Source organism: Salvelinus sp. IW2-2015, linkage group LG35, assembly GCF_002910315.2.
Source record: "Salvelinus sp. IW2-2015 linkage group LG35, ASM291031v2, whole genome shotgun sequence".
Taxonomy (NCBI): domain Eukaryota; kingdom Metazoa; phylum Chordata; class Actinopteri; order Salmoniformes; family Salmonidae; genus Salvelinus; species Salvelinus sp. IW2-2015.
Genome location: NC_036874.1, coordinates 11,204,005 through 11,275,835, shown reverse-complemented (window position 1 = coordinate 11,275,835; position 71,831 = coordinate 11,204,005). Strand labels below are relative to the sequence as shown.

At 42.3% G+C, this 71,831-nt stretch overlaps 3 protein-coding genes across 3 annotated transcripts in view; 1 reads left to right on the top strand and 2 right to left on the bottom strand.

Moving 5' to 3' along the window:
* Positions 1–2,972: 2,972 nt before the first annotated feature.
* Positions 2,973–9,213, top strand: LOC111959079 (serine/threonine-protein kinase Nek8). Its single transcript, XM_023980508.1, has 5 exons — positions 2,973–3,063; positions 6,290–6,435; positions 6,625–6,763; positions 7,441–7,548; positions 7,719–9,213. The coding sequence occupies exons 2-5, from the start codon at positions 6,290–6,292 to the stop codon at positions 8,682–8,684; spliced, it is 1,359 nt and encodes a 452-aa protein (XP_023836276.1). The 5' UTR covers positions 2,973–3,063; the 3' UTR covers positions 8,685–9,213.
* A 14,297-nt stretch (positions 9,214–23,510) lies between these two features.
* Positions 23,511–53,805, bottom strand: LOC111959078 (beta-1,4-galactosyltransferase 3). Its single transcript, XM_023980507.2, has 7 exons — positions 53,572–53,805; positions 32,927–34,253; positions 31,536–31,771; positions 27,799–27,986; positions 27,447–27,569; positions 27,155–27,259; positions 23,511–26,939 (listed from the first exon to the last, which is right to left on the bottom strand). Exons 2-7 carry the CDS (start codon positions 33,210–33,212, stop codon positions 26,678–26,680), a joined length of 1,200 nt encoding a protein of 399 aa, XP_023836275.1. The 5' UTR covers positions 33,213–34,253; positions 53,572–53,805; the 3' UTR covers positions 23,511–26,677.
* A 5,726-nt stretch (positions 53,806–59,531) lies between these two features.
* The window catches only part of LOC111958990 (26S proteasome regulatory subunit 6B), a 17,335-nt gene continuing 5,035 nt past the window's right edge, over positions 59,532–71,831 (bottom strand). The window contains exons 4-10 of the mRNA XM_023980380.2: positions 65,930–66,076; positions 62,959–63,162; positions 62,624–62,791; positions 60,687–60,763; positions 60,362–60,530; positions 59,938–59,993; positions 59,532–59,714 (exon numbers count right to left, since the gene is read on the bottom strand). Of these exons, the coding sequence (XP_023836148.1) occupies positions 59,601–59,714; positions 59,938–59,993; positions 60,362–60,530; positions 60,687–60,763; positions 62,624–62,791; positions 62,959–63,162; positions 65,930–66,076 (935 nt within the window). The 3' untranslated portion in view covers positions 59,532–59,600. The remainder of the gene's footprint in view (positions 59,715–59,937; positions 59,994–60,361; positions 60,531–60,686; positions 60,764–62,623; positions 62,792–62,958; positions 63,163–65,929; positions 66,077–71,831) is intronic.

The following is a 71,831-nucleotide window of genomic DNA, read 5'->3' as shown; positions in this document are numbered from 1 at the left end:
GGTGGACATCTTGAAGCAAATGTGGACAGCATATTGGGATAGGGAGAGATTGAAAATATCCGTAAACACTCCAGCCAGCTGGTCTGCGCATGCTCTGAGGACACAGCTAGTGATGTCATCTGGGCCGGCAGCCTTGCGAGGGTTAACACGCTTAAATGTTTTACTCACRTCGGGCCATGGAGAACGAGAGCCCACAGTACTTGGGAGCGGGCCGCGTCGCTGGCACTGTGTTATCCTCAAAGCGGGAAGAAGGTCTTTTAGCTTGTCCAGGAGCAAGACGTGGTTGGGTTTCCCTTTGTTATCCGTGATTGTCTGTAGACCCCGCCAAATACATCTTGTGTCTGAGCCATTGAATTGCGACTCCACTTTGTCTCTGTACTGACGTTTTGCCTGTTTGATTGTCTTATGGAGGGAATAACTACACTATTTGTATTAAACCATATTCCCAGTCACCTTGCCGTGGTTAAATGCGGTGGTTCACGCTTTCAGTTTTGCACGAATGCTGCTATCTATCCACGTTTTTTGGATTGGGTAGGTTTTAATACTCACAGTGGGAACAATATCCCCTATACACTTCCTGATGAACTTAGCTACCGTGTCCGTGTATTCGTCAATGTTATTCTCAGAGGCAACCTGTTATTCTCAGAGGCAACCCGAAACATATCCCAATCCCCGTAATCAAAACAATCTTGAAGCATTGATTCCAATTGGTCAGACAAGCGTTTCTGCCTATAGCAAGGGAAGAGCAGGATGGAGTTGTGATCTGATTTGCTGAAGGGAGGGCGGGGGAGGGCCTTGTAGCCATCCCGGAAAGGGKAGTAACAATGGTAGAGTTTKTGATGCGCAAATACTACATGCAATGTGTTGATAGAACTTCGGAAGCGTTTTCCTCAAATTTGTTTTGTTAACCTCTCTGGGATAGGCGGGACGCTTGCGTCCCACTTGGCCAATAGCCAGGGGAAATGTAGAGCGCCAAATTCTAAAAAAATTATATAAAATCAAACTTTCATTAAATCACACATGTAAGACACTACACTCGTTGAAAAAAAGCTACACTCGTTGTGTAAAGCTACACTCGTTGTGAATCCAGCCAACATGTCAGATTTCAAAAAGGCTTTTCGGAGAAAGCATAAGATGCTGTTATCTGATGATAGCACAACAGTAAACAAAGAGAGTGTAGCATATTTCAACCCTGCAGGCGCAACACAAAACGCAGAAATAAAATATAAATCATGCCTTACCTTTGACGAGCTTCTTTTGTTGGCACTCCAATATGTCCCATAAACATCACACATGGTCCTTTTGTTCGATTAATTCCGTCCATATATGTCCAAAATGTCCATTTATTTGGCGCGTTTGATCCAGAAAAAAACAGCTTCCAATTTGCGCAACGTCACTACAAAATATCTCAAAAATTACCTCTAAACTTTGCCAAAACATTTCAAACTACTTTTGTAATACAACTTAAGGTATTTTTAAACGTTAATAATCGATCAAATTGAAGACGGGTCTATCTGTTTTCAATACAGGAGGACAACAAACTAACGATACTTTWCTAGTCTTGCGCAACTCTCAAACAGTACACATAACGTTACACTGATTCCAGATGGCCGTTCTTCTTCATTGCACAAAGGAATAACCCCAACCTATTTCCAAAGACTGGTGACATCCAGTGGAAGCGGTAGGAACTGCAAACAGGTTGATTAGAAATCTAGTATCCCAATGAAAACTCATTGAACAGACGGTGACCTCAAAAAAAGAAAATCTGAATGGTTAGTCCTCCGGGGTTTTGCCTGCTACATAAGKTCTGTGATACTCACAGACATGATTCAAAAAGTTATAGAAACTTCAGAGTTTTCTATCCAAATCTACTAATAATATGCATATCTTATATTCTGGGGATGAGTAGAAGGAAGTTGAAATTGGGCACGCTATTTATCCAAAAATGAAAATGCTGCCCCCTATCCTAGAGAAGTTAATATCCCCAGCTACAATAAATGTGGCCTCAGGATATGTGGTTTCCAGTTTGCACAAAGTCCAGTGTAGTTCCTTGAGGGCAGTCGTGGTATCGGCTTGAGGGGGAATATACACGACTGTGACTTTAACCGAAGAGAATTCTCTTGGGAGGTAATACGGTCTACATTTGATTGTGAGGTATTCTAGGTCGGGTTAAAAAAAGGACTTGAGTCACTGTATGTTATCACAATCACACCATGAGTAGTTAATCATGAAACATACACCACTGCCGTTCTTCTTTCCGGAGAATTCTTTATTCCTGTCTGCGCAATGTACTGAGAACCCAGCTGGCTGTATGGACCGGGACAGTATATCTGGAGAGAGCTATGATTCCGTGAAACAGAGTATGTTACAAGTACTTTATGTCTCTCTGGAAGGAGATCCTCACCCTGAGCTCATCTACTTTCTTGTCCAGGGACTGAACATTAGCAAGTAATATATTCTGAAGCGGTGGATGGTGTCCATGTCTCCTGAGTCGGACTAGAAGCCCACTCCAAATACCTCTTCTCCTCTTTTTGTGCCTGTGTAGAGTTTGACATTTGACTGTGCTGACTTAAATAGTGTACTGTGCTATCTGGGAATGCTTCAGTTAGAGATGGTTGGTTGGTTTTGAATGGATTAGAATATCAGGCTACATTTTCTACAGAATTTCCACCTTACCATGTGCGAAACTGTCTGTAGAATTCCTCTGTTCTAGTTTCAACACTGTTTGCTTTAGTTTGTAGTCAACAGACACACCCTTCTCACCCACTTCCATGTCATATTTTCTTTGGAATTCCCTCTTTGTCTTTGTGACTTTGAGAGAATTGACTCTGTAGGGTGTACTTACCACTACTTACCCTAACAAATGTTATGCAACAATAGTATGCACATGCGCCTCGCACACTTTCTGTGTGTGACAGACCGACCACAATCTCTGTCATATCCAGAGAAAGGGGTGTGACTACTTTAGAGGTGGGACAAGAGATAAAGACGCACAGCTGTGTTATTTTATGTTTACACCTGACACAGCAGGACAGCAGCCATACCTGAAGTAAACTGACAGAGGTAAGGATAATTTAATAGGATTTGACCTTAAAGTCCAGGTAGCAGATAATGGACCTTAACTGACATTTATGTAGTTTATGTAATGTAACTAATATAAACGGGTTTTAACTTGACAAATTCTTTGCTAGTTTACAATTTTACAATTTATGCAACTCRCATATAAAAACCAGTAAGACTGCTGGAATGCCCTGAGCACAAGATTGTAATTTTTATGACTCACATAGTAGAGGAACATATTGCCTGTAGCCTACTTTACATGGTAAGCTGTTGCKCACCAAGTGGCACTTAACTTCACATCACTTCACTWWGTTATGGAAAACGGCTGTGAGGRTTTTTGTACACTATTCACAACATATTGAAACAATTACAATCTTCATACAATCAAAATCTTATTTCAGCAATAACATGTGGAAAAACCAGTGGTGGAAAAAATACTCGATTATCATACCTGAGTAAAAGTAAAGATACCTTAATAGAAAAGGACTCAAGTAAAAGTGAAAGTCACCCAGTAAAATACTACTTGAATAAAAGTATAAACGTATTTGGTTTTAAATATACTTAAGTATCAAAAGTAAAAGTATACATCTTTTCACATTCCTTATATTAAGCAAACCAGACGGCACAGTTTTCTTGTTTTAAAATACAAAATGTATTCCACTTTTTATAAGTGTTTTATTCACCGTGTGACGATGACCACAGGGCGTTGTAGGATTGTTTCCCGAAGTTAGAGCTGATTTGGAGAAAACCTCAAACACAACTTTTAGAACAGTATTACAATATTAGAAGAATTGATTTAAGAGTTTGCAATTTGGGAATGTTTTTTTGGGGGTGCTCTAAATTACTCTTTATATATGCGTTTCTGGCATTTAGAAATAGGTGCTACACTACCTTTAAGATTATATTAACTGCATTTTATTAACTTCCCATGTATAACAATCATGAAGTCTGCTTTTGTAAAATAGAACAAAGGAGATTTCGTGTGTTATATCAGTATCCAATGAAATCACAAGAGGTTGGTGGCACCTTAATTGGGGAGGACGGGCTTGTGGTGATGGCTGGAGCGGAATGGGTGAATGGTATCAAGTACGTCAAACACATGATTTGATGCCATTCCAATCACTTTGTTCAAGCCATTATTATGAGCCGTCTTCCCCTCAGCAGCCTCCACTGAATGAAATGTATGTAATGGAAAGAGGATTGCAAATGTTATTGCTCCATTCTAGAGGTGTCAACGTAATTTGCCAAATGTGGCCATTTCTGTAAAGCCAATGTCAAGAAAGCTGCATATTGATGGAAAGAAATGTCATTTTCACATTTTGCATACTTACATGCTCAAAGTTGAACAATTCCATCTTTGTTTGAATAGCATAARCTCTGAATTCATTACTGTAATGTGTTGTCATTCCCAACATCAAATATTTTAAAATCATTGTAGTGTTGGGAACAGAAGTAAGGGCCACATTATATATGATGGAAGGCCACAAATGGTCACTGAAAGGTACACAACATGATCTAAAGCATTTCTAAAAACATTTTGTCATTATGGGGTATTGTGTGTAGGCCCTGAAGGCACTGTGTATATATACACTACATGACCAAAAGTATGTTTGTCGAACATCTCATTCCAAAATGATGGGCATTATCATGGAGTTGGTCACCCCTTTGCTGCTTTAACAGCCTACTCTCTTCTGGAAAGGCTTTCCACTAGATGTTGAAACATTTCTGAGGGGACTTCCATTCAGCCACAAGAGCATTAGTGAGGTCAGGCCCTGATGATGGGCCATTAGGCCTGGCTAGCGGTCGGCGTTCCAATTCATCCAAAGGTGTTTGATGGGGTTGAGGTCAAGGCTCTGTGCAGGCCAGTTCACACCCTTCTTGACAAATAATTTATGTATGGACCTCGCTTTGTGCACTGGGACATTGTCATGCTGAAACAAGAAAGGGCCTTGCCCAAACTGTTGAAACAAAGATGGAAGCATAGAATTGTCTAGAATGTCATTGTATGTGGAAGTGTTAAAATTTCCCTTCACTGGAACTAAGGGGCCTAGTACGAACCATGAAAAACAGCCCCAGAGCTTATTATCCAATGGTGGTGAGGCTTCTGTGTGGCTGCTTGGCCATGGAAACCCATTTCATGAAGCTCCCGACAAACAGTTCTTGTGCTGACGTTGCTTCCAAAGGAAGTTTGGAACTCGGTAGTGAGTGTTGCAACCAAGGACAGACAATTTTTACGTGCTACGCACTTCAGCACTCGGCAGTCCCGTTCTGTGAGCTTGTGTGGCCTACCACTTCGTGGTTGAGCCGTTGTTGCTCCTAGACGTTTCACTTCACAATATCAGCATTTACAGTTGATCGAGGCAGCTCTAGCAAGGCAGGAAAGATTGTGCAAAGTTGTCATCAAGGCAACATATTTTTAACACTTTTTTGGTTTCTACATGATTCCATATGTGTTATTTCATAGTTTTGATGTCTTCACTATTATTCTACAATGAAGAAAATAGTAAAAATAAAGAAAAACCCTTTAATAAGTAGGTGTGTTCAAACTTTTGACTGCTACTGTATAAGACAAACGGATGACATATAACACAGCATGTGACTTTTATGTTTCTGTGTAGAGTTTGATGACCTTTGATTATGCTGGCATAAATAGGCTACATTGCTATCAGGTATTTGGGAATGCCTCAGTTAGAGATGGTTGGTTTGGATTAGAATACCAGTTTAGATTTTCAACAGAATTTCCGCCTTACTATGTGAGAAACTGTCAGTAGAATTCCTCTGTTCTACAGTTGCAGCACTGTTTTCTTTAGTTTGTAGTCAACAGACACACCCTTCTCACCCACTTCATTATCGTCTTCTGTTTGGAATTCTCTCTTTGTCTTTGTAACTTTGAGAGAAGTAACTGTAGGGTGTACATACTGGTACTTACCATAACAATAGTACTATAACAAATGTTACGCAGAGGTGAATGCTTTAGTACACTGGTTCTCAATCCTGGTCCTGGGGACCCAAAGGGGTGCACAGTTTTGTTTTTGCCCTAGCACTACACACCTGAATCAAATTATTAACTCATCAAAAGGCTTTGATGATTTGAGTCAGGTGTGTAGTGCTAGGGCAAAAACAAAAATGTGCACTCCTTTGGGTCCCCAGGACCAGGGTTGAGAACCACTGCTTTAGTCATTTCTATTGGACCTTGACCCCACTGCCCACTCCCCACCAAACCCCCTAGATGGCGTATTCCACCAGCACTCTTGCTGCTGGCTGCTTTGGGAAGATATACAGGGAGAAGTACAATGACACCTGGGCTGCAATCAAGAAGGTGCCACAACACTTAATCAGTAGGAGAGACCTGGAGAGAGAGTGTCAAGTATACAAGTGAGTATGAYCGACAATGTGCTATCATGGTATGTTGCGAAATGGTGATGATATCAGAGATGGTGTTGATGAGGGTGCTGATGAAGGTAACTACAGAAGTGATTAGTTGTGCTGTCTGTAGACTCCAATGCCCTCATAACCCTTTCTCACCATTTTCTTTCACACTTTCTCTGTGAACTGGGACTCCAGTAAGGCAATTCATCCTAACATAGTGAAGCTTCTGGGTAATCCAACACTCAAGGACTCTAAGTGGATCATCCCCATGGAGTTCATCTTTGGAGAGGAACTGGAGACAACCATCTTCAAATCACAAAAATCTCAAATACAGGTAGGCCTATGGATCCCACCGCTCCCACCAAACATGCATATGATGGTGTTGATGAAAGTTCACATAGCAAAACTTTTATATCTGAAATATCTGATTAACAAGTATCTAGGCCTACAGGATTTTCAGGGGGGCCTTCCCAACATTATTAAAAATTTCTATGACAGCCCAAGTTTGATTGACTTTGGTCTCCACTACTCAACTATATTTCAAATTGGACAGAGTGAATGGGGTGATTAGGGAAATGAGCAGATACATGTTGTGTAAGGTGCTGTAAAAACTAAAAACTAATTATTTGCTTGTCATCTCAGCTAAGGCTGGAAATAGCTCATAAGAACCTTGATAGTGCTGCTGCACATTTTATATATATTTTTATTTTWAATTTTTTAATAATTATTCTTTATTTATTTGTTTGTTTATATATATATTATAATTTTTTTGTTTTTTTTTCATTCTTATTTTTATTGTTATTATTTTTATGTATTTATTATTAGTTTATGTATTTATTATTATTATATATTTTTATAGTCTGCCACATCTGTGAGTGTGGAATGTGTTTTCTTGGTTGATTGAAAAACAAGAAAACTTAATAAAACTTTAAATTGGAAAAAAATGTTTTTTTAAATTCTATGTGCAAGTTAGCTCATCAGTTGATAATCAAAGCCTTTCTTCCCCCACAGTTGACTCCATCTATAAAGGCCACCATCATCACAGGCATGTGTGAAGGACTACTTTATCTACACAGCAAAGATATTGTCCATCAGGACCTCAAGCCTGACAACATCATGGTGAGAAAGGCAATAAAGTTGTTTTTGTTATTCTGATGTTCTTCATTAATGATGCAAGACTTTAGAAGCAGTTGTTCATCTGTTGTTTATCACTATCACATTATCACTGTAAATGAATAGACTAGAAATAAAACAATATTTCTCAACCCCTCTCAAATGATCTCTTCCAGGTAGAGCATGACACTCACCGAGCTGTGATCATTGATATGGGACTGGCCAAATTCTTCTGCAATGGCCTAAATTCTGCTATGGATTTGGGCAACGAGGCCTACTCTTCCCCTGAGGTCCTGCAGAGGCGGGGCCAACGAGACCAGCGTTCGGACGTGTGGGCTATGGGTAAAATCATTGCTGAACTCTGTGCCAGAGTCAGGCTGCACACCCCCAGCGTCTGTCCAAATAAGATCCAGGAGACCCTCAGTCTCCAAGGCCAGCAGTACTGTAACGCTGTCTGTAGGATGGTGCAGAGAGACCCCACAATGCGAGCCACCATGGCCGGAATCATGCCGGAGATACAAAGGGCAGGGGTAGATGGCGGTGGCGGCAACACCGGGGGGCAAAAAAGAGGACATCTTCTGACACCCTTTCCTCACACTCAGGTAAAAACCACATTGCTACGTCCTCAAGCTCCTGTACAGCGTTCACCATCTCCATCGAGATTTGAGCGCAATGCTTTACCAATGCCTGAGGTCAAGACGCTAGTGCGAGCTCCTGTGCAAGCGGCTTCTCCATCGAGATGGGAGCGTGCAGCCTTGCCAAAGACTGAGTTGAAGTTTGAGGTCAAGACAACACTGAGACCACAACCCGCACAGCGGTCACTTTCCCCATCAAGATGGGAGCGGGCAGCCTTACCAACACCTGAGGTCAAGAACTCACCATCTCCCCTTTCAAAGGTAGACCAGGTTACTGCTCTGGTTCCATCAGGCATAACTCAACCCAGTCAAGATGCCATGAAACAGCTTCTCTACAAAGAGGCATCGAGGGGTCTCCCATGCCCACTCCCCATGACGGGAAATGTGCGAATCCGCCGCTATGAGCAAAGGAATGGGGAAATGGAGACTTGGGAACAAAAGGAGGTGGTGACTGAAAGAGGGAGGATAGTCAAGTTTGAGGATGTGATGTTTAACAACAAGTCGTAAGAAGGTTATTGAGAGATGTGAAATAGTTGGGAGTTGATTTGACTCTGCTTTTCCAGAGCGTGGGCCACACCCCATCCTTCAATGTAAAAGTCTGACATGTTTCTGAAAAAGGCGAAAGACTGTATTTGGGACGGGTGATAATCTAATGGAATAATTCTAATGTCCAGTGAAACTATACTATGTAACAATACATTTACGCATTTTCTTACTACGGTAGACTAAATGTATATACTGTATGAATATATATATCAACAACAATAAAAAGTTGTATTGCACTGTTATGAAGGAAACCTAAGGTTGAGTAAGGATTCATGAATGATGTTGAAGGACTATATCACTTTACAGTATTGCTACAATAACTATCTGTGAATGTTGGTGAAATCTCATCCCTCTTGCAAATCAGTTGTATCTTTAGCTTGATATTCATTTGACTGTGAACATAGTAAAAAACATTTGTTTTGTATCATCTAAGACAAGAAGATCTTACATTTAGCTTACACTTAAGAATTAAAGTCATTTTCCACAAATAGATGCTGTGTTATATCCTCTTTACAACAACAAAGTGTACAAAAGGGCATCTCTTCAAGACTTTGTCAACCAGAGCTGTGTTCAGCTCCAGACAGGGTATCCCACTCACAGTTCATCCACTTCATCCCGTCAGAGGGAACTTCAACACAGGTGTTTGAGTAATCCTTTTTTTTTGTATTAATCATCGTATTAAGGCCAATCTGGACTGTGCAGACTTCATTGAGAAAGGAGAAACTAAATCAGAAATACAGTATCACATTGTCCTTGACCTTGTTCCATTTTCACTGCACTGCGGGGAGCTCTATCTTCTGGAGCAGTCAACCTGGAAAATATATCCACATCACAATGAAGTGAAAGTCAAGTTATACATCAACTGAAGCAAACTAAAGAGCACACATACAGACATGATAAATCAATATCATGATTTGATAATAAGCCACTGGATGAACTGTTCAAAGGTACATGGTGCATATCAGTGGCGGTCAGTGCCGTTTTAGATCAGGGAAGACATTCTTTTTATTTCTATTACAGCATATTGAATGACTGTCGTCCATTCCATTCACCCAGCTCAATGTAACATCGATAGGTTTAGGCTACTACATGATACTCAAATATTCCCTATAGCCATCATGAGGTTGCTATAACCTAGCCTACGAATAAAAGTTTACAATGTAGGTGCACACAGTTTAGCCATAGCCAGCTAGCTAACATAGCACCCCTCTCTGTTTGACACTGGTGTTTGAGTAGGCTAAACTAGCTAGCTGTATTCACTAGCTAAGTAAGTGAAAGTGAAAGTGAGGGGAAAAAATACTACGAAATATAGCTCTCTCTATCTCTTGCTTTTCCTTCATTTTTGACCAAATAATTTTGTTAAAAACTGTTCACCTATTGTCTCTGAGTGAACTACTCACCACAATTTATGCACTGCAGTGCTAGCTAGCTGTAGGTTATGTTTTCAGTACCATATTCATTCTCTGATCCCTTGATTGGGTGGACATGTCAGTTTATGCTGCAAGAGCTCTGATAGGTTGGAGAACGTCTTCCGGAAGTTCTCATAATTACTGTGCAAATCTTTTGAAGGGGGTAAAAACCATGAGCCTCCTAAGTTTTGTATTGAAGTCAATATACAGAGGAGGACGGAAACTAGCTGTCCTCCGGCTACACCATGGTGCTACCCCAGAGAGTGCTGTTGAGGCTACTGTAGACCTTAATTCTTCAGTGTTTTAATAAATTATTTGGTGACGTGAATATATTTAGTAAAGTTTTATCTAAAAATGATAACTTTTTTAATGTTCCACTATTAAACATTTTCTGAAATTCACTGAGGAGGATGGTCCTCCCCTTCTTCTGAGGAGCCGCCACTGGTGTGTATAGCATATGTCTAATTAATCACAACACAAACACTGTAGCATGCTTCAGCATTCTCAAATGTGAATTCAGAGTGGTCTATGTGTGGTTTTCTATACATTCCACTCAGCTAATACAAATCTAACCAAATACCATTTTAATTGTCATATGCTTCGTAAACAACAGGTGTAGACTAACAGTGAAATTCTTACTAACGGGCCCTTCCCAACAATTCAGAATACAATAAAACGATGGGATATCAGTTCCGAGTCGATGTGCAGGGGTACGAGGAAATTTAGGTAAATATGTACTAAAAGGTAGGGGTAAAGTGACTAGGCAACATGATAGAGTGTGTAGGTGTGTGTGTGTGTTGCAAATGTGTGTCTGTGTGTAAGTGTTATGTGTGAGTGAGTGTGTGCATGTGTTGAAGTGTCAGTGTAAGTACAGTACCAGTCAAAAATTTGGACACACCTACTAATTCCAGGACTATGTAAAGGTCTGCGTGTAGCTGGTGCAGAGGAGTCAGGCGCAGGACAGCAGAGATGAGTAATAAAAGTAACTTTACTCAAAATTACCAAATACATGTAGTAATACCAAGCCCACACAAAAGGACCAAAATACATAAAACAAACACACAACAAAAACCATGGGGAAAACAGAGGGTTAAATCATGAACATGTAATTGGGGAATTGAAATCAGGTGTGTAAAACAAAGACAAAACAAATGGAAAATGAAAAGTGGATCGGCGATGGCCAGAAGGCCGGTGACGTCGACCGCCGAACGCCGCCCGAAGAAGGAGAGGGACCRACTTCGGCGGAAGTTGTGACAGACTATGAAATAACACATATGGAATCATGTAGTAACCAAAAAAGGGTTAAACTAATCAAAACATATTTTTACATTTGAGATTCTTCAAATAGCCACCCTTTGCCTTGATGAAAGCTTTGCACACTCTTGGGTTTCTCTCAACCAGCTTCACCTGGAATGCTTTTCCAAAAGTCTTGAAGGAGTTCCCACCTAGGCTGAGTACTTGTTGGCTGCTTTTCCTTCACTCTGAGTTTCGACTCATCCAAAACCATCTCAATTTGGCTGAGGTCGGGTGATTGTGGAGGCCAGATAATCTGATGCAGCACATTATCACTCTCCTTCTTGGTCAAATAGCCCTTACACAGCCTGGAGGTGTGTTGGATCACTGTCCTGTTGAAAAACAAATGTTAGTCCCACTATGCGCAATCCAGATGGGATGGTGTATCATTACAGAATGCTGTGGTAGCCATGCTGGTTAAGTGTGCCTTCAATTCTAAATAAATCACTGACAGTGTCACCAGCAAAGACCCCCACACCATCACACCTCCTCCTCCATGCTTCACGGTGGGAACCACACATGCGGAGATCATCCGTTCACCTACTCTGCGTCTCACAAAGACATGGTGGTCCAGGGAAAAAACACCTGTTCAACAGAACAAACCAAAACACAACCCAAACAAATGACAGCTAACCAAACAATCCTGCACAAACCCAAGAGGGTAGGGCGAAATTAAATACCCCACTAATAACCTAAACTAGAACCAGGTGAGCAACAAGACAGACAAAACAAAAATACAAATAAAAGGGATCGGTGGCAGCTAGTAGACCGGCGACATCGACCTCCGAGCGTCGCCCGAACAGGGAGAGGAGCCACCTTCGGTGGAAGTCGTGASAATGTAAGGATTGGAGAGAAGGAGGAGTGTCTTAAGTGGGATATATACAGTTGACGTCGGAAGTTTACATACACCTTAGACAAATACATTTAAACTCAGTTTTTCACAATTCCTGACATTTAATCCAAGTAAAATTCCCTGTCTTAGGTCAGTTAGGATCACCACTTTATTTTAAGAATGTGAAATGTCAGAATAATAGTAGAGAGAATTATTTATTTCAGCCTTTATTTCTTTCATCACATTCTCAGAGGGTCAGACGTTTACATACACTCAATTAGTATTTGGTAGCATTGCCTTTAAATTGATTCACTTGGGTCAAATGTTTCAGGTAGCCTTCCACAACCTTCCCACAATAATATTCCTTCTGACAGAGCTGGTGTAACTGAGTCAGATTTGTATGCCTCCTTGTTCGCACATGCTTTTCAGGTCTGCCCACAATTTTTCTATAGGATTGAGGTCAGGGCTTTGTGATGGCCACTCCAATACCTTGACTTTGTTGTCCTTAAACCATTTTGCCACAACTTTGGAAGTATACTTGGGGTCATTGTCCATTTGCAAGACCCATTTGCGACCAAGCTTTAACTTCCTGACAGATGTCTTGAGATGTTGCTTCAATACAACGACATCATTTTCTTTCCTCATGAAGCACCCCCACAACATGATGCTGCCACCCCCGTGCTTCATGGTTGGAATGTTCTCCTTCGGCTTGCAAGCCTCCCCCTTTTTCCTCCAAACATAACGATGGTCATTATGGCCAAACAGTTATATTTTTGTTTCGTCAGACCAGAGGACATTTCTCCAAAAAGTATGATCTTTGTCCCCATGTGCAGTTGCAAACCATAGTCTGGCTTTTTTTATGGCGGTTTTGGAGCAGTGGCTTCTTCCTCACTGAGCGGCCTTTCCGGTACGTCGATATAGGACTTGTTTTACTGTGGATATAGATACTTTTGTACCTGTTTCCTCCAGCATCTTCACAAGGTCCTTTGCTGTTATTCTGGGATTGATTTGCACTTTTCGCACCAAAGTACGTTCATCTCTAGGAGACAGAACGCGTCTCCTTCCTGAACGGTGTGACGGCTGTGTGGTCCCATGGTGTTTATACTTGCCTACTATTGTTTGTACAGGTGAACGTGGTACCTTCGGGCGTTTGGAAATTGCTCCCAAGTATGAACCAGACTTGTGGAGGTCTACATTTTTGGGCTGATTTCTTTTGATTTTCCAATGATGTCAAGCAATGAGGCACTGAGTTTGAAGGTCGGCCTTGAAATAAATCCACAGGTACACCTCCAATTGACTCAAATGATGTCACTTAGCCTATCAGAAGCTTCTAAAGCCATGCCATCATTTTCTGGAATTTTCCAAGCTGTTTAAAGGCACAGTCAACTTAGTGTATGTAAACTTCCGACCCACTGGAATTGTGATACAGTGAATTATAAGTGAAAAAATCTGTCTGTAAAAAATTGTTGGAAAAATGTATTGTGTCATGCACAAAGTAGATGTCTTAACCAACTTGCCAAAACGATAGTTTGTTAACAAAAAATGTGTGGAGGGGTTGAAAAACGAGTTTTATTGACTCCAACCTAAGTGTATGTAAACTTCCGACTTTAACTGTATATCTGGTTGGGAGAAATGTTGGGTTGTCTGAATTACAGCTGTACAGAACCTTTGGGAAGAATTAAACTTGGTTAAAGCTTCTCTAGCGTCCGTGAGTTATTTACTCTGAAAAATAAGAACCTAACACCTGCAATCCATGGCTTCTGGTTGGGATATGTACGTGCTGTCACTGTGGGGATGATCATCAATGCACTTATTAATGAAGCCGGTGACTGATGTGGTAAACTCCTCAATGTTATTGGTTGAATCCTGGAATATATTCCAGTCTGTGCTAACGAAACAACATCCGTATTGAGCGTGTCACTGGTATTTCCTCTTTGAGTTTTTGCTTGTAAGCAGGAATCAGGAGGATATATACTGAACAAAAATATAAACGCAACATGTTTCAACGCAACATGTTTCAACACAACATGTAAAGTGTTGGTCCCATGTTTCAAATAAAAGTAGCTTATTAAACAGCATTGATTTCACATGACTGGGCAGTTATGTCTGTTGCCTGCAGACATAAATACTCCTCAGCACCCCCCCACCCACCCTCAGGCGATCCCACAGGTCAAGAAGCCGAATGTGGAGGTCCTGTGCGGTTGGTCTGCGGTTGTGAGGCTGGTTGGGTGTACTGCGAACAATTCATTCTTTGATTTATGACATTATTTTGTTGCCATAAGTTTTATTTAGTCTTCTAGGGCAAAATATTATGACAGAACAGAAGATGCATGTATCTAATTATAGAATTATAGACAAGTTGACGAACAAATAGCTGCATGTGTGTTGTGTATGTTGGGGTGTCAGTGTAAGTATGTGTGATTGTGTGGGTAGAGTCCAGTGTGTGTGTGTGTACATAGAATCAATGCAAGAGAGTTAGTGCAAAAAAGGGTCAATGCAGGTAGTCTGGGAAGCCATTTGATTAGCTATTAGGCAGCTTTGCTTAGCAGTCTTTGGGCTTGGGGATAGAATCTGTTCAGGGTCCTGTTGGTTCCAGACGTGGTGTACTGGTACCACTTAGCGTGCGGTAGCAGAGAGAACAGTCTATGGCTTGGGTGGCTGGAGTCTTAAACATTTTTGGGCCTTCCTCTGATACCGCCTGGTATAGAGGTCCTGGATGGCAGGGAGCTCGGCCCCAGTGATGTACTGGACCATACTCACCGCCCTCTGTAGCGCCTTCCAGTCTGGTGCCTTGCAGTTGCCATACCAAGCGGTGATGCAGCCAGTCAAGATGCACTCAATGTTTCAGTTGTAGAACATTTTGAGGATCTGTGGGCCTATGCCAAATCTTTTTTGCCTCCCGAAGGGGAAGAGGCACTGTCTTGCCCTCTTCACAACTGTGTGGGAGTGTGTGGACCATGTTAATTCCTTAGTGATGTGGACACCGAGGAACTTGAAGCTCTCAACCCACTCCACTACAGCCCCATCGATGTGGATGGGGCCATGCTCGCGCCTCTGTTTGCTGTAGTCCACGATCAGCTCCTTTGTCTTGCTGACACAAAGGGAGAGGTTGTTGTCTTGGCACCACACTGGCAGGTCTCTGACCTCCTCTCTTTGGGCCATGACCAGCCTTTTCAAAGCATTTCATGGCTGCAGATGTCAGTACTACGGGTCAATAGTAATTTAGGCAGGTTACCTTGGCGTTCTTGAGGAAGGGGATTATGGTGGTCTGCTTGAAACAGGTTTCTATTACAGACCGGGTCAGGGATAGGTTGAAAATGTCAGTGAAGACACTTTCCAGCTGGTCAACATATGCTCTGAGTATTCATCCTGGTATTCTATCGAATGTTAACCTGTTTAAAGGACAAAGGACTTACCTACATTGGCTACGGAGAATGAGATCACACAGTCGTCTGGAACAGCTAGTGCTCTTATGCATGGTTCAGTGTTTCTTGCCTTTAACCTCTCTTGGGTACGTGAGACGTTAGCGTCCCACCTCTTCAACAGCCTGTGAAACTGCTGGGCGCCAAATTCAAATACAGAAATACTCATTATAAAAATTCAGAAAACAAAACATATTTTACATAGGTTTAAAGATTAACTTCTTGTGAATCCAACCACGGTGTCAGATTTAAAAAATGCTTTACGGCGAAAGCATACCTTATGATTATTTGAGAACACAGCCCAGCAGACAAATCATTACAAACAGTAACCAGCCAAGTAGAAGAGTTACACAAGTCAGAAATAGAGATAAAATTAATCCTTTACCTTTGATGATGTTCATATGGTTGCACTCAGCAGACATTCATTTACTCAATAAATGTTCCTTTTGTTCGATAAAGTCTCTTTATATCCAAAAACCTCAGTTTTGTTAGCGCGTTTTCTTCAGTAATCCACAGGCTCAAACTCAGTCAAAACAGGCAGACAAAAAATCCAAATTGTATCCGTAAAGTTCATAGAAACATGTCAAACGATGTTTATATTCAATCCTCAGGTTGTTTTTAGCCTAAATAATCGATAATATTTCAACCGGACAATAACGTCGTCAATATAAAATGTAAACAAGAAAGGCACTCTCTCGGTCTCGCGCATGAAAAAGCTCTGTGACCCTTTAGGATCCACTCATTCAAACTGCTCTTACTTCCTCATTTTTCAGAATACAAGCCTGAAACAATTTCTAAAGACTGTTGACATCTAGTGGAAGGCATAGGACCTGCAATTTGAGTCCTAAGTCAATGGATACTGTAATGGCATTGAATAGAAAACTACAAAACCAAAAAGAAAACTACTTCCCGAATGGATTTTTCTCAGGTTTTCGCCTGCCAAATCAGTTCTGTTATACTCACAGACKCTATTTTAACAGTTTTGGAAACCTTAGAGTGTTTTCTATCCAAATCTACCAATTATATGCATATCATATCTTCTGTGCCCGAGAAGCAGGCAGTTTAATTTGGGCATGCTTTTCATCCAAAATTCCGAATGCTGCCCCCTACCCTAGAGAAGTTAAGCGAGCATAGAAGGCATTTAGCTCATCTGGTAGGTTCATGTGTCTGGGCAGCTCATGACTGGGTTTCCCTTTCTAATCCGTGATAGTTTGCGAGCCCTGCCCCATCTGTCGAGCGTCAGATCTGGCATAGTAGGATTCGATCTTAGTCCTATATTGACGCTTTACCTGTTTGATGGCTCGTCGGAGGTCATAGCAGGATTTCTTATAAGCCTTTAGCTCAGTGTGAATGTTGCTTGTAATCCATTATTTCTGGTTGGGATATGTACGGTCACTGTGGGGATGACGTCATCGACAAACTTATTAATGAACCTGTTGACTGATGTGGTAAATTCCCCAACGTTATCGTATGAATCCCGGAATATATTCCAGTCTGTGCTAGCGAAATAGTCCTATAGGTTAGCATCAGCTTCACGGACAAATCTGGGTTTAATGGATGCCCGGAAAACTCTACCTGCCCAATGCATAGTGACAAATGTACAGTTTGGTGGAGGAGGAAAAATGGTCGGGGGCTGTTTTTCATGGTTCGGGCTACACCCCTTAGTTTAAGTGAAGGGAAATCTTTACGCTTCAGCATAAAATTACATTCTAGACGATTCTGTGCTTCCAACTTTATGGCAACAGTTTGGTGAAGGCCTTGTGGACTGTAGTATACTGTAGTATTTACTGGACTGTTTTTCAGACATTGTATTATTTACTGTACTGTTTTGTTTTATTATCTTTGACATATAGAGCCTTCAGAAAGTATTCAGACCCCTTGACTTTTTCCACATTTTGTTACATTACAGCCTTACTCTAAATTGATAAAATTATTTTTTCCCCTCATCAATCTACACACAATACCTCATAATGAGAAAGCAAAAACAGGTTTTTAGAAATGTTTGCAAATTTATGAAAAAAACAACAACTGAAATATCACATTTACATACAGTATTCAGACCGTTTACTCAGTACTCAGTACCTTTGGCAGCGATTACAGCCTTCTTGGGTATGATGCTACAAACTTGGCACACCTTTATTTGGGGAGTTTCTCCCATTCTGTAGATCCTCTCAAGCTCTGTCAGGTTGGATGGGGAGCATTGCTGCACAGCTATTTTCAGGTCTCTCCAAAGCCACTCCTGCGTTGTCTTGGCTGTGTGCTTAGGGTCGCTGTCCTGTTGGAAGGTGAACCTTTGCCCCAATCTGAGGTTCTGAGCGCTCTGGAGCAGGTTTTCATCAAGGATCACTCGGTACGTTGCTCCGTTCATCTTTTCCTCGATCCTGACWAGTCTCCCAGTCCCTGCCGCTGAAAAACATCCCCACAGCATGATGCTGCCACCACCATGCTTCACCGTAGGCATGGTGCCAGGTTTCCTCCAGATGTGACGCTTGGCATTGTGAGAGCAAAATTGCAAGATTATGTTATAATACTTTTATTTCAAGAAATGGTTGTTTTATTCAACAGAATAAAGGGTTCTTATAACTCTATTTTGTCTGTGTGAACTGAAAGTGGGCCTCTGGGAGATAACACTGACAGGAGATTTACGATGTCTTTGGAGATACCGCATTCCAGAGCATGAGTTAATGTTTCTGTTCTATAAGGTACCAGGGAGCGATGACTCCAGGGCTAGATATTGGTCTCTACACAATGAGATACTGTCTGCTGTGGATTAGAAGTATCTTTCATACAAAATGTAACCTTTTGACACATTTCATACATCTGTTGTTTGTCATGAACATCCAGGAGGATGGACTTTGCTATAAAATGCTGTGGCTCAAACCAGCTGGTTGAGTTCTCAGTGATCACTTCCAGGGGAGATTACCAACCAGCTCCATTACTGCACTAATTAAATAGTAAAGTTTGATTGTTTTGAAGAAATCTAAAAGTCTCTCCTTTTGATTACAATAATTCCACCACAGAATTGAGGACAAAGAGTTCAATCTTGGTTTCGTAAGACCAGAGAATCTTGTTTCTCATGGTCTGAGTGTCTTTAGGTGCCTTTTGGCAAACTCCAAGCGGGCTGTCATGTGCCTTTTACTGAGGAGTGGCTTCCGTCTGGCCACTCTAACCTAAAGGCCTGACTGGTGGAGAGGCTGCAGAGATGGTTGTCCTTCTGGAAGGTTGTCTCATCTCCACAGAGGAACTCTAAAGCTCTGTCAGAGTGAACATCGGGTTCTTGGTCACTTCCCTGACCAAGGCCCTTCTCCCCCGATTTCTCAGGTTGGCTGGGCGGCCAGCTCTAGGAAGAGTCTTTCTTGGTGGTTCCAAACTTCTTCCATTTAAGAATGATGGAGGCCACTGTGTTCTTGGGGACCGTCAATGCTGCAGACATTTTTTGGTACCCTTCCCCAGATCTGTGCCTCGACACAATCCTATGTTGGAGTTCTACGGACAAATCCTTTGACCTCATGGCTTGTTTTTCGCTCTGACATGCACTGTCAACTGTGGGACCCTATATAGACAGGTGTGTGCCTTTCCAAATCATGTCCAATCAATTTAATTTACCACAGGTGGACTCCAATCAAGTTGTGGAAACATCTCAAGGATGATCACTGGAAACAGGATGCACCTGAGCTCAATATCGAGTCTCATAGCAAAGGGTCTGAACACATACGTAAATAAGGTGTCTGTTTTAATTTCTAATACCTTCTTAAATTTTTTACCGTTTTTTATTTGTCATTATGGGGTATTGTGTGTACATTGCTGAGGGAAAACATGTATTTTATACATTTTAGAACAAGGCTGTAACGTAACAAAATGTGGAAAAAGTCAACGGGTCTGAATACTTTCCGAAGGCACTGTAGAAGTGGAGGCTTTATGCTTCAGAAAACCTACAGTAGAAATAAAGAAATGCAAATAAAGAAATGTCCTCTCACTGTCAACTGCGTTTATTTTCAGCAACCTCCACAGACATTTGACTAACAGAAATGGAATAATGTGTCCCTGAACAAAGGGGGATCAAAATCAAAAGTAACAGTATCTGGTGTGGCCACCTGCTGCATTAAGTACTGCAGTGCGTCTCCTCATGGACTGCCCCCGATTTGCCAGTTCTTGCTGTGAGATGTTACCCCACTCTTCCACGAAGGCACCTGCAAGTTCCCATACATTTCTGGGGAGAATGGCCCTAGCCCTCACCCTCCGATCCAACAGGTCCCAGACGTGCTCAATGGGATTGAGATCCGGGCTCTTCGCTGGCCATGGCTGAACACTGACATTCCTGTCTGACATTCCTGCCTGCATTGACAACAAGCTCAGTCTGATGATGCTGTGACACGCCGCCCCAGACCATGACAGACCCTCCACCTCCAAATCGATCCCGCTCCAGAGTACAGGCCTCGGTGTAATGCTCATTCCTTCGATGATAAACGCGAATCCGAGCATCACCCCTGATGAGACAAAACCACGACTCATCAGTGAGAGCACTTTTTGCCAGTCCTGTCTGGTCCAGCGACGGTGGGTTTGTGCCCATAGGCAACGTTGTTGCCGGTGATGTCTGGTGAGGACCTGCCTTACAACAGGCCTACAAGCCCTCAGTCCAGCCTCTCTCAGCCTATTGCGGACAGTCTGAGCACTGATGGAGGGATTGTGCGTTCCTGGTGTAACTCAGGCAGTTGTTGTTGCCATCCTGTACCTGTCCCGCAGGTGTGATGTTCGGATGTACCCATCCTGTGCAGGTGTTGTTACACGTGGTCTGCCACTGCGAGGACGATCAGCTGTCCATCCTGTCTCCCTGTAGCGCTCTCTTAGGCGTCTCACAGTACAGACATTGCAATTTATTGCCCTGGCCACATCTGCAGTCCTCATGCCTACTTGCAGCATGCCTAAGGCACGTTCATGCAGATGAGCAGGGACCCTGGGCATCTTTCTTTTTGTGTTTTTCAGAGTCAGTAGAAAGGCCTCTTTAGTGTCCTAAGTTTTCATAACTATGACCTTAATTGCCTACCGTCTGTAAGCTGTTAGTGTCTTAATGACCGTTCATTAAGACATGTTCATTAATTGTTTATGTTTCATTGAACAAGCATGGAAAACAGTGTTTAAACCCTTTACAATGAAGATCTGTGAAGTTATTTGTATTTTTACGAATTATCTTTGAAAGACAGGGTCCTGGAAAAGGGATGTCCCTTTTTTGCTGAGTTTAGTAAAGAGCACTTTTTCTATAATCTAAATAGGTAGGACTGGGGTTTGAATAGATTGTTTTACATGTCTGCTCTTTTCTATAAACGGTAGGGAACACAATATATGATCTATACTTGACATGTTGGTTTCTCTCTTATGGGTGGAGCAAATTGAGATATGGGGCAGGGGAATGGGCAGTATATATACAAATGAAATACTGTAGATAAAAAAGTTAAAGTGTAGCGTTTTTGCAGACGGTAGTGTTTTTGCAGACATTGCTGTATAATTGACTACAGTGCTTTTGTAGTAAGTACTCTAGTATTTACTATAGTATTCTACAGTATACTACATCATTCTATATTAAGTACTACACATGATTGAGGGATACTACAGTGTGTAGTATAGTATTCTACAGTATACTACAGTTTTATAGAATTCTATAGGAAGTATTGTAGTCTTCTATAGCAAACTGTAGTATTTTTTTATGTGGGTCTCTTGGTAAAAAGTATGGTCTGCAGCTTATCATGAGGTATTCTAACTCAGGCGAGCAAAAACTTGAGACTTCCATAACATTAGAGGTTGTGAACCAGCTGTTGTTAACAGAGACACTACCCATCCTCCCGTCATCTTAACCGGGTCTGCTGTCCGGTCTTGACGATGAAAAACCAGCGAGATGTATATTGTCCATGTCCTCGTTCAGCCACGACTCTGAGAAATATAGAATATTACAGTTTTTCAGGTCCCGTTGACAGGAGACTCGAAATGAGCTCATCCAGTTTGTTATCCAGTGACTGTACATTTGCCAACAGAAAAGGGGAGGGGTGTTACTGTTAGTTTCATTTTGTGTTACATGACTTATGGCCTATTGCGCCTTTGTTTGGTCCTGCTCATTTTACTAGATGCTCATTGATCTTGATCGATCTTGAATAATCATTGATCATTTTACTCTAGCGTCTCATTGATGTCAAATCCTGAGGTCAAGGCAATTGGTGAAAGATCATTCATCATCTTGGAGAAGGATGAAGGAACATTACATATTTATGCCATATGATCATCAATTAATGTTTTTGAATGTTTAGCTGTTTTTTGTTGATCGAACCACATTGTGTGTGTGTGTGTGTGCGTGCATCCAATCCGCTGTGCACCCATTCAGTCATTACAGACCCCTGACCAGAAGCAGACCTTTTCCCTATGAATGGATAGCTAACAAGATGGGAAACACCACCCTCCTGGAGCTAATGCCATATCGTGTACACATCCATATAATCCTTTCAGATCTAAAATAATTGTCATGGGGTGGGAACAGACAGGGTGCGAGTCTCAAACCAACCCCTTGCTCCATTGGCACCACCCCTAGATGAGAACATATCCACCACTGCTCACTGATAGGCTAAGTATTGACAAGTGGCAGAAGCTAGGGATTGGCTTGAACAGAGATTGAGCCACCCTTTGTTTCAGTACCCATGACCACGTCAATGCCCATCTAGGTATTTGGTTATATTTTAGGAGAAAAAGTGTGGCTACTGTTTTGGTAAGTGGCAGGACAGGTATATAATCTGGATACACGCAACGCTGTTCAGTTAGAGCAGAACGAGGTGATGACTAAAGGAGGGAGGGTAGTGAAGTTTGAGGATGTGATGTTTAACAAGTTATAAGGTTATGGAGTGTTTGTGAAATAGATGATTTGACTGCTTCTCCAGAGGGTGGGCCACTCCCCTTACATCCTTCATTGGAAAAGTCTGACATGTTTATGGAGAGGTAATATTATATTTGGGAGACGGGATTAACGAATGGAATAATTCTAAATGTCCAGTAAAACTATAATAGACGTATCTAACAGTGACAATTCCCCACTACAGTAGACCCAATTTTTTAAAATTAAATCAACAATAAATGTTCTTGCACTCGTAAGAAGGAAACCTTGGAGTGAGTTAAGGTTGAGTAAGGATTTAGGGATGATCTTGAAAGTACTATCACTTCTCCTAATGCTACATGTTACAGTATGGCTACAATTTTGCACACCTGATTAGGTGCAAGTTCACAGAGGCAATTAGAGTCAAAAAAGTAATCGGTTCTGGGAATCTTATTCCTCTTGTAAATCAGTTGCATCTTTAGCACTGTATCATACATTTTACTTTGTACATTAGGGCTCTCCAACCCTGTTCCAGGAGAGCTACCTTCCTGTAGATCTTCGCTCCAACCCTTTTCTAGCACACCYGATTCTACTAATTAGCTAGTTGATAAGCTGAAATCCGGTTAGTTACAACTGGGGTTGGAGTGAAAACCTACAGAAGGGTAGCTCTCCAGGAACAGGGTTGGAGAGCCCTGGTGTAAATAGTAAAAAGCATTTGTTTTGTATCATTTATGACAAGAAGCTGTTCATTATTTCTTACTCTTAAGAATCTTAAGTCACTTTTCACAAATAGATATCCTCTTTACAACTAGCCTGGCTGACGCAACTCACGTGACTACACAGCGAAGAGCTGTGACCAAGAGCTGTCAGCCAGACTACTTTACAATAGTGTAAAAAAATTGCCTCTTGCAAGACTGTCAACCAGAGCCATGTTCAACTACAGAAAGGGTAACCCACACAGTTCAAGGAACTTCACAGGTGTTTGACTAATCTTTGTTTATTAATCATTGTATAAGGCCACTCTGGACTGTGCAGACTTCATTGAGAGGAATTAAAATCAGAAATACAGTATCACATTGTCCTGGTTACATTTTCAATGCCCTGCGGTGAGCTCCATCTTCAGGCGCAGTCACCTTGGACAGCATATCCACATCATAATGAAGTGAAAGTCAAGCTATACATCAACTGAAGCAAACTGCAGAGCACAAATAGACATGATAATACAATTGCATGATATATAATAAACCACTACATGAAGTGTTAAAAAGGTACATATAAAATACGTCTTACGAATCACTACACAAGCATACACTTTAGCATGCTTCTAGAAACTCAAATGTGAATTCATGTGATAGTGGTCTGTGGTTTTCTGTACATTYCACTCATCTAATACAGGGTCTGTGTATCATGCATAATCAGGCTTCATATGGAGTAGAAAAGGTAAAGACATAGCCTACATAGTGAAGCAGGTCATCCAAGAGATTCCTAGATCAGATAGTAGCACACACAAAAACCTCAGCATACCTGGAGTAAGTGGAATCACATCTATTCCCATGTCAGCATGAAACCACCAGCACAACTATCAGGCGTACAATGCCTTCTCTCGAAGCCATCTTTGGTTTCAGCCAAGAGGCCTGAGTCCTCTATGTGACGCACACACAGAGGTTCAATTCCCAGTAGGGATCTAGTGTAAACAATCATATTCGTCAGGGGGTCCAGACAGCATGCAAAGAGGAAAGTCAGGGGACAAGCCATGCAGTGAGGAGGACATTGCACTGGGGAATTCTAGGGGTGACAGATTTTAGATAGCACAAAATAAAAAATGTAAAATGTTGAAAGAATGGCTAGTGGGGAAATGCTGTAAATGCTAACCCAGTATACCTATATAAATCTTTAAATCAGTGATTCAGCAGAATCGGTACAACCAATGAGTGTACTACACAGTAAACTGGCACTAGTTTCCACATCACTTACCAGTGTCTGATTCCAATTATAGACCTAATTAATTATAGTGGTTTCTGGTCATCCATGGACAAAGTTCCTGGTTTTCAGCTCTCTTGGTTTTCAAACATTTCAGCCAATTTAGAGTATGGAGATAGTCAGAGACTTGGGATCTATGGAGAGCCCACTAGGACTTCAATCCCTCAGTTTTAAGCTACATTGACAAATCATAGGAAACCAACATAAAAGCTCCATAAGGTAACAAACAATAAGATAAAACAATGACAAACCACCATTCTGATGTGAATATAGMCAGCCCACCTGAAGGCAGTGCATTGATCATGTCACCCGCACCTATTCTATTTGACAAGGCAAAATGCAACCCCACGTTAATGCAATCTAGAGATTGAAGGAGATAACTGGAGAAAAGACACATTCTGATTGTAGTGATAAAACCCAACCATACCAAAAAGCTGTGCCAGAACTGTGAACCTACTGTGAGAAAATCGTTCAATAATCAGCCTAGATATTCAGGGCCTGTTTTGTGCATGTCCCTCAGACTAGGTGTTCTGATATAAGATCATTGTTGCCTTTGTCATAATGAATTTGATATGAACACGGAGGACCTGATCCTAGATCAGTACTCCTACTCAGATGCTTTATGAAGACGGGCCCAGGGGATGACTACCACGCTAATTGCAAACAGCACTTACCCATGTCAATATTCAGGGTAGCAGCTTCACTCCGTATAATATTAAACTGTAAAATCAGTTACATATGAGTCGTTCTGAAATTAGTGCCTTTTGCGTCCCTTTGATATATTACGTAGAAATTAAATATTAAAAGCCTGTTCTTTAAATGAAGTGCCCTTTAATACTGACCACATGGAAAATTTAATAAATCTCATTTAATAAACTTTTTAAACTGCCAAAATTCAGAATTTGGCATATCCCTCTAAGCATACTGTGACTTCGAGGAAGATTTTAACCCACTTAACCTCACCATTATTTGAAAGCCCTAGTTATTTTGTTGCTTTGACAAAGTAATTTCTGAAGACTTAATTATTTAATGTGATTAGTGATTCATTTTAAAGAAAAAAAAAGTGAACTGAACTCTCATTTTAATATGGTGAAATTCCTCTTTAAATATTTCTTTCAAAAGAAAGATTGAACATAATAGTCAAATCATAGTGTACAAGCAGGTGAGCTGGTTCTACTCTTTTTGGCTATTGTCTGGTGTTTTTTGATGGAAAAAAGAGCAGGTCGAACATAACATGTCTACCCTGTTACCCATAAATAGACAGGCTAGAAATGTTTGAACAATTTAATTTGCACACAACAAGCTTCCATTCCCTGTGTCACAAGGGGATTTATGGCCGACTTAACCCGGTTACGGTCAACCCTGTTACTTTATTTGGCACCTACTATGGTCATTTCTTTAATTTGACCTCGAGATGGGAAACCGTGTGCTCTTTATGGCAGAATGTTAAAATTGGGTGAAATCAAGTTCTCACCAAGTTACACTACTCAAAAGCCACCTAAATCAGCAGAAAGACCCATATGCTATTGCAATATCAGTAGCATAAAATGGTTTTTCATTTATTTATTCTATCCCCTAATCTTGCTATCACTAGAAACCGGTTCCATTCATAACTCTCGACCTGAAATTCTACTAAAAGGACAAATAGAACAAGACAGGTTTTTCTAAGGCAACGGGGGTTTTCGGCAGCGATATAAACTCATAGAGTCAGTCTTTTTTTCTCTCCTCTACCATAAGTCCCTTTCATAGAGTCAGTCAGTGGAGTGGTGATACATAGCTGGAGAAGCTCGAGATTCACAACTAGGGTGGAGAATGCGACAGTAAATCATTTAGACAGACAAAGCCTCGGCCCACAGATTCTATCTAGGCAGTGGAGAGCATTGGTCTTCGGTTCAGTCTCTGCTATGCTATTGTTAAAGTCTCAGTTGATAATGATGATCAGACCAGAGGAAGGAACAGAAGGAAAAGGCATGTGCGTATAATGGCCTCTAGTCCAATAGGGGGAGCCACCCACCTCTCCCCACTGTAGGCGTTGATATGAGGTGTGAAGGCAAAGAAAGGAGCGATTTTAGTGTCCAGGGCCCCCTCTCACATCCCTGCTCCCAGGCATAAGTTAGGAGGGGAGAGTCGGTGGTGGATGGGAGTGGAGTGGGTAATGGTGGTCCAAGTCAGTGGTTCGTGGGTTGGTTCTGTTTTTGTTCCTGTTGGAGCTTGGCTGGAGGTTTGGTGGGGGCTTCGACTGGCGGCTTTGCTGGGGCTTTGACAGGGATCTTGGGGGACGGCGCCGTGGCATGCAGGCCGGCCTCGGTGCCGATGTGCACAGTGATGTTGGTGTAGAGGGGGAAGTGGTCACGTGACAGCACCTCGTAGTCCACAGTGTTCATGCCGTCCAGCTTCCACGTCTGACGCGTCTTGGCCAGCATGTTGAACCTAGGGGGAGGCAGGGAGAGGGGATTTTAGTGATGGACTGTGGGTTTATTCAACAGACCTAGGTCTTATTCGATAGAGGGCAACATTCAGAGGTAGCAGATGGAAATAAAAAAATGTACAGATACAATGTGCTGCCTATTTGAAAGAATCTGAACGTGTCACCCTACTGAATGGACCCCAGCCATACACAAACATGTGTCAGTCCTGTACCATACCTCCTGGGGTTCACATCGTTTCCCTTGTCCAGCTTGTGTTTGATCATCTTGTATCGGCCCACCTTCACCGATGGACGAGAGATGAACATCCCTCCTAGGGATACTCTGAGAATGGGAGAGAGGGAAGGAAAGATAAATAATTTTAATTGGGTTATTATCTATTATAAATAATAGGATTATTCCGTGAATTTAAATTGTATCCTTTTGTTAGACAGAACAAACCACAATGGGTCCATAGCTCAATGAATTGGCTCAATGTTCYACCCCCAAAACTCCCAAGGACCCCTCTCACCTGACTCCAATGTCATCGTCCTCTCCTCCCCAGCCCCAGTAGTTGTTGGGGAAGCCGTTCATCTTCAGGTAGTGCAGTGGAGACAACGCTGACACCCCTCCGAAATACATCTTGTATGGCAGCCTAGGAGAATGACAGGATTAAAATAAAAAATTAAGGATCAGATAGGGAACAAGTGAAATCAGAAATGAGTGAAGCCACGCATAATGAAAGAACTAAATGACAACTAAAATATAATACATTTTGTGTTGAATAAACTAGTGAAAATCAATGCGACTTACGGTGAAAAGAGGAACTAATAACATAAGGGGAAAAAGAAGCAAAAAAAATTCAAAAAAGAGAATAGACTGACTTATATCCAAACTTGTCCATGGCGATGGCGGCATGCTTGGGGTTGGCATCGCACATGTAGGTGTTGCGGTCGTCCTCAGGGATGAGGTCCACATCATGGAAGAACAGGCAGTCCCAGTCCTCCTCCCGCATGGCCTCCCGGAACCCAACGTTCATTAGCTTGGCCCGGTTAAACGTGTAGTTACCAGCCTAAAGAGGAACAAGTAAGACATTTTTTATTTGGCCTTTAGAGACCCTTATGTCAGCAACAACCTGCAAATATTAAATATTGACATGGACTCTATACAAATTATAACAATAATAATAGGTTATTCAATATGAACGTTCACTATTTCCCTAAGGATTTTTTTTCTTCTCTTCAGTGGTGGCAAGGGTAACGGGGTGCATTGCTGCAAGCGGTATTGCAATGACATGCTAGCTGTTCCCATAGCCTTCCAGTCATTGAGCTAATGACTATCCATTTAAAAGTGCATCTCAGCAGAACGATAGATTGGAGATAAAAATACACTACATGGCAAAAAGTATGTGGACACCTGTTTGTCAAACATTCGAAAATCATGGGCATTAATATGGGGTTGGTCATCCATTTGCTGCTATAACAGCCTCCACTCTTCTGGGAAGGCTTTCCACTAGATGTTGGAACATTGCTGCGGGGGCTTCCATTCAGCCACAAGAGCATTAGTGAGGTCGGGCACTTATGTTGGGCGATTAGGCCTGGCTCGCAGTCTACATTCCAATTCATCCCAAAGGTGTTTGATAGGTTTGCGGTCAGGGCTCTGTGCAGGCAAGTCAAGTTCTTCCACACTGATCAACAAACCATCTCTGTATGGACCTCGCTTTGTGCACTGTTGTTATGCTGAAACAGGAAAGGGCCTTCCCCAAACTGTTGCCACCAAGTTAAGATTTCCCTTCACTGGAACTAAGGGGCCTAGCCTGGAACATGACAAATAGCCCCCAACCATTATTCCTCCTCCACCAACTTACAGTTGGCACTATATGCATTAGGGCAGGTAGCATTCTCCTGGCATCCGCCAAACCCAGATTCGTCTGTCGGACTGCCAGATGGTGAAGAGTGATTCATCACTCCAGAGAACACGTTTCCACTGCTCTAGAGTCAAATGGTGGCGAGCCTTACACCACTCCAGCCGACGCTTGGCATAGCGCATTGTGATCTTAGGCTTGTATGCAGCTGCTCGGCCATGGAAACCAATTTCATGAAGCTCCCGACGAACAGTTCGTGTGCTGACGCTGCTTCCAGAGGCAGTTTGGAACTCGGTAGTGAGTGTTGCAACCCGAGGACAGAGGATTTTTACGCACCACGTGCTTCAGCACTTGGCGGTCCCGTTCTGTGAGCTTGTGGGGCCTACCACTTTGCGGCTGAGACGTTGTTGCTCTTAGACGTTTCCAATTCACAAAAACAGCACTTAGTTGACCGGGGCAGTTCAAGCAGGGAAGAAATTTGACGAACTGACTTGTTGGAAAGGTGGCATCCTATGACGGTGCCGTGTTGAAAGTCACTGTGCTCTTCAGTACAGGCCAGTCTACTGCCAATGATTGTCTATGGAGATTGCATGGCGGTGTGCTCGATTTTACACACCTGTCAGCAACGGGTGTGGTTGAAATAGCCAAAACCACTAATTTGAAGGGGTGTCCACATACTTTTGACAATGTAGTGCATATATCATATTTGGCCCCCCGCTGCTAAATGATTATAGGGTAAACACTGACTTTGGTTCCATACAACAATAACGGGTAATGGGGTTAACCCATTAAATATATGGAGTGTGCGACTTCATTTTTATACAGTTTATTCTCCGTTAGTAGTCTCATAAAGCCGACCGTAGGCAACACAGGTCTGGTTTCAATGATGGACTCTGTTGGCATAGAGGAACTACGTCACTGCCTAGGTCACTACTTTATCTGCTTGAATAAAATACTACATACTAGCTAGCAAGATGGAGATCATTGAGGTTCTTTTTAATGAGTGCATTTCGCAAGTGGCTAGTTTGCATCAACTACCATTATTAAAACCACTGCAGAAGGTTTTGCCTGTAAACTTTGGCTTTGAATAGCAACGTGGATCACATTAGTGGAAACCAAGACTGTTCTCAGGGCTGGTTGTAGCTACATATTTGAGTCTGGACAATTTTTGCGTTTTAGCTAACCCTAGCCCTTTTCCTAACCTTAACCTAATTCTCCTAACCTGCTATGAAAAGTCACTTACTCTAGTCAAAGCTGGCAGACCTGCCCTGAGAGCAGTGAAAGTATCCACTAATGACATACAGCGTTCTGGCATGTCTGCCTCGTGATTTGTTGGGCGAGTGTTCGGAAATATATTTTTCCCTTGTCGACATAGGTATTGAATTACTAGTTCCTCTATACCAGAAGAGTCCATCATTGAAACCAGACCCTAGTCACCTGCAACTATTCAACATGGAAATTAATTGTGTAGTCTACATATAATGAAATCAATAGTCTGATTATTTACAGTACAACTGATCATCTGTAAATTGGCCAGGATGCTCTTGAAAAATAGATATCAAATCTCAATTAGCCCGTCCTGGTTAAATAAAGGTTAAATACATAAAAAAAATATTACAGCATACACTCAAATGGTCTAATAATATTCACTAAACTAAAAAACATCTCAGAAGGATTACACCTGGCAAGATATGACATTTGAGAGCGTTACTGAGGTCAATAGCATGAGTATTATTTGTTCCTGTGGTTCAGTGTGTGTGTGTGTGTAACTATGACAACCAACCACAGCTGAAGACATGCAAATGCTTGAACTGCTGCTAGCCTGCATTATCTTGTTTGAGTTGAGTGCAATCTGGCACTGGTTACGCAAAAATACTGCACACATGCAGAGTTATGAATAAATGCTTTAGACATGATGCTGTAACATCTTTCTAATGATAAATGCCTTAGAGCCAGTTTCATTTTGAGATGCTAACTTGGTAGAGGTTGGCTTGGCGTTCATATGTTGCAGGTAAACAACAAGCAGGCAGTGACAACTTTGCTAACAGTGTGAGGGTAAGACAAAGTGCTTGTTTAAAGTGTAAACAAAGGGATTGCTACAAGTTGTTAAGAAGATTAAACTCGGTTAAGCCTTCCGGTAAGCATCTTTCAACCATAAGGCTGTGTGTGATTCCATGGTTAGGACACCAGAGGGTGGTTTTGATCTAGGCTGAATGTATACTTGGCCTCACCACTACAGCTAGAACGTAGTCCAAATGAATATATATTTTGGTCAATTGTAGGAAGAGTAAAGAACATATTCACACTGATAGGCTATGTTACAGATTGCACAATCAATTGATAACATTAATGTTGTCTTTAAAACAGCAATCATCAGTTGAAACAGTGTTTTTCACAACCCCGTTTCGGTAAAAGGCTGAGCGATGGAGAAATGTGTAACCACTCCAATTCATAGAGCTATGGATGCAAGGACTGACCATTCATGACAGTTTCAACCATGTTTTGAGGCTAGACAGTGTTTGTTTACATTTACTTTGTTTACAAACATTGGAGAAAAACAAACTTATATGTTGGGTTCTCATGGAGTGTAACAGTTGAACTAAACTCATGAGGCATTTCTAAGTTATATTCTTCAAGAATCAAATGGGTACATATCATTAATTTATACATCCAAAAAGGTATGTAGCAACTGACGATTGCCCCTTCAAAATTAACCTTTTGAAACAATGTGTGTGTGTATATACGTATGCATTTCACCTGGTGGATGACGTAGATGCCGTAGTTGAGCTGCTGTCGCTGTAAGAATGGGTGAAGGTAGTAGAGGAGGAACTTCAGGTGGTGCTCCCGGTTTCTGTGGGGAATGATTATGGCGGTGCGGTGCCGTGCCTCACAGTCAGGCGGTCTGTAGCGCCCCCCGAGGACCACCAATGGATTCTTCCGCGCAACTTGGGCCAGTGTCAACCCAGAAGGAAAGCTGACGTGGATCGGTCCACCTGATAAGAGAAACGGGGTGAGAAGAAGCTAGATGTCATAACAGCATTTTATTGCTAGACCTATATCGTAACACACACCAATAAATTAAAAATCAGTAGGTTGTCCATGCTAGCATGCTTGTTCTAACAGTGTTTTTGGGATCAAATGTTTTACATGAGACGACAGTACAGAATGCAGTGTGCCCCCTTTAATCAATTCTGTTCGGTCGTCTCATATAAAACCTATCTCCAATCCAAAATGCTGCAGTATAGAGACAAATGTTTAAGTTTTAGCTTCACGGTCCAAATAAATACATGGGGGAGTGTAGGCCCAGGATATGTAGCCTATGTGCTTTGAAGTTTGTCACTTCAAAGTCAGTAACCACTGCTGGAACATGCTGTCTCATGTAAAAAAAGAAAAAGGATCTCAAATCCCCAAAACCCTGTTAGAACGAGCATGCTAGCATGGACAACCTACTGATTGGGGAAGTAGGTAGTCTAGTGGTTAGAGCGTTGGACTTGGACTTCAACCGAAAGGTTGCAAGATCGAATCCCCGTGCTAACAAGGTAATATGTCGTTCTGCCCCTGAACAAGGCAGTTAACCCACTGTTCCTGGGCCGTCATTGAAAATAAGAATTTGTTCTTAACTGACTTTCCTAGTTAAATAAAGGTTAAAAAAATCCCAATAAATAAAAGGGCACAGCAAAACATTGTAGGAGCCTTTGCTGTAGGCAAATCTCTTAGTTTCAGTGTGTATATCCAAATTTGAATGCAAAAAAGTAGGAAGTTGGACACAAGGTAAACTGACCATTTGAACACAAGTATATTCAGACCCTCTAGTTGAAGCGTACAACAAACACTCCTGTTGGGTCAGCCGCCACCAAGTCTTGGCTCAGTTTGAATGATCTCAAAGTCAAAACACATCCTGCCTTCCCTTACTAGGGGCCATCATTGAACAATTCCTGACTGTATAGGTAAAGCCAAGGTTCCACCATATCATGTCTACTCAATTCTGGTAACTTTCCCAGAAATCCTGCGTGAAGGACTCCCGGAATCAGAATAGAATAAGCAGGAAATACAGAATTCTCCAAACAGGATTTCTCCTACCGAAATTTTACTCAGAAATATAATGGGGCTGCCAGTTCTAGGACTTCTATTTCTGTGTGTGAACTCACCTATCAGGGGAGACGTCTTGGGGCAGTAGGGCATGTACTCGCCCCGGCCGTGGGCCTTGGCCAGGAGGGACAAGTTGGCGTAGACGTCACTGCCCGTGTGATTGCGCACGTGGGGCGAGCTGGCACCGGACGTCCCCGACGCAGTGGTCTCCGGCTTGCGGAAAATCCTGATGAAGTACGACACTCGCTTGTGGTAGCCCTCGCGGGACAGCAGAGCCATGACAACCAGCTGGACACCCAGGAACATGAACAGGTAGCGCCATTTTGACTGTAGCCACGTCGCCATGTCGCCGGCTCTGCGTCACAAGGAACTTGGAGAGCGGTTTGGTGATAGGTTTGGCTTCGTTAGTCCTAGCAACCTACACTAGAGGAACGCTGTGAGAGAATGCTTACTTTGTGGCTGGGTGAAATACGGGGTGGGATTGTCAACAGTCGGAATGGGGGTGTATGTTTTTACTGTAAACAAGCGGGCACTGTCAGTATTGTGCGACAAGTATGATATGACAAGTGCAACAGGCAATGGTATGGAGGTGCATCAATGAAAAGTGCAAAATCCTTGAGATGTTGAAATGTTTCTTTTAAATCTATTTTCAGATATTGGAGTGTAATATGATGTTAGATGAAGTTTATAGTAAAAGCACAGTGAGAAACCAAGAAAGGCACTTTGGTTTAGCTGATCACTGGAGAAGCAAAAAAGGAGGTTAAAGAAAATATCCTGAAAAAAAGATTGATGTCTTTATTTCAATCTCTTGTCCCACCACAAGTTGAGATGTGTCGATCTCCAAAGTCTGCTGGTGGCCCTCTGGTTCATTGATGGCGTGTGGTGGCGATGCCAGCCCAACATCATGCTACTAGAATTCCATCAGTGTCCAAACCACCACCACAGCTCGTTTGTTTCCAGTAAAACGGCTGACTGGGTGCTGTTGTGCTGCCTTGTGTTCTCTAGCTGCTACTCTCATGGGGGCCCTCTAAACAAACAGTTACCAACAACAAAAAGGGAGCACAGGCAGCTGTATAGGCCCCTATCTTTTACAGAGGATTATGGTTTCGTTTGGCTTGACAAGGCTGGCTAGAGAGGTAGGAAGAGGGAGTGGACCGAAACCAGTACAGTGGAAAGAGTAGTCAGGGGCTGGCTGTGTGTGTGTGTTAGGGGAAGGGTATGGGGACGGGGCAGACAGAGAGCAAAGAGAGAAAGGGGAAGGTCCATTGTCGACTGCGTTCTATTGTCTCATTCTGACTGACACTCTGGGCTGAGAGATGCGTCCAAGGGGGAGGGGTCCACCAGGYGTGGCGGACAGGGGCTCGGACCAATCACGATAATGGTGCTCTGAAAGACAATGAGAACGAGGTAGGTGGTTAAGTAGTTGTTACAATTTACATCCTATAATAATCTATTGTTGCTAGCATCTTTCCCAATTAGACTAACTGTTTACCACATACATGATGCACAGCCGGAACAAACAGCTTGTTTGTTTTCAGCTAAACAGACCAGCTGGAGAGAGCCAGGAGGAATCAGGCATAACAGGAACTCCAATACGGACGCCTTCAAAGAGAACAGACTGCTGGCAGCAACCGAGGAGCAGAAAGAAACACAAGCTCAGAAGCGATTCAGAGAATCAAGATAGAAAGCAGTGGACGTTCTAGCTCTAGGAAAAGGTCCTACTACTACTACCACTACCCCTCAGGCAGACCATAGAACGATTGTGGGTCGTTAAACGGTCCTGCTACTTGTGCTCGCGTAATCCTCCTTCCTTGCGATGGCTATCTGTTGGAGAATACCCGACACGTCGGCACTCACGAATCAATTAGTGCACATTAAAGACGCCAGCCTCAGACTAACTCTAATCCTAATCCCACATGGAGAGCCCAGGGATTGGCAGAATGGTAGAGAGATAGAGTTGCAGAAAACAGGATGAGAGTCAATGGGCGAGGGTGTGTGCATGTATAATAATGATATGTATCAGGGTTTCTGTTAGCCAGTAACAGCAGGCTTTTGGCCATAAAAACATTTAAATGGCGATAAATGAAATTGGCACCAATTTGCCCCCCCCCCCAAAAAAAAACATTGCGAAATAATGCTTTTTTGCCTACTCATTGATGGAAATCTATTTGACCAGTCATGCATATCGGTCTATGGGTTAATTTGCATAATTTTGTAGAATTAAATTGGCACGTATATTCTTTATGCATCACAGGCACAATACAGCCTTTTTGTCCCACAGTTGACAGTGCATGTCAGAGCAAAAACTAAGCCATGAGGTCAAAGGATTTGTCCGTAGAGCTCTGAGACAGGATTGTGTCAAGGCACAGATCTGGGGAAGGGTACCAAAAAATATATTCCTTATTGAAAGTCCCCAAGAACACAGTGGCCTCCATCTTTCTTAAATGGAAGAAGTTCGGAACCACCAAGACTCTTTCTAGAGCTGACCGCCTGGCCAAACTGAGCAATCGAGGGAGAAGGGCCTTGCTCATGGAGGTGACCAAGAACCCGATGGTCACTCTGACAGAGCTCCAGAGTTCCTCTGCAGCACGCCACCAATCAGGTCTTTATGGTAGAGTGGCCAGACGGAAGCCACTCCTCAGTAAAAGGCACATGAGAGCGCGTTTGGAGTTTGCCAAAACGTACCTAAAGGACTCGCAGACGACCATGAGAAGCAAGATTCTCTGGTCTGATGAAACCAAGATTGGTCTGAATGCCAGGCATCACGCCTGGATGAAACCTGGCACCATCCCTACGGTGAAGCATGGTGGTGGCAGCATCATGCTGTGGGGATGTTTTTCAGGTGCAGGGAGACTAGTCAGGATCGAGGGAAAAATGAACGGAGCAAAGTACAGAGAGATCCTTGATGAAAACCTGCTCCAGAGCGCTCAGGACGGTTGACCTTCAAAACAGGACAACGACCCTAAGCACAGTCACGATAACACAGGTGTGGCTTCGGGACAAGTCTCTGAATGTCATTGAGTGGCCCAGCCAGAGCCCGATCGAACGTGTCTGGAGAAACCTGAAAATAATGTAGCTGTACAGCGACGCTCCCCATCCAACCGGACAGAGCTTGAAAGGATCTGCAGAGAAGAATGGGAGAAACTCACCAAATACAGGTGTGCCAAGCTTGTAGTGTCATACCCAAGAAGACCTGGGACTAATCGCTGCCAAAATGTGCTTGAACAAAGGACTGGGTAAAGGGTCTGATGTAGATGTCATCAAGTTAAAAAATAAAGAACTACAAATTTGCACAACCTGTTTTTGCTTTGTCATTATGGGGCATTGTGTGTAGATTGAGGGGGAAAACTATTTCATACATTTTAGAATAAGGCTGTAATTTGGAAAAAGGGGTCTGAATTCTTTCCGAATGCACTGTAATTGCTTGAAACCTGAAAGTTTTACTACATATTAAGAGGCATGTTTAACCTTGCTTCAAAGTAGCCTAGACAAAATCTGACCATATCCGTGGAGGCAATTATTTTATACAGACATCCATATGCCATTGATACTAGTAGCCTATTTCTCTCATGTGCCATCAACTTTGTTTCATTGTCCGGTAGCCAAATGCACATTCACACGTTGCCTTGTGTGCATTGTTGCACTAATAATGGTAAGACATTATTATGGTATTATGGTAAGACCACCTTCCGGAGACACCTGAAACCCCACCTCTTTAAGGAATACCTAGGATAGGATAAAGTAATCCTTCTAACCCCCCCCCCCCCCTTAAAAGAGTTAGATGCACTATTGTAAAGTGGTTGTTCCACTGGATATCATAAGGTGAATGCACCAATTTGTAAGTCGCTCTGGATAAGAGCGTCTGCTAAATGACTTAAATGTAATGTAAATGTAAGAAAAAAATAGGTTAATCAACATTTTAAACTAAACGTTCTTATCCGTCGCATCAGATTCATTGCTTTTTAACGTTGTTCTATGTAGCCTAGGTCTACTGGTTGTATGAATTTAGGATCCATCATCCCACAACTGTCCCAGAGTCTGTTTGGGCCATTTCCTTCTCGACGAGCTGACCAATAAAAATAGGTAAACTTTACTATAGTGGATGGTAGATTGATATAGGCTCACAGGCAGTGCATCAATAAGGCTAGGGGAAGCTAAGCTTTCCTTAAGAAAATTAAAATCGSCAAAATTATGGAGCCTTATTAGCAAACTCCTCTCCAGAAATAAAATAATTCAAAAAAAGTAATATACAACAAATTACAGGGTAGCCTACTCTGCTGACACTGACAAACAATCAATAACAACTACGTTGTCCATATAATAGGCCTATGAGAAGGGGAGACACAAATACAATATGACATCCATCTAAACTGGAGGAGGACATTTTACAAAAACAATATTTTAAGTGGCAGTGAGCCAACAATGATAAAGAGTGAATATGCACAGTCACCAGCGATAGGGCCGATGCTCTCCGCTGGTCCCAATAAGATGGGTCTACTATTGTTGTTCGCTCAACTAAAAGACAGATTAGTCTTTTCATTGTCTTTACAGCAATAGCCATTTGCTTTCCACACTGTCTTCCCATGATTTGTATTTTGAAATATTGCAATATCCCTGACTGGGCCTCTTCACTGACGGTCGCAACTCCACAATCATATTTTTCCTTTCATTTATTTAGCAMATTTTTTTGGTACTTTTTTGAAACACCGCATTGTTGGTTAAGGGCACTTAAGTAATCATTTCACGGTGAAGTCTATACCTGTTGTATTTGGCGCATATGACAAAACATTTGACTTTAAATTATCTATTTGTTATTTGCAGCACGCGCTGACCAAATTGCGCGGACTGCCTTTCCTTCCGACTGTAGGCTTGTTTTTTTGTTTTTTTAAGGCAAGGGTCAGCTAAAGATCCTCTGTGGCCAAATCATGCTTTTAGTAGCCTATTTTATAAAAGTATTTTACACACACACACAGCTAATGTCAAATGCAGTAGAATTGCATGAAATGGGTTTTTCCCATGCAAAGAAATAAACTTATCCGACCGACTATTGCCGAGGCCTCTACACTACACGCGCTCAGCCATGCATTGAGCAGTCTGGATAGTCATTTAGGCTAATAATAATACTCAATCTACTCATCACATTACAAATAGTAGGCTCTCTTACATCGCATTTGCAGATTTATGATGCATGGAATGCTATATTATAATGGTGCATTTTGATGGTGAAAATGTGCTTCCCCAAACTTGAAACTCGTGCTCGGCCTATGCTAGTGATTGGGTTTGTTTCTCATCTTGTTGGCTGAGGGAAAGTAATTGTGGACAGTTATTTTAACATCTTCAAAGTACACGGTAAGGATACATGTCCTCAAATTACATTTTCTGTTAAGATGAATTACCATATTCTAAATGTGATTGTCATTCTGAGCACCGTGGGTGGACGCCCTATTCAGGTTACACACCCAATGCACATGGGTTCGGTACATTTCTCAAATGTCTGGTAAATTAAAGTGCTGCTGGTCAAATGTCCGGCGCCACATTTTCATAACAGAAACCTTGAAATGCGTGTGTGTGATCTGCAAATGTGAGCACATCAGTTTCAACAGAAATCTCCCTTACCCCACCTTTTCAGCTTCAATACTCCTTAATCCCCAGACAATGAGGAAACAAGTTCATTAGACAGACAGAGAAATGGAAAGACAAGAGGGTGATAGCATGACATGAGTCGGCAAAATGTGGAGATAATGGAACAGGAAGGAGAGAGCTAGAAAGAGGGAGAGAGTGAGGAGAGAAAGAAGGGAAAAAAACATTTGCTTTTGATGAGTACTTTTTTGTTTGCAACTTTAAATATGAGCAGATGGAAGGTGGAACTTCAGGCAGTCCTCTCAAATGAGTGTGGCCAGCAGCATCACGTAGAGCGCAACCATATAGGCATAGTGGCTAAATCCTTAGAGCAAACATGATACCCTTCATTTACTACGGTTTAAATGCACACTATACTACCGTATGTCCAATGTCCACTGCAGTTTCACCGTTGTTTAAATGAATAGTCAGGGTGTGTATAGTATCATCCCAGCCCGGTTAAGCGCTCAGGGGCCGTATTGACTTGAAATGGGATATAGGGTTGCTGCCTGGGATATAGTGTAGCAGGACAACTTGGCAGCTGGCAACTCCCTTGACAAAGCCAGGGCCTTGCCTTCTCAGCACACATATAAAAAGAGCCAGTGACTTGATTTAGATGCTCCTGTTCCTCAGGCTATGTGATGCTATGTGAGGGAATCTGAGAATGACAAAAAGGAGAGGGAAAGAGGAAGCAGAGTAGGCCCAATGCAAGTGGCTAGTTTAGTTGTCTCACCAGCGTTCAATCTAGGCTACATTCCCTCGCTCTCGAGTCTCGACATTTGAAAGTCAAAGAGGTAGAACTGGCATCACTAGCTCATGCAGGCCCGAGTCAGCCAAAACAAACATCTTCCCTCCAGTGTTCTTCCACCTCCTCACGTCACCCCCTCCCTCCTCAGACTGTAAAGCAGCACACACTTTAGACTGAGTGATGGCAGCTATGGAAGATTACAGGCAAGATATGGGACAATCCTTTTCTGCCTGGAGCCATCAATATTACATGTATACTGTATGTACACATGCATACTCTCACACACTGGAATGGATGAGAGAATAGTAGTCAGCGAGGGGGACGAGGAAAGAGAGAGAAATGAGGTGGGGAGGGATGGAAGGGGAGCAGAGAGAGCGAGAAGTATGCAAAATGTACACTGCTCAAAAAAATAAAGGGAACACTTAAACAACACAATGTAACTCCAAGTCAATCACACTTCTGTGAAATCAAACTGTCCACTTAGGAAGCAACACTGATTGACAATAAATTTCACATGCTGTTGTGCAAATGGAATAGACAGCCCAACAGGTGGAAATTATAGGCAATTAGCAAGACACCCCCAATAAAGGAGTGGTTCTGCAGGTGATGACCACAGACCACTTCTCAGTTCTATGCTTCCTGGCTGATGTTTTGGTCACTTTTGAATGCTGGCGGTGCTTTCACTCTAGTGGTAGCAAGAGACGGAGTCTACAACCAACACAAGTGGCTCAGGTAGTGCAGCTCATCCAGGATGGCACATCAATGCGAGCTGTGGCAAGAAGGTTTGCTGTGTCTGTCAGCGTAGTGTCCAGAGCATGGAGGCGCTACAGGAGACAGGCCAGTACATCAGGAGACGTGGATGAGGCCGTAGGAGGGCAACAACCCAGCAGCAGGACCGCGTACCTCCGCCTTTGTGCAAGGAGGAGCACTGCCAGAGCCCTGCAAAACTACTCCAGCAGGCCACAAATGTGCATGTGTCTGCTCAAACGGTAAGAAACAGACTCCATGAGGGTGGTATGGGGCCCGACGTCCACAGGTGGGGGTTGTGCTAACAGCCCAACACTGTGCAGGACGTTTTGGCATTTGCCAGAGACACAAGATTGGCAAATTCGCCACTGGCGCCCTGTGCGCTTCACAGATGAAAGCAGGTTCACACTGAGCACATGTGACAGACGTGACAGAGTCTGGAGACGCCGTGGAGAACGTTCTGCTGCCTGCAACATCCAGCATGACCGGTTGGCGGTGGGTCAGTCATGGTGTGGGTGGCATTTCTTTGTGGGGCCGCACAGCCCTCCATGTGCTCGCCAGAGGTAGCCTGACTGCCATTAGGTACCGAGATGAGATCCTCAGACCCTTGTGAGACCATATGCTGACACATGCACATTTGTGGCTGCTGGAGGTCATTTTGCAGGGCTCTGGCAGTGCCCCTCCTTGCACAAAGGCGGAGGTAGCGGTCCTGCTGCTGGGTTGTTGCCCTCCTACGGCCTCCTCCACGTCTCCTGATGTACTGGCCTGTCTGGTAACGCCTCCATGCTCTGGACACTACGCTGACAGACACAGCAAACCTTTTTTGCTGTGAGGATGATTTATTGTCAGGATGATTTATTGTCAATCAGTGTTGCTTCCTAAGTGGACAGTTTGATTTCACAGAAGTGTGATTGACTTGGAGTTACATTGTGTTGTTTAAGTGTTCCTTATTTTTTTGAGCAGTGTATATATAAATCATTATCTAAGGATCTCTGTTAGCGTGGCTGGTTATTCAGGATCCCACGCATGCGCTGTCCATAGCCAGGCAGCTGACCAGCCTGTCGGCCAGGCACAGGGAATCCACTAAGAGACCCGCAGTCCCGGGAGCAGTCAGCTCAACAGGACTGCTGGAAATATAGGACGACTAGGACCCCCCACTATAGGACCCCCCCCCCCCCCCCAGCAAAAAGCAAAAGCAGCGCAATAGAAGAGAAGAAAAGAGTGACGGAAAGTGGAAATATGTAGCCAAGTACTTGAAAACATCTGGTGTGTGTCTGTCTCAAAGAGCTGCAGAGCAGCAGCGGGGGTGTAGGAGTGGGGAGGAAGAGGATGGGGTAGAAACAGTTGATAGGCCTTGCGTTAGTCTGCCGCCTGTGAATCAAAGCCTTAACCTGCCGGAGCAGAGCGGGATGCCAGACACAAAGAGAAGGATGAGGGACTGGAGCGATGCCATGTTCGGCTGATTAGAGGAACGCGTACTATATCCATCCATCCATCCATCAGCATCTGTCAGCTGTGGAAGACTGTGCTCTCCAGCTTTAACCTTGTGATCTCTGTAGTCTGCAAATCTGCTCCAAAACAGCTTTGGAGCTTGGGCRGAAAAGGCCCTCAAATCCTTGCACTCTATTCAGAACCATTCAGTTCAACACACTGAAGATAGGCTCCACTGAGAGTCATGCAGACTTCTGCTACGTTTCACCTCAGATTATCAAAAGAACTGTACCAACATATCACCTGCCGCCAGTGTTCGATTACGAAGCAAACTGCGACAAATACTATGCCTGTCTGATGAAGTTACTGGTCATATCCACTGCACTATCTAGTTTCACTAGCTCATTCTTTATCTATTGCCATGAGTCACAAGACATCTCCATGTGTCACCTCTTGCTCAACAAACCTGTTATCACCCCGTGGGAGCATATAGGAGGAAAGAAGATACGGTATGAACAAAGCTAACAGAAATCATGTGAGGGGAAAGAGTAGACAAAACAGCTCTCCCCCCTCAGCTCACTACCACTCTCAGGTGTAAGGTGACAATACACAATAGGGAGACACTCCAGACCGAAACTGCTACAGACCTATATCTATCCTACCCTGCCTTTCTAAGGTCTTCGAAAACCAAGTTAAACAGATTACCGACCATTTCGCATCCCACCGTACCTTCTCCGCTATGCAATCTGGTTTCAGAGCTGGTCATGGGTGCACCTCAAAGTCCTAAACGATAGTGTCTTTGGAGTCATATTGCACTTCCTAAGGCTTCCACTAGATGTCAACAGTCTTTAGAACCTTGTTTAATGCTTCTACTGTGACGAATGAGGGAAGGAGAGCTCTTTGAGTCAGGTGTCTGGCATGAGCTGACCACGCACGCTCCCGTGAGAGCGACCTGCGTTCCATCGCATTTCTGAAGACAAAGGAATTCTCCGGTTGAAACATTATTGAAGATTTATGTTAAAAACATCCTAAAGATTGATTCTATACATCGTTTGACATGTTTCTACGAACTGTAATGGAATTTTTTGACTTTGTCTGGACCTAGTGCCTGCGCATTTGGATTGCTGTACTAAACGCGCTAACAAAAAGGAGGTATTTGGACAAATTATGGACGTTATCGAACAAAACAAAAATGTATTGTGGAACTGGGATTCCCGGGAGTGCATTCTGATGAAGATCAAAGGTAAGTGAATATTTATAATACTATTTCTGGCTTCTGYTGACTCCACAACATGGCGGATATCTGTATGGCTTGTTTGGGCTCTGAGCGCTGTACCCAGATTATAGCATGGTGTGCTTTTTCTATTAAAAAAATTWAAAATCTGACACAGCGGTTGCATTAAGGAGAAGTTTATCTAAAGTTCCATGTATAATACTTTTATCAATGTTTATTATGAGTGTTTCTGTAAATTGATGTGGCTCTCTGCAAAATCACTGGATGTTTTGGAGGCAAAACATTACTGAACATAACACGCCAATGTAAACTAAGATTTTTGGATATAAATATGAACTTTATCGAACAAAACATACATGTATTGTGTAACATGAAGTCCTATGAGTGTCATCTGATGAAGATCATCAAAGGTTAGTGATGAATTTTATCTCCATTTCTGCTTTTTGTGACTCCTCTCTTTGGCTGGAAAAATTGCTGTGTTATTCTGTGAATAGGCACTCACCTAACATAATCGTTTGGTGTGCTTTCGTCGTAAAGCCTTTTTGAAACCGGACACTGTGGCTGGATTTACAACAAGTTTGTATGCTTGTATGTTTGAGGAATTTTAATTGAGATTTCTGTTTGGATTTGGCGCCCTGCACTTTCACTGAAACTGCAGGGCGCCAAATTCAAAACCAAACGATTATGTTAGGTGAGTACCTATTCACAGAATAACAAAGCCATTTTTCCAGCCAAAGAGAGGAGTCACAAAAAGCAGAAATGGAGATAAAATTCATCACTAACCTTTGATGATCTTCATCGGATGACATTCATAGGACTTCATGTTACACAATACATGTATGTTTTGTTCGATAAAGTTCATATTTATATCCAAAAATCTCAGTTTACATTGGCGCCTTACGTTCAGAAGTTCCAAAACATCCTTTGATTTTGCAGAGAGCCACRTCAATTTACAGGAATACTCATAATAAACATTGATAAAAGATACAACTGTTATGCATGGMATTTTAGATRCACTTCTCCTTAATGCAACCGCTGTGTCAGATTTCAAAAAAGCTTTACGAAAAAAGCAAACCATGCAATAATCTGAGTTGGTGCTCAGAGCCCAATCAAGACACAAATATATCCGCCATATTATGCAGTCAACAGAAGTCAGAAGTAACATTATAAACATTCACTTACCTTTGATGATATTCATCAGAATGCACTCCCAGGAATCCCAGTTCCACAATAAATGTTTGTTTTGTTCGATAATGTCCGTCATTTGTCCAAATTCCTCCTTGTTGTTCTAGCGTTCAACTCACGACGCGCGGGCAGGTCCAGCGGAAAGTACGGACGAAAAGTTTAAAGTTTTATTACAGTCCGTAAAAACATGACAAACGAAGTATTGAATCAATCTTTAGGATGTTTTTAACATAATTCTTCAATAATGTTCCAACCGGAGTATTCCATTGTCTTCAGAAGTGCGATGGAACAGAGCTCGCTCTCACGTGAACGCGCATGGTCAGGGCATGTTCAGGTCATGATAGACCTGACTCCTTCCTCTCTCCTTCGGCCCCACTTCACAGTAGAAGCATCAGACAAGGTTCTAACGACTGTTGACATCTAGTGGAAGCCTTAGGAAGTGCAACATTACCAATATCCCACTGTATCTTCAATAGGAGCGGAGTTGAAAATCGATCAACCTCAGATTTCCCACTTCCTGGTTGGATTTTTTCTCAGGTTATTGTCTGCCATACGAGTGCTGTTATACTCACAGACATCATTCAAACAGTTTTAGAAACTTCAGAGTGTTTTCTATCCAAATCTACTAATAATATGCATATTCTAGCTTTTATGGCTTTGTAGCAGGCCGTTTACTCTGGGCATGCTTTTCATCTGGACGTGAAAATACTGCCCCCTACCCCAAAGAAGTTAAGCATCTCCAATCCAAAATTAAATCTAGAATTGGCTTCCTATTTCGCAACAAAGCATCCTCATGCTGCCAAACATACCCTCGTAAAACTGACCATCCTACCGATCCTCGACTTTGGCGATGTAATTTACAAAATAGCCTCTAACACTCTACTCAACAAATTGGATGCAGTCTATCACAGTGCCATCCGTTTTGTCACCAAAGCCCCATAGACTACCCACCACTGCGACCTGTACGCTCTCGCTGGCTGGCCCTCGCTTCATACTCGTCGCCAAACCCACTGGCTCCAGGTCATCTAGAAGTCGTTGCTAGGTAAAGCCCTGCCTTATCTCAGCTCACTGGTCACCATAGCAGCACCCACTCGTAGCACACGCTCCAGCAGGTATTTTTCACTGGTCAACCCCAAAGCCAATTCCTCCTTTGGCCGCCTTTCCTTCCAGTTCTCTGCTGCCTATGACTGAAACGAAATGCAAAAATCACTGAAGCTGGAGACTCATATCTCCCTCACTAACTTTAAGCACCAGCTGTCAGAGCAGCTCACAGATCACATAGCCCATCTGTAAATAGCCCATCTGTAAATAGCCCATCCAACTACCTCATCCCCATACTGTTATTTATTTATCTTGCTCCTTTGCACCCCAGTATCTCTACTTGCACATTCATCTTCTGCACATCTATCACTCCAGTGTTTAATGGCTATATTGTAATTACTACGCCACCATGGCCTATTTATTGCCTTACCTCCCTTATCTTACCTCATTTGCACACACGATACATAGACTTTTTCTACTGTATGTTTGTTTATTCCATGTGTAACTCTGTGTTGTTGTATGTGTCGAACTGCTTTGCTTTATCTTGGCCAGGTCGCAGTTGTAAATGAGAACTTGTTCTCAACTAGCCTACCTGGTTAAATAAAGGTGAAATTAAAAAAACAAGCTATTCATATTCAATTACTAAACAGCTCAACTGAAATCCTTGAGGACGGTTCCTGACTCCTGAGGATGTGATATGACCATTGTGATATAGGCTAGCCTAGGACGTGAGAGAACTTAGGCTCCTTCCCAGTCTGTGGTATCAACGCAGGAAGAGGCTTGAGCCAGAGACCAGCTCAGTTTGCACTGCCCTGAGCATCAATATGCACCAGAAAATGTGCTTTGTGACTAGAGCATTACCTTTACTTGACTGCCAAGACAAGGGAAAACTGTTCATATTTGGATAACCACTGGCTATAAGGCCAACCCTACATTCTAAAAAAGAAAAATAACCTACAAAGATACAGTAGATAGCTCTTCCACTAAACAAGTCCAGGCAATTAAAACATTAGCATACAGTGTGAAAAAAAGTGTCAGCATATTAATGAGGGCTAGCGCCCTTGTCATAGCAACCCATGGCAACACACTGGCCATTCATTGTCAGTGCAGCTGGTACATGTCTCTTTAGCTGCTCCCTCAGGTCTGAGTCCACTGGGACAGGCTCACTACTGAAGAGAAAAAAATAAAATTATCTCTACAGCTTCTCCTTTACTGTCTGCTGCTGCTTGGGTTGTAACTAGTTTGAGTAGTTTCCATAGCGCAAAGTTCATTTGTGGCTCGGGCACACACACACACCTCTGGGACAGCCCTCATTGCAACCATGATGACAAGCTGCACGACTCAGTAGCTAAGCAATGACAACCATAGGGACCAACCAGAAAAACTGAGGATAACCACGTAAACATTACAAAAAGGGCACTAAGAGTCACACAGTCATGAACGGCGAATGTGTTGCCTAGCCACCGCTACTATCATTCCAGAGTACTGGACAGAAAACATAAAGATGGCAGCCTGGGAAGGGTTCAACATCATTGTTAGATTGTGTTGGGGGAAAATGTAATGTCTTGCCCTGATTGGACCGAAAAGGAGCAGGGTCATGGATCTGACAAATAGGAAGGCTAACACTAATGAAACAGCCACAAGTATCAACAGGGATTGGCATAACAAGTTGCCTTGTCACCTAGGGCAAGTGAACTGAGCAGTCGTGCAAGTTGAGCCTGCTCTGTGGTTGTTCCATTGGGCAGGGGACAGTTTACACTAAAAACAACAAAAATGTGTAGTTCATTCACTACGTTCATATAAAATCACGTTCATATAAAATACAGAATATTGCATTTCTGCATGTAAGTGATCATATCTGACAGGCAACCAAAAGCCTACTCCTTACTTGGCTAATGGGCAAGTGCACTTCAGACCGTAAAAGGGATACTTCAGGATTTTGGCAACCAAGCCCTTTATCTACTTCCACAATGAACTTGTGGATACCATTTCTATGTCTCTGTGTGCAGTTGGAAAGAAATTGATAACTAGCGTTAGCACCATTGCTAACTAGCATTGGTGCAATGACTGGAAGTCTATGGTAACTGCTAGCATACCAGTAGATACCATAGACTTTGTCATTGCGCTAACGCTAGTTAGCATTAGCGCACAACACTACCTCCAACTTCTTTCATACTGGATGCAGAGACATAAAAATTATATCCATGAGTTCACCTGACTCTGTCCCTTTAAAATGTCCAATACCTGTTGAAGGGTAGCAAATGAATGGTCTCACAGCACTGGTTGGCTGATTGTGTAAACAGTAGTTCGCTAACTGTTGTAAGAAGGCCAAATAGGTGAAGCATGTCATTGCAGTCTCTTCCACAAATGGAGAAACTCCAAGTAACACATTGCATGTACACTACGGTTCAAACGTTTGGAGTCACTTAGAAATGTCCTTGTTTTTGAAAGAAAAGCACTTCTTTTGTCCATTAAAATAACATCAAATTGATAAGAAATACAGTGTAGACATTGTTGTAAATGACTATTGTAGCTGGAAACAGCTGATTTTAAAGGAATATCTACACAGGTGTACAGAGGCCCATTATCAGCAACCATCCCTCCTGGGTTCCAATGGCACGTTGTGCTAGCTGATCCAAGTTTATCATTTTAAAAGGCTAATTGCTCATTAGAAAACCCTTTTGCAATTATGTTAGCACCGCTGAAAACTGTTGTGCTAATTAAAGCAGCAAATAAACTGGCCTTCTTTAGACTAGTTGAGTATCTGGAGCATCAGTATTTGTGGGTTCGATTACAGTCTATTCTTGTTCTGAGAAATGAAGGCTATTCCATGCGAGAAATTGCCAAGACACTGAAGATCTCGTACAACGATGTGTACTACTCCCTTCACAGAACAGCGCAAACTGGCTCTAACCAGAATAGAAAGAGGAGTGGGAGGCCCCTGTGCACAACTGAGAAAGAGGACAAGTACATTAGAGTATCTAGTTTGAGAAACAGACGCCTTACAAGTCCTCAACCTCTTGACGCTAGAGAGTTTGTTTTTTTCCCCAGAGTTTTTATTTATTTTTTAAATAACGTTCAAGGTAAACGGACTATTACTCAGGTCCAGATCGTAGAATATGCATATAATTTACAGATTAGGATAGAAAACACTCCAAAGTTTCCAAAACTGTCAAAATATTGTCTGAGTATAACAAAACTGATTCTGCAGGCGAAAACCTGAGACAATCTAACCCGGAAGTGATTTTAAAAAAAAAGTTTGGCCCGTCTTTCTTCCATTTAAAGGGGTATAAACCAGATTCCTTTTCCAATGGCTTCCTCAGGCTGTGACCAGGCTTTAGACATAGTTTCAGGCTTTTATTTTGAAAAATGAGTGAGATTTTTCAAAACTAGTCAGGTGTCCTCTGATTAGTTCCTGCGCGCAAGAGGGGTAGCTCTCCATTTTCTTTCTCTCTTTTATTGAATAGGTTACGGTCCGGTTTAAATATTATCGATTATGTTTGTTAAAAACAACCTGAGGATTGATTATAAAAAAACATTTGACATGTTTCTAYGAACATTACGGATACTTTTTGGAATTTGTCGAACGGAACGAGGCTTTGGTTTTCTGAACATAACGCGCAACCCAAATTGCGTTTTTTTGTTATAAAAGTAATATTTATCTAACAAAAATAACATTTGTTGTGTAACTGGGAGTCTCGTGAGTGCAAACATCCGAAGATTATCAAAGGTAAGCGATTAATTTTATTGCTTTTCTGACCATGCTAATTTGGGGATAGCTGTTGTAGCATTGATTGATACACTCACAAAAGCTTGGATTGCTTTCGCTGCAAAGCATATTTTCAAAATCTGACACGATAGGTGGATTAACAACAAGCTAAGCTGTGTTTTGATATATTTCACTTGTGATTGCATGATTATAAATATTGTTAGTAATATTTTGCACCCTGCAATTCAGCGGTTGTTTAGGAAAATGATCCCCCTAAAGGGATCCGTAGCGCAGAGAAGTTAAATAGTACCCGCAAAACACCAGTCTCAACATCAACAGTGAAGAGGCGACTCCGTGATGCTGGCCTTCTAGGCAGAGTTCCTCTGTCCAGTGTCTGTGATCTTTTGCCCATCTTAATCTTTTATTTTTATTGGCCAGTGAGATATGGCTTTTTCTTTGCAACTCTGGATTAGCTAACACAACGTGCCATTGGAACACAGGAGGGATGGTTGCTGATAATGGGCCTCTGTACACCTATGTAGATATTCCATAAAATAAAAAAAATCTGCCGTTTCCAGCTACAATAGTCATTTACAACATTAACAATGTATTTCTTATCAATTTGATGTTATTTTAAATGGACAAAAAAAATTGCTTTTCTTTCAAAAACAAGGACATTTCTAAGTGATCCCAAACTTTTGAACGGTAATGTATGTCTGTACAGACCAGAGCTCAGTACGTTTTTACATTCTGGAATGTTCAATTGATCGCAAACGGTGCTATACTGAACGACCAGTTGAAAAACAGGGAGGGGTTGGGTTGTGGGTTCGGGAACGCTTTCAGCATGGCCACTGCCCTTTAAATACATCACTCATTGCTTCAAGCCACACCCACCAAATGGGGGCAAACGTACATCAATGTCTGTTCAAGAACGTTTTGGGGAAACGTGTCATTCAGTACAAACAGTTACGCAACGTTGCAAACGTTCAAGCGAACTGATCGCATCAGAACAGGATTCCACAAATTCAGTCTTGGGGTCACCCCTGGGTGCACGTTTTGGGTTTTTCCCTAGCACTACACAGCAGATTCAAATAAATCAATGAGTGGTTATTTGAATCTGCTGTGTAGTGCTTTGGCAAAAACGAACACCCGCCCAGGACCAAGTTTGGAAACCCTGTGATAGGATCTTGCTGTTCAGCAGACATCTCCATTGATAAAGTCAGGCTCTTATCCCATGAACAGCGTGGAGTCCTATAGTACAGTCCCCTCCGCTAGTCTAACGTTATAGCCAGTATCCACTCAGTCAACCTGACAACTCTTGTGACAGGGTCTTTGTGGCCATTTCTCACTCTGGAAACTATTTACTACAAAGAGGAGTAGGAAGGAAGGTTTGCCCAGCTCAAATGACGCTGCCCAAAGCAAACGGATTACAGAGCAGGTGTTATTTTTTATTTAACTAGGCAAGTCAGTTAAGAACAAATTCTTATTTACAAGACAGCCTACCGGGGAACAGTGGGTTAACTSCCTTGTTCAGGGGCAGAATGAAAGATTTTTACCTTGTCAGCTCAGGATTTGATCCAGCAACCTTTCAGTTACTGGCCCAACGCTCTAACCACTAGGCTACCTGCTGCCCCTTTTGTACACCTTCAAAAGATGGCAAACAGCCATGGCTGGGCAAATATAGAAAACAAAAGGCAGACCACTTTCTGAACTTGGTTGCACAAACCACTGTTTTTAAATTACATTCACTCCCTCCTAATCCTGTTTACAGAGGCTGCTAGGTGGATTTAAAATTATCCTGGTTCAGTAAGTGTACACAGGATGCGCCTAAACCTTGAGTATACAAGTCTTTCATCATAGCTGGTTGATTTTGTAAATACAGGCACTTTTGGATGTTAAATGTTTTTGAAAATTAACCTCTTGAAACTGCTTCTTTTCTCTCTGAATATGTTCTTCACTCTGTCTGGAAACAAGATCTAATAGAGTCTGAGACCATACCATTTAAATAAAWAAAAATGTTTTTATTGGTTTCCCCATATACCCGAGGGGAAATGTCATTGCCACCACTTCATAAAATTTGCTATTTTAGTTGAAAAGGAAATTACATAAATTGTGATTAAGGTATTTTATAGAACTTTTTTTTCATGTTTCAAGTTTTGATTACATGTATTTATCATTGTCATGTCTAAATGTCCATATAGTCCTTGAAGATACTCAGAAACATGTATTTACCACATTAAAATCGTAATATTTTACATTATTTTAGAATTATCTTAAGAACAAGCATATAAGGTTCACATACAGGAAAAATAATCAATATCAACTGTAATTAATACCCATTTAACTCAAATATGTACCGTGATAGTAATGACTTAGCATTGTGGTAATGACACTGTGGTGGAAATGGCATTTCATATAAAACAGATGAGAAATACCATTAAACAATTTACTGTCACAGTAGTACATGTTTAATTTGTTGAAGATACAGAACAGACCATTTGTTCCGATTCATCCCAAAGGGGTTTGATGGGGTTGAGGTCAGGGCTTTGTGCATGCCAGTCAAGTTCTTCCACACCGATCTCAACAAACCATTTATGTATGGACCCCCCGGGTTTGTGCGCAGGGGCATTGCCCCTTTACTGTTTCAGCATGATTTCTCCAGACTGTTGTCACAAAGTTGGAAGCACAAAATCGTCTAGAATGTCATTGTATGCTGGAGGGTTAAGATTTCCCATCATCGGAAACTAATGAGCCTAGCCCGAACCATGAAAATTAGCCCAAGACCATTATTTGTCCTCCACCAAACTTAAGGTTGGCACTATGCATGGGGCAGGTATCGTTTTCCTGGCACCTGCCAAATCCAGAGTCGTCCGTTGGACTGTCAGATAGTGAAGCATGATTCATCACTCTAGAGAACGCGTTTCCACTGCTCCAGAGTCCAATGGCAGATAGCTTTACACAACTCCAGCCGAAGCTTGGCATTGTGCATGGTGATCTTATGCTTGGGCGGGGCTGCTCGGGGAAATGGAAAACCATTTCATGAAGTTCCCGACGAAGAGTTATTTTGCTGACGTTGCTTCCAGAGGCAGTGCGGAATTCGGTAGCGAATGTTGCAACTGAGGACAGACAATTTTTACGAGCGTCAGCACCCGGCAGTCCCGTTCTGTGAGCTTGTGTGGCCTACCACTTGTGGTTGAGCCGTTGTTGCTCCTAGACGTTTCCACTTCACAATAACAGCACTTACAGTTGACCAGCGCTGCTATAGCAAGGCTTACATTTTATGAACTGACTGTTGGAAATGGTGGCATCCTATGACTGTGCCACATTGAAAGTCGCTGCGCTCTTCAGTAAGGGCCATTCTACTGTCAATGTTTGTCTGTGGAGAATGCATGGCTGTGTGCTCGATTTTATTCACCTTTCAGCAACGGGTGTGGCTGAAATAGCAGAATCCACTATTTTGAAGGAGTGTCCACATACTTTTGTGTATATATAGTGTATGTCCTCTCCTTGGTTGATTTAGGGGGCATCTCATATAAAATAATTAAAGTCAGTAATAACCATAGTAAGTCACATAAATAGACATCACAATCACTCCGTCATCCTAACATAATACAAAATGTAATAGCAAATAAGTGTTCAATTTCAACTTAATCATGATCATATGTAATTTGTCTTTTCAGGTCTTAAGGTTAGTAAAAATGTATGAACTAATACATTTCGTCATTATCACATTCTTTCCTTACCATCAGTTCATTATGTGGTGGTAATCACGTGTGGTGGGAATGACATGCTAACTCCAGTTGAACAGCTAGCATACAATGTATCCTAAATAAATAATAAAAACTATTTAAAAAATGTAACAAGTTGTTTTAATTATAGCCTACTTGGTAATGACATTCAATAAAAATATTATATTTTCCTTAATTTTCTATCATTTCCCGGCATCAAAATGTGAATTTCCCTCCATGTGCTCAGCTGTCACTAATCATATACATGGTAACAAAGTACACACACTTGAAAAAAACGTTATTATAATATACATTTGCTTGTCGTGGTGGTAATGACAAAATACTTCAAGAAGACCGTATTGTCTGTATTTTTTTTTTTTAAGTAACAAATGGCTTATGCACACTTAATATGCAGGTAGCCTAGTAGTTAAGAGCGTTGGGTCCAGTAACCTAAAGGTACCGAAAGGTTGCTAGAACGAATCCCCGAGCTGACAACGTAAAACAAAAACAAAAAACGTTCTGTCCCTGAACATGGCTRTTAACCCAAAAGTTTACGGTTATTGTAGTCTTAAAGGTTGTGAGAAAACATCTAAATTCACATTCTCTTAAAATCTAACGTATTTGCTAAATCCGTCATTGTAAATAAGAATTTGTTCTTAACTGACTTGTCTGGTTAAATAAAGATTAAATAAAACAAAATCACCCAGCTATTCCTACGGAATAAGAATGTTTTGCTTGGTCACAGACATGAACAGATGCAACAATATCATATAGCCTTCCTAGAGACAGACAGACAGACACACACACACACACACACACACACACACACTGTATGGTGTTCAGTAAACTAATTCGTTTTGTGTTTTTACATTATTAGACCATTCAAGTCTTACTTTAGATTTTGTACGAGAGTCATGATGATGTAACCAAAGATTCCACCATTTCTGGCGTAGCTAATTTACCTGGGCTCGAGCCTTTCTTCAACAACTCTTGTTAAAGCGTTAAAGCGGCCACAATAAATAAATAAATATTTAACATTTTAGATAGCCAACGTTAGCTACGGACTAACTAGCAAATGTGACGGAGAAACAAGCTATACAAGCCGGAAAACTAGCGTCACTGACTCCATTTCCTTCTGCTTTGCTAGCTTGCTAACGACTAGCTAACTTATTTCATACACGGTCATGATTTGTTGCTGGCTATCCAGTTAGCATTATTAGCTAGTTAGCTAGATAAAAATAAATAAACTGTGGCCAGCTTACCAACTAAACACACGAGACGGTGTTTACCATTCCACTCCTCTTGTTCGTGGATAGCTCAATGGTTCCTTTTCTAATTTATTCCAGGCAACAGAATTGCTAAACATCACTTTCACAATTCGAGTTGCTCCGGGGCTACGTTTCGAAGTTGAAATGCAGCTTCTTCAGCCACACTTCACATGTAGAACCAGTACAGGAAGTGATGTACACAGCTGTTTGGTGTTGCTTGTAGTAATGAATGGCAACGTCGGCAGAGACTTTAAGAGTTAGTTTAGCGCACCTCCTCGAACCTTTTCGTGCTGTATGCATGTCCTGATTTTCACCACTACTTGCTGTTTTGGTTTCACAATAATTAAATGAATGCACCGACAATACAATTGAATGGGGTGACGTTGGGTAGTACACAGTGACATAACGACCCTTTTGTGTTATGGCTTACTGAATATAGAACGAGGAAAACACGATATGCTTGACTCGATGAGACATGGTAAAGATAAATTACAGAAATTGTGTAATACAAATTACATTTGTTTATTTATACCTACTACTGTATCTTTCGCACACGTGCTTTTATTTAGAAATTGTACTTTCTAATAAAATATAGATTTTATACCAAATGGCAGATGGGAGAAAATAAAGTATTCTATTGTAATAGATGTGTTCTAGATTCTAGAATGGTGCATCACTCATCTCTTAGTTGAAAATCAAGTGTAAACCAATTGTGGTCAAAGCCAAAGTACTGACTTTTTGCCATATTTCAACACAAAACATCTTATTTAAAAGGTAAGGAATCCACTCAATACTTCAGTATTCAACGTTATGGGACTGGGTAGTTGTTAAATGTAGGTTAAATTACTGGTCCACTGGCAGGAGTTAAACAAAGGCAATGAAGTGGTTACCAAAATGGCCGTTAGTGATCACACACACATTTGAATTTGGTTGTCCAAACCTTTCTTCAGAATGTCCAAGCTTCCACCTCACCTTCCTCAGTTCCACCCCTGGAAGCCCCAGTCCACCTTGGATGTGTAGTGTCAGCAATATGGTGCAGTCTCTGCCCTGGTCAAAGGATGCTCCCCAGTGGCGGATTTAGGTATGGGCGACATCTTGCCAGGGGCGCCCGCACAACATTTTTTGGAATGGTGACATTTGCACGTCACGTCAATGATTTCATGTCACTGTGGGTCAATTAACCTTGTCGGAGTGGGCGCCCTGATTCTAGTTTGTGAGCTAGGCAGGCTACTGCCTGGGAAGGTCTCCCACACAGAAGTACGAGATGGGGAGGGGGGCGGGGGTAGGTTGACCTCAGGTCTACCAACTGGAAGCCCGAGGTAGGGGGAGCGGGGGAATCTATCAAATAGCACACCTCTTAACTTTGTACAGTACTAATGCAATTAGTAAAATCAGTCACACTACGAAATGCTACCAAATAAACCACAATTCATTCATAATACTGTGAATATATTGTTTCACAGACATATTGTTGCATTTTTTTTCTGGTTTGTGCAAAATCGTTAAGAATAATATAAATCCAGTCTGCACACCACCAAGGTGAATTGGTTTAGTCTTGACTCTTGGTTGACAGTGTTGGGGGATGGGTAATGTATTGATGCTCGAGTGCCAAATCAACACAAATGGATAAGAAAAGGTCTAAGCCATCAAGTGCCCAGTTTAGGAAAAAGAGGAAAGAAGAGGAGAAATGCGCAGAAGATAAAGGTAAGCAGCTATGTCATCTCTTTATGATTATAATATTATGCATGTAATGAAATAGGCTAACAAACATGAGTGTTAAACTAGCCTATGTTGCAATGTTGCGTGCTATGCTATTACACATAGGGCGACAATATTCCGTTTTCTGTCCAACTAGCTTACATAACATTGGATATAATTTCACACAGTTTCATCATGATAATATGTGTAGCCTGCAGCAAAACGATTACAACCTAACTAGCACATTATTGATTTGGTTAACGTTCATTGAGGTGACATCATAAAGGTTTTCTGTGATTGTATTGACTAGGTCCTGAGCTCAGTAAGGGGAATTTCCAATGCTGTAAGCTAACTTAAAAGATGTCTATATTATGCTGATATGTTGTATCTTTTGTGATATATTGAGTCTTTTGGGGTGTCTTATTTAATTTGGTTCCTATTCTGAAAGTTTGATATATTGTGCATAATGACATATATTTAATTGTGCAACAAATGTTGGATGTCACTCATATACTGTATTTCAATACAAATTCAGGGGCACTTCTGAAATATTTTGGAGCACCCTCTGGCACTAGCCAGGATGAGGAGCCATCTACCTCCTCTGCCACACAGGCCTATTCAGAAATTATCTCAGAGCCTCAGGATGAGGATCCATCTACCTCCTCTGCCACACAGGCTTCTTCAGAAATGATCTCAGAGCCTCAGGATGAGGATCCATCTACCTCCTCTGCCACACAGGCTTCTTCAGAAATGATCTCAGAGCCTCAGGATGAGGAGCCATCCACCTCCTCAGCCACACAGGCCTCTTCACAAATGTTGTCTGAGCCTGAGGATGAAGACCCATTTGCTTCCACTTCTCCCCACCAGGATTCTTCAGGTATGTTTGTGAACACGCGCATGTGTGTGGGTACACGCACATGTGTTTATGTGTGCATCCCTGCATAACATAAACAAAACACATAATTTCCCTTTTGCAAAGTTTTAAGTTTCCATATTGTAGGTAACAATGATTTTATTATTGCTGGGTATGTATGTGGGATGTTCCACCACTATAAATGCTGTGAATAACATGTGTAAACTAATGCCCATGTGCTCTCCATTAGAAATGCCTGTAGCAGCATCCCCACCAAACCCTGCTGCTGAGGATGAACCACTGTCTACAGACCCTGCTGACTGGCCTTCAGTTCTGACTGACAGAATTCAGACACAACTAGTTTGCAGAGGACAAAGTGAGGTACCACCTAACTTTGTTTCCCCAAGGAATGAGAGTGATAGAAGAAGTTGCCACCACCAGAAGTTGGTTGGTGTATTCCTGTCTCTTATACACATCTAGATGTGTATAAGAGACAGCACACACACTGTATGGTGTTCAGTAAACTAATTCNTTCCACCACTATAAATGCTGTGAATAACATGTGTAAACTAATGCCCATGTGCTCTCCATTAGAAATGCCTGTAGCAGCATCCCCACCAAACCCTGCGGCTGAGGATGAACCACTGTCTACAGACCCTGCTGACTGGCCTTCAGTTCTGACTGACAGAATTCAGACACAACTAGTTTGCAGAGGACAAAGTGAGGTACCACCTAACTTTGTTTCCCCAAGGAATGAGAGTGATAGAAGAAGTTGCCACCACCAGTATTTCAGGAAGACCTTGGTGAGTGGTGAAAAAAATCCCTAGAAGTTGGTTGGTGTATTCTGAAAGAAACAACAAACAGACCCCTGCAAACTCTTTTCTAAGAAGAAAATTACTTTAGCAAACTCAGGACTGACAGACTGGAAACATACAAGTTATTTTCTGACTTCACACRACAGCAGTCCAGAACACCAAAACTGCATGAAAACACGGAAAGAACTGGCAAGGCAAAAAAAAAAAGGGTAAACAAATTCTAAGCATGAGATGGCACTTATGGAGGCTGAGGATAAGATGGAGAGAGGTGTTGACACGTCTGACTGCTATTGTGCAGTCTYTGGCAATTAGAAATCTGTCACTAAGGGGACACACAGAAACACTGTCCTCTCCATCAAATGGAAATTTCCTCAAAGAGGTTGAACTGATGGCACAATTTGATCCAGTCATGAAAGAGCACCTTTTTTAAATGACCCCTTTTTCTCCCCAATTTCATGGTATCCAATTGGTAGTTACAGKCCTKTCCCATCGCTGCAACTCCCGTACGGACTCAGGAGAGGCGAAGGTCGAGAGCTGTGCGTCCTCCGAAACACAACCCAKCCAAGCCGCACTGCTTCTTGACAACGCCTGCTTAACCCGGAAGCACCAATGTGTCGGAGGAAACACCGTACACCWGGCGWCCGTGTCAGCGTGCATTGCGACCGGTCCGCCACAGGAGTCGCTAGTGCGCGATGGGACAGGAACATCCCTGCCGGCCAAACCCTCCCCTAACCCGGACGACACTGGGCCAATTGTGCGCYGCCCCATGGGTCTCCCAGGCGCGGCCGGCTGTGACAGAGCCTGGACTCGAACCAGGTTCTCTAGTGGCACAGCTAGCACTGCCTTAGACCACTGAGCCACTTGGGAGGCCGTGGGAGTGTAAAGTTAAGAGTGTCGAGCCACTGAGGTATCAGGCAGCAGCGGTGAGAGTCACTGATTGAGTTGAGGGATCAAACCAAAGACCCTGTGATAAAGATTGAGGCCCAGTCCTTGCCAGAGGTGGGATCATACCGCTTCAGCATCTGTACAGTGGGGTGACATCTTGAGCCAGATCCAGCATGTGAGAAAGCTGATGTAGTCTCCCAGTAGGCATGGTGCAGTCAGTCTTCTCAGAAAGACAGAGGTCTCAGCAACKACAGGGCAACAGGCTTTATGACTGCACAAACATCAGCCAAGGATATTTGCGAGGCTATGAATGTAGAGGCCGTTCTACAACAAAAAAGTATGATCCACACAAAGTGGCACTTTTCATACAAATAATTTGATGAGCCTTTGAGTGATGATCTGAAGAAGCTGGAGGTGACATTTTTCAATGTCGTTGTTGATGCTGCAACCTCAGCCCTTCAGGAAAGATTTTCCACATTGGAAAATGTGGGAGAGAAGTTGAGTGCTGTCAACCTTCCAAAGTCTCTCAAATGAGGAGCTGACAGAACAATGTGAGGCCCTTAGTATGACACTGTACTATAAAGAACACTCAAACTTGGATGGCAGAGAGCTTGCACAGGAACTGAAGAAAGTGAACTTAGACAATGACCCTGCTTGAGCTGCTGATATTTATATACGAAAGGGATCTCAGAAATGTACCCACATTTGTGGACTCAGAATTTGTCTTATTCTTTCAGTGACCGTAGCTGAAGCAGAGAGGAGCTGAAGCTTTGAAAAAAGCTGAAACATGGGGGGTTCGCCCAGGGAGCCATTCAAGCCAGAACCGCCACTGATGCTACCAAACCATGACCTGGGACCAATCTTCGCCAAGATGTCACAAGACCTGGAGTCTGCAACCATGCCCTTCTAYACCAACTACCTTGACCCAGTCACTGACCACCTGCCCATGTTCCCAATTAGGACACACGTGGGTACTATTCCAATTGATATACTGTTTGGGCCTTTTACTTTCTAAACCACAATCTTGCCCTTAATAGTTAATGTCTATCTCCAGAGAGCTTGACTTACTAACAGAAAGTCTTTCTCCCCTTGTGGTGTAAGGCTGAACGTCAACCTGAGGCTGAACTGCTTTGACTCATGGGCAGACAGAGAGAGAGGGAAAGAGGGAGAGAAGCCGCCATGTCCCCGCTAACGGAGGACCCCGCATCAGTGGTGCCTGCCTGTCTAGACTGACAAGGAACAGAGCGCCAAGAATAGAGGCTCTATGACCAACAGTCAGTTTATCTATCAAATGTATGGCTACCACTGCAGATGACCCTGGGCATGTTAATGTGTTTGTCTTGTTACATCACTAGACTTTAAACCAGTATATTTCAGTTCACATGAACAATAAAAGACCAACTATGCATACTTTTCTTACATTTTTATGGAAAACTTCTTTAATATTTTTTTAGAGTACTGTTTAATCAGTGAGTACATTACAGGTACAAACTCTAGGCCATTATACTAGCTACAGTCAAGTAAAACATACTTAAGAACCTGCAGAGCACATAAAGACAGTYCATTCACTGTGTGTGTGTGTTCAAGTTTGGAATCCCAGCCCAAGTTGACATTGGGCCTTTAGTAAATTAAGCAAAATTCATTCCAAGGTCAATGTTAGTCAGTCTGTGAAACCACAAATGGACACAGTAGTAGACAAACACACATAAATCACACAAATTGTGTGAATGCCTTTTTTTTTTTTTTTTAGAGAGGAGGGAAGAGGTTACTTTCTACTTGTAGAACTCATGCTCCTGCTCATCCTTCTTGATAACAGTCTTGTAGGCCTTCTCAAAGTCCTTGGCCAGGACGATGTACCTATTTTCACGGACTGCCAGCATGCCAGCCTGAGTGAGAGGAATGAAAGAATTAAAACACATTTAAAAGAGCGTTTCCAGTTCTCACACCGACAACAGGTGATGTAACAGAGGATATTGTTCCAAAGAGTGTTCTCTTTGGAACAAGAGAGTTAGCAAACGCCATAACTTGCTACTCTTTGACATTGAGTCTTTTGGAGTAATTTGACCCCCCATGAAAGAATTCCTCCCAACAGCACGGGGTCCCACTCACCTCCTGGCAGATAGAGTTGATGTCTGCTCCGGAGATCTTGTCTGGTCTGGCCACATCTACACACTGGTTAAGGACAACCGCAAACACAAACTCATACGACACTGAACAATGTAGTGTTCTTTCGGTTACTTAGCAACCAAAGAAAGGTATGGGAAAGTGCATTAGACTTTACAAAGGCRGGATTCAGTTAGAGTACTAAMGTCATGGTTCATTTGACCTTTAATGAGACTAATGTTCCAGAWCAGAGCASTATTCAAGGAGGTAAATATTTAATGAAAACTTACAAGCACACTCAATGAACTGGACACAKAATTTGTTCTGAGCAGGAAAAGATTGCATGATGCTGCTAGTACAATACACACCTGCAACCATTAACACACACACGTTATGAGAGACTGCTGTAAGTAGGGCATAATAAGGATACAGTCCTCCAGGTCCACCTCCTCAGAGAGGTTCATCTTGCTGGTGATGGTGGAGAAGACCAGGCGTTTCTGTCGGCGGTCAGGTAGGGGGAACTCAATCTTTCTGTCCAGACGGCCCGGACGCAGGAGGGCGGGGTCCAGTGTGTCGGCCCTGTTGGTGGCCATGATCACCTGACAAGGGAACAGATGTTTTTTTAATTTACATATTCTCAATGTGACAGACAAGGTTACAGGTTAGCTGCATTAATGGAACTACAACATACAATAAGCCCTGGAGACARTATGTCACAGAGGCAAAGCCCATAGCCGCTCTCACACTTAGCTCACCTTGACGTTGACTGTCTGGTCAAAGCCGTCCATTTGGTTGAGAAGCTCCAGCAGAATCCTCTGCACCTCCCTGTCAGCTGTTTGGGAAGGAGAGAATACAAYGAGGGATTACCAATGTCAGGGTTCAACCACACCAATAACTGCTTGGTCTTATTTTCAGTCTTAATAATCAATCCCATTCACTATTGGTAGTAATTACTACCAAACTATTGGTAGTAATTACAGTCTTGTCTCATCGCTGAAACACTGGCACGGAATCAGGAGAGGCGAAGGTCGAGAGCCACGCGTCCTCCAAAACACAACCCAACCGCACTGCTTCTTGACACAACGCACATCCAACCCGGAAGCCAGCCGAGGAAACACTGTACACCTGGCAACCTGGTCAGCGTGCACTGCACCCGGCCCGCCACAGTCGCTAGTGCACGATGAGACAAGGATATCCCTCCCTAACCCGGATGACGCTGGGCCAATTGTGCGTCGCCCCATGGACCTCCCGGTCGCAGCCGACAGAGCCTGGGCTAGAGCCCAGAGTCTCTGGTGGCACAGCTATGCGCCACCCGGGAGGCCCTTAATGAATGTTTTTAATTGAGCCTTTGGGAYTCTACTAGTTAATAGCTACGAAAAAGTGTCCTGCTTCTGACTGGCAGCTTTAGTGTCGCAGGTCGTGAGAAGGGTGGGTGGGCTGTGTCAGAAAAACRGCACGTAAATGGCCACTAGAACGGCAGGAGCGCGGATGCCACTTGATWAAGCGGAATATCGCGTGCCCCCTGTGAATGAGGTGATTGGCAAAAAAAGTTGTAGCAGAGAAAAAGTYACAACGTAGAACTGGCGCCAGCGCAAGATGCAGCGTTGTGACTTTCCCCCTTCACGTGGCTCTTCAGGGTCGATTTGCTCGCAATGTCAAAGTCTGACGCATTTTTTGCRCCTTACATGGTGTCGGTTGATTGGGTCCAGTGATRTAGTGGTATAAAAAGGTGAACAAAAATATAAAACGCAATATAAAGTGTTGGTCCCATGTTCCATGAGCTGAAATAAAAGATCCCAGAAATGTTCCATATGCACAAAACGCAGGATTTGAATCAACATTTACCCTGCATTTTAGCCATCGAAGTGATGGCTGTAGTTCAGTACCTGCCTGGATAATTGGCAGTGTGGATGGAATGAGCAAGCTCCCCTGGCAACCACTGCGTGAAACGCATGAGGAAATAAAACTCTGTAGTCTGCCTGGAAATTCATTTGTCAAGACCAATACATAAAAATATTTTTCCATAAACACATTTGATCATTATCTGTTCTCCTCTCAATATATATATTTTTTAACCCCCTTTTTCTCCCCAATTTTGATCCCCAACGGGCTCGGGAGACGAAGGTCGAGTCATGCGTCCTCCGAAACATAACCCGCCAAACTGCGCTTCTTAACACCTGCCCGCTTAACCCAGCTGCACCAATGTGTCAGAGCATACACCGTTCAACTGACGCTTGTGGTCAGCCTGCAGGAGCCCAGCCGGCTACAAGGAGTCACTAGAGCGCGATGAGACAAGTAAAGCCCCCCCCTGCCAAAAGACAAGTAAGCCCCCGCTAACCCAGACAACACTGGGACAATTGTGCGCAGCCCTATGGGACTCCCGATCACGGGCGGTTGTGCACTACTCAGGAGGCCCTCTCCTCTCATTTTCATTCAAGTACCAACTTGAGAAAACGTCAGATTTTCAAGGTATTCCAGTACTTGAATTTCAGAGTGCCAAATTCAAGTACTTTAAGCACCTTGTGAGAACCCTGAAGATCACAGGTAGACATTTGATATCAGAAATGCCAATCTGTAAATCTGCTCTATTTTGCTTGTCTTATTGGATTTGGTTGCTATGTGCAATGCCAGTCCATTCCATTGCCTATTCTGAAGTGCAGCTGATTCTAAAAAGGTACACACTGGCTCATACCTCCAGTCTGTGCGTCAAAACGCTTGGTAGCGATGGCATCGATCTCATCAATGAAGATGATGGCGGGGGCGTTTTCCTTGGCCAGCCGGAAGACGTCACGCACCATGCGGGGGCCCTCACCCAGGTACTTCTGCACAAACTCAGAGCCTACCACACGGATGAACGCCGCTGAGAGAGAGAAAGCGACCAAGATATCAAATCAAATGCATTGGTCAATAACCAAATACTGATATGGTAACATGACAATTATTTGCTACAAAAAAATTACAACATAGCCTAATCATGTTAGCACCAGTGCATCCTATAGATAATGGTGAACATGGTGAATGGCCTACCTGTAGTGTGGTGAGCCACAGCCTTGGCCAGCATGGTCTTCCCACAGCCAGGAGGCCCATACATCAGAACCCCCCTGGGCGGGTCAATGCCAATCTGTTTGTAGAGTTCAAAGTGTGTGAGTGGCAGCTCCACTGCTTCCCTCACTTCCTGCTTCTGGATATCCATCCCTCCTATGTCAGCATACATCACATCCGGCTTTTGGTCTGCAAGGAGAGATACAGGAAAATAATGCATATAACATAACAGAGGAGAGGAGCTGCACTACAAGTGATAAGGTATCAATGAGTGGAATATGCATGCAATGTATGTAAGCGCGCATGAATACATGTTTGTTCCACTCACAACTGTGCAATATATATGGGTCAAAGACAAGAAGTGTAAATTTGGTGYCCGAAAGCTATTAATTTAACATAAAAATATATGGCTCAATATAATATTAAATCACTCTTACCCTTCTTTTGATCCAGAAATATTTGTGTTGCAAACTATTACATTAAGGGAGTTATTGAGCTCTAAAGTGTCCTWAAGTGTAACTGTCCGGGTTAAAATTAGAATGATAAGTGTTTTTAAAAATGTAGAAATTCACCCTAAAAATATAAATGAACACCCATGGCATAACTGTGTTAGTGTTTGCAACAATATATAGAATAATGGGCGACAATACTGTCTCTAAAAAATATTTTAAAACGAGAATAACTTTTGTCCGGACTTTTGCACTTCATTAATGTCATTCAGTAGAACGAAGGCAAAAAGCCATTTTAAAGCATATAACATGATGGTAATCGTGTGACATCACAAACACGACCCTCTATCAATGAGGTGAGTAAATCTCTGAATTATTTTATGATTTCACCTTTTCAYCCKCTAGTAACAAAAACGCATGCCCTTCAGTACAACACAGAAAACTTACTTTTAATGTTATTTTATAAAAAGCTATATTAAATATGAAAAGGATAATCTTTATAGGTCAAGGTCATTACTTTATATAGGTTGCCAAAGAACTGCCTGTTAAATATGTTTGTATGAAATCTGTCCTTCAGYATCACGCTTTTGTCCTTCAACACAACAAAAGTTTCATGTTATATCACCCGTTATGCTGAATGACAGTAGCTTTGTTATCTMATGTTTTCACTAGTTTACAACATTTAATTATGCAATTCATATTTACTTGTATGAATACTGAATATCATTTTAAACAATTGTATGGCATTTTAAGGTATTTMAAGGCACATTATCTTTATACTGTAGATGCCGTTATCTAATAAGGAGAGGGCTGCACGGCACAGACAAAAGATTAACGCAGATCCAGAAAGACTAGCCAAAAGAAAAGCAAGSTATTGTTTTCATGCCATCGTCAGCAACAGAATAGGATATAAAGCTGGGTGGATAACACTTAACATTAAGTTGCACTATTACACTGTAGTTAATGTTTAATTGCACTGTTAATAAGGTATAACTGATGGATTATATTAAATAATATAATAACACACACAATTATGGATAAAAAATGTATTATGAATTATATTAGTTAATAGCTGCTTCACATTTGGGGGACTTTGAGAAATCGAAACTGTACAAGTTTGAATTGCAGTAGTTTGATGGCCATTTTATGTAGCTATGTGTGTAGGTATCTTGAAATTGCATTTATGTACCTGCATTGAAGAGAAATTTASCAGTTATAGTGTAACAATGCATAATGAAAACATTATCTATCATGTAATAGTCGTGTAATAGTCGTGTAATAATGCAAATTAACGCAATGTAAAGTGTTGCCGCAGGCTCAAATTATAGTAAAGTGATTATTATTAACATTAGCAATGAAATAGTAACAATACATGTTTGAGAGAGAAAGGGAGTGGGAGTTGATTTAACTTTTAAACTTTGATTAAGTGTTATTGTATAGCCTACTATTAATAGACTACTAATAACATTTAATGGATGCGAATCTTATTCTGTGCCAGTGTCATAACTATTACATTTTCCAGCTATCAGAGAAGGATGTCAAKCCTGATCATCCACCGATCCATACAATGGCACAATCTGATGCTCAAAAAAAGAGGGGGGGGGAAATGGAGATAAAATTTTAAGCAAAACTGTTTTTTGCACAATATTTATGGAATGTTTTCTAATTAATGCTTTGTTTGAAATATTCAATGCTGATTTAATCCTACGTGAATTAAACTGTACCCCGTGTCAATTAAACTATGTTGCATAGTAAAACCCATGTTCTTTATGTGTGTGGCGTATTGGTCATTTCTCTCTCTCTAGTATGRAAGCGATCTAAGTTCAGCTAGCCTGCACATTTTAAACATCTTATCCTGTCTTTTTATGCAGTTTTATAACTTTAATTATTGCTGAAGGAATCACATTTAATCAATATTTGTGGGCCGTAGCGAYGTGTTCAGGGTAACAAAATATTGTCATACAGTCTAACACCAGTATTTTATATTAAAATACAATAACTTTGTTTTGTTGACTCAGAAAGAAAAACAAATCTCAAAGGATGAAGTGAAAGATATTTTCATAGATTTTTGAWTTTTTTTCCAGTGTAAGGCAGTAAGTTTTTGTTAAAAAAAAAATTCAATACATTTTCAGTTGTACCCGTGACAAATCAAATATGTGGTATTCAAAATAAAAATGTCATTTTTCCGGGTAGTTATATTTCTGCCAGTCTAAGCAGAAATGTGATTATGAAAAATGGGCATAATTATTATATATATTTTTTAAACACTTAGGGTACTAGGGTACTTAGGGTACTAGGGTACAGTCATATGAATCACAATAAAAAATGATTAGCTTTATTCTTGAATATAACTTCTATAAGGGCATAGGTGACACGCCAATGAACATACAAAAGCCTTTTAGGGAATTGTAATTGATGTTTTTGCTACTTTGAAAACCTTATACGTCTTTGACCCATATTACAAAAGGGATATGTATACCAGGGGGTAGAATAGTGTGTATGTGTACCTGATGTGAGCATCATGATGCTGCTGTCAGCCTCTGGGGGGAGCACGTCCACCAGGGCATTGCTGTGCTTGTGCAGGGCCACCGACGCATTGGGCTTCAGCAGCTCTCTGTCGATGGTGCTTAGGATACGCACATAGTAGTTTGAGCCTGAGTGAAGGAGAAAAGGGGGTGGACAGAGAAGGGGGTGGACAAAGACAGAAAAGTGGGTGGACAGAGAGAAGCAGAGAAAAAGGGTGGCACAGGGAAAGAGGGGGAAATGTCATTAGTGAATATTAGAGCCACATGTTTAGCATTACGGTAAGAATGAGGCATTGGTGTTACTGTGCAAAATATGGGTGCTTATGGGTGTGGCTATTAGAGAACGAACGATATGGATTTTTTAGGGGTCAAAGATGGCAGTTGGCTGATATTTTAGGCAGATATACAATATCATAAAATTTCCCAAAGACAGCCATGTATGCAATAATACATCAATTTTAATTGACTTTGTTTTTAACCAAACTAAATAACATAATAGTAATTGTATTTGAATGGTAAATTAAGATGTCATAGGCATACTCACAATACAGGTGAATCCATATTCAATAGAAGTGTGTGCATGCATTGAGTTATTGAGCTTGTTTTGGCTGGTCAGTAGAGTCTATGGTGCTAAAGATGACAATCTGTTTGCCCTTCATTTTGGACTTAGAGTATATTAGCCAAGTGATCAACAATATTCGCATGAAAGTTTCACGCCAGCATGTCACGCCTGTATGGAATGACATCATACAGGCACTGCTGTTAGTTTGAGATAATAAAATATCTATTTAATGCAAATGGGACATTCGAAACGTTATGATTTGTGATCACGGATGTTTACGAAACTAGTATTTGTTATTTCCCGGGATCGGGGAAAAAATATTCTCTCTGAAGAACTCAGGATGAAATTTGAAACAACTCAATTGGCTATTCCAGCTATCTGTCAAGAAATGGGCGGGTTATAACGTGATTCTATTGCTACATTTGGATAGAGCAAGGCTGTAACTCCGCTCCCTTTCACATCTCTGCATCGCTCATATCACTTGCTGCTGTTTACTGCTACTATGATAAATACACTGTTGGTCCCATGTATCATGAGCTGAAATAAAAGATCCCAGAAATGTTCCATATGCACAAAAAGTTATTTCTCTCAAATGTATGCACAAATTTGTTTACATCCCTGTTAGTGAGCATTTATCTTTTGCCAAGATAATCCATCCACCTGACAGGTGTGGAATATCAAGAAGCTGATTAAACAGCCATCTCAAGTTGAGGGATGGGGAAATTGGCATGCTGACTGCAGGAATGCCCACAAGAGCTGTTTCCAGATAATTTAATGTTTATTTCTCTACAATAAGCCACCTTGAATGTCATTTTTGAGAATTTGGCAGTACGTCCAACCGGCGTCACAACCACAGACCGCGTGTAACCATGCCAGCCTAGGACCTCCACATCCAGCTTCATCACCTGTGTGATTGTCTGATACCAGCCACCCGGACAGCTGATGCATCCGTGGGTTTACACAACCGAAGAATTTCTGCACAAACTGCCAGAAAACCGTCTCAGGGAAGCACATCTGCAATCTTGGTCACTGTGTCAATTCATCCGTTTCTCAAAATTGCACTTTTCTGTTGGAGGATGAGCTAGCTTACCGCTGCTGCTGCTGATTTTCCCAGTTAGACATTCATCAGCATTGTGCAGTGCTCGTGGCTCAGGCAGTGAGTGGCGGCTGGCATAGCAGCAGTATTGCTATGCAGCGGGACTATCGGCAAAACCGATAGAGAAGGGCCGATAGACTAGAAAAGGGCCAATAATCGGACCGATATATCGACTCGGACTCAAGTCTCCAGTCTCTGGAGGCAACAACCAGAGGCTTACCTACACAATCTATGTGAGGACAGACAAGAGTAAAAATACTGTACCTGTGGTGGAGCCCACGATGGCTGTGTTTTGGTCCACAGCCTCCAGGAACTGGCCGATGACCAGGGGGATACTCTGTATCCTCTTGACCTCCTCCTGGGCGTGGAGGAACTCCTTCTTCAGGTTCTTCTGTTCATCTTTGATGTACTCCTCCTGCACCTCCAGAAACTCCAGCTCCTGCTGCAGCTTCTACAATAGTAAAGGGGAAATTGTGAATGGTGTCATGGAGAATGAATGTTTATTGATGAATCATGGTGATCATATTACTCTAGTGCTAGCCTCTCTACAATGGCTTACTTTTAAGGCTAGGGCTGATTTCAAGGTTAATGTGCATCAGGCACATGCATACACACACAATAAACACATGGATTTAGTACTGTAGATATTTTTCCCCCTCTGATAACCAGGTGGTGAATCGCATCTCTGCATGTCGTGCAGACATACTAGTGTGGATGACGGATACACCATCAAGCTGAACCTCGGCAAGACGGAGCTGCTCTTCCTCCCGGGGAAGGACTGCCCGTTTCATGATCTCGCATCACGGTTGACAACTCCATTGTGTCCTCCTCCCAGAGTGCTAAGAACCTTGGCGTGATCCTGGACAACACCTGTCGTTCTCAACTAACATCAAGGCGGTGACCCGTTTGTAGGTTCATGCTCTACAACATTCGCAGAGTACGACCCTGCTCACGCAGGAAGCGGCGCAGGTCCTAATCCAGGCACTTGTCATCTCCGTCTGGATTACTGCAACTCGCTGTTGGCTGGTCCCTGCCTGTGCCATTAAACCTATCAACTCATCCAGAACGCCGCAGCCCGTCTGGTGTTCAACTTTCCCAAGTTCTCTCACGTCACCCCGTCCTCCGCTCTCTCCACTGGCTTCCAGTTGAAGCTCGCATCCGTTACAAGACCATGGTGCTTGCCTACGGAGCTGTGAGGGGAACGGCACCTCCGTACCTTCAGGCTCTGATCAGGCCTACACCAAACAAGGGCACTGCGTTCATCCACTCTGGCCTGCTCGCCTCCCTACCTCTGAGGAAGTACAGTTCCGCTCAGCCCAGTCAAAACTGTTCGCTGCTCTGGACCCAATGGTGGAACAAACTCCCTCACGACGCCAGGTCAGCGGAGTCAATCACCACCTTCCGGAGACACCTGAAACCCCACCTCTTTAAGGATACTAGGATAGGATAAAGTAATCCTTCTAACCCCCCCCCTTAAAAGAGTTAGATGCACTATTGTAAAGTGGTTGTTCCACTGGATATCATAAGGTGAATGCACCAATTTGTAAGTCGCTCTGGATAAGAGCGTCTGCTAAATGACTTAAATGTAAATGTAAATGATATGTGGTAGTGGTGGAGTAGGGCCTGCGGGCACACAGTGTGTTGTGAAATCTGTGAATGTATTGTACATTTTTTTTAAATTGTATAAACTGCCTTAATTTGCTGGACCCCAGGAAGAGAAGCTGCTGTTTGTTAAATACAAATACAAGGTGACGGAAAGGCACTGGCGGACAAACCGCCCTTGCTGTCTCTTCTGGCCGTTTCCTCTTCACTGGAATTCTCTGCCTCTAACTATTTCGGGGGTGAGGCACTGGCTTACTGGTGCTCTTCCATGCCGTCCCTAGGAGGGTGCGTCACTGACGTGATCTTCCTGTCTGGGATGGCGACCCTCGAGGTTCGTGCCGTGGGGGGATCTTTGGTGAGCTATACTCGTCCTTGTCTCAGGATAGTAAGTTGGTGGTTTGAAGATATCCCACTAGTGGTGTGGGGGCTGTGCTTCGGCAAAGTGGGTGGGTTTATCCTGCTGGTTGGCTCTGTCGGGGGTATCGTCGGACGGAGCCACAGTGTCTCCCGACCCTCCTGTCTCAGCCTCAGTATTTTGCTGCAATAGTTTGTGTCGGGGGGCTAGGGTCATTCTGTATATCTGCAGTATTCTCCGTCTTATCCAGTGTCCTGTGTGAATTTAGTATGTATGCTCTCTCTGAGGACTTGAGCCCTAGGTCCATGCCTCAGGACTCCTTGCTGTCCCAGTCCACCTGGTCGTGCTGCTGCTCCAGTTTCAACTGTTCCGCCTGCGGCTATGGAACCCTGACCTGTTCACCGGACGTGCTACCTTGTCCAGACCTGCTGTTTTCAACTCTCTTTCTCTACCGCACCTGCTGTCTCCAACTCTGAATGATCGGCTATGAAATGCCAACTGACATTTACTCCTGAGGTGCTGACATGTTCACCCTGTACAACCACTGTGATTATTATTATATGACCCTGCTGGTCATCTATGAACATCTTGCCATGTACTGTTACAATTCCACCCGGCACGGGCCACCCTCAGAGCATGGTTCCTCTCGGGTTTCTTCCTATGTTCTGCCTTTCTATTGAGTTTTTCTGAGCCACTGTGCTCTACATCTGCATTGCTTGCCGTTTAGGCTGGTTTTCTGTATAGCATTTTGTGACATCTGCTTATGTAAAGGGCATATAATAAATTTGATTGAAATAGTCTTCAGAAAGTATTCATACCCTTAGACTTATTCCACATTTTGTCTGAATTCAAAATGGATTAAATGTTTTTTCTCAACAATCTACCTTCATAACCCAATAATAAAAGTGAAAACTTTCATTAAAATTTTTTTTAAATATTGAAAAGGAAAATATGTCAATGTATATTTCTGTAAGTATCACACCATTGAGTTAATACTTTGTAAAAGCAAATTTGGCAGTGATTACGAGTGTGAGTCTTTCTGTGTTAGTCTCTAAAAGCTTTCCAACTGGATTGTGGCAACATTTGCAATTTTTTTTTATTTCTTTTTTATTCTTCAAATCTGTCAAATCATTGCTAGACAACTGTTTCAGGTCTTGCCATATATTTTAAGTCAAAACTGAACTCGGCCACTCAGAACATTCACTGTCTTCTTGGTAAGCAACTCCAGTGTAGATTTGGCCTTGTGTTTTAGGTTATTGTCCTGCTGAAAGGTGAATTCATCTCCCAGTATCGTGGAAAATAATTTAACAGGTTTTCCTCTAGGATTTTGCCTGTGCTTAGTTATTCACATATTTTTTTCCGCTGAAAACTCCAGTCCTTCACGTTACATAATACCCATACAATGATGCAGCATCACTATACTTGAAATACAGAGAGTGGTGTGTTGTATTTGCCAAACAAACTTTGTTTTCGGAGGAATAGGTTAATTGATTTGACACATTTTTTGCAGTATTACTTCAGTGCCTTGTTGTAAACAGGATGCTGCTTGGATATTTTTATTCTGTTACTTCTCTTTGTTTTCACTCTGTAATTAGGCTAGTTGTGGAGTACTAACACCATTGTTGATCCATCCTCAGTTTCTCCTATCACGCCTTAACTCTAACTGTTTTAATGTCACATTGCTCGTGGTGAAATCTGAGCTGTTTCCTTCCTCTCGGCATGAGTAGAACATGGCTTTATTTCCCATCTAAGTGTAATTAATCTTCACCTGCTGAAAGGGGTATTCAATGTCCGTATTTGCTTATCTACTATGTGCCTTCTGTGCAAGGCATTGTAAATCCTCCTGGTCTTTGTGGTTGAATCTGTGTTTGAAATTCACTGCTCAACTGAGGGACCTTACAGATATATTGTGTGTGGCGTACAGAGATGAGGTCATTCAGAATTCATGTAACCACTATTATTGCACAGTGAGAGTCCATGCAACTTATTAAGCAACTTTTTTACTTAAAGTTATTTAGGCTTCTCATAACAAGGAGTTGAATACTGACTCAATACTTTCAGCTTTTCATTTTTTAATTAATTTGTTAAAAAATAAATTAATTCCTGGTAATTGGGTGTAGAGCAGAAACAAAAAATCATTCGATTTAATCATTTTAAATTCAGGTGTAACAACAAAATGTGGAGAAGTCAGGGGTGTGAATACTTTCTCTAGCACTGTAACAGTTTAACATCTTTACTGTGATTTGAAGATCAGAAGGGCCTGTTGATT

Excerpts from the sequence above, each read along its gene's own strand:
- LOC111959079 (XM_023980508.1), top strand. The coding sequence starts at position 6,290 with ATGGCGTATTCCACCAGCACTCTTGCTGCTGGCTGCTTTGGGAAGATA. Across the intron at positions 6,764-7,440 it reads CACAAAAATCTCAAATACAG|TTGACTCCATCTATAAAGGC; the intron begins GTAGGCCTATGG and ends CTTCCCCCACAG. Across the intron at positions 7,549-7,718 it reads TCAAGCCTGACAACATCATG|GTAGAGCATGACACTCACCG; the intron begins GTGAGAAAGGCA and ends GATCTCTTCCAG.
- LOC111959078 (XM_023980507.2), bottom strand. The coding sequence starts at position 33,212 with ATGGCGACGTGGCTACAGTCAAAATGGCGCTACCTGTTCATGTTCCTG. Across the intron at positions 27,987-31,535 it reads GCATCTACGTCATCCACCAG|GCTGGTAACTACACGTTTAA; the intron begins GTGAAATGCATA and ends GTTCCTCTTTAG. Across the intron at positions 27,260-27,446 it reads GACGATGACATTGGAGTCAG|AGTATCCCTAGGAGGGATGT; the intron begins GTGAGAGGGGTC and ends TCCCATTCTCAG.